Consider the following 72,089-nt stretch of genomic DNA (forward strand, 5'->3'; position numbering starts at 1 on the left):
GAGAATAATGGCAAAATTATGCACGCAACTCTATTTCCATCTGTTGAACTTAGTCTAGGAAAAACGTTTATGATTTTTGGGTTCTAAACTTGATTAAGATTTCAGTTTGCAGACAAACAGAAGGATAAGATGTCAATTATCCTGCCAATAGGTTATTAACATATGAGTCTGGTAGCTGGTTTCAATTTTTTTTGCATATGATCTTCCACTTCATCCATTTATTTGTTGCTGGTGCATTTTTAGGTCACAGATTAGTATGGTTTAGTCCTTGTTTACAAGTCTTATTCAACTTCTTTTGCTTACACTCTGTCATTTCTCACTTGGTTCAATCAAGTGACTGCTTAAATCTGCTGTGCCTTCTTGAGTATATGACATGATTCGACATCCAAAATGCATCGCTGGTTAAATTCTTTATCACTCACAGCTTTCCAGTATATATATATATATATATGAGTACCAATTTCCTAGAATTTGAAGAGGCTTATGGATACATAGTAACCTTAGCTTAAGCTTGAGCACATAACTCATACAGGTTAGGCACAAATTCACCTTACTAATACGGAACATTTGCATTTCCTTTGAAAATAAATCAGAAGCAATAGATAGAAGATATGCAATATTTTCTGCCGTAAGAAAAATTTTTTAAATATAAAAGGAATTTAATAAGTGTATGGTTATATATCTCTAAAGAATGACATGGTCTTAAGTGATCATATTTCTGGAAGGAGAAGACCACTAGTCCAATTTTGTTAGGCATTCGAGACATCAGCTATTATATGCATGAAATATATAGCTGATTGCGAATCATCTATTTTGAGTTCTCAAGAAATAGATATATAAGCTTCAGTTTGCTTTTAACATTAAAAAGGCATTCTTCATTGAAGCAGCTTTAGATAATTGTCTTTTATTCATACCTAAAGGGACTTGTATAGGCATGAGATGTTGCAGTCTTCTGGAGCCCAAATAATAAGTGGACAATTTAGAGTTAGCTTAAAATTTGTGGCAGACAACTTGTTTGGTATTGTTTTTGGATATATTTACACCAAAAGCCAAGTATTGCTGAGGCTTATCACTATGTGAAAGAAATGAATGAGTTTCAGTTATATTTGAAGTCCTCTCCAAAGCTTGTATCATTTTTATTTTTTGGACCTCTCTTGTTGCAAAAGGAAGACAAATAATGAACCAACTTGGAGAATGGGGAGGTGTGCATCTGGTGCTTCCAAGATTCTATTGTTTTGACTTCATGGAGTTTTTATAAAAGCTGTGTGTGCTGAATGTTTTCTCAGGGCTTCAAACTGATGTTGATATACTGATACATTATGCGTTCCATTCTTTTTTTATGAATGCCATCAATATTCACGACTGATGCAACCAATGACGAGTTTAAGGGAAGAGTAAATTTAAATATTCTTGGGAACTTGGCTGAAGATCCAATTTACCCACTTTGAAGAATGGGTAATCTTTTCGGGATCTCGAGTTATTTTTTAAAAGTTTAAATTCTACATATTTCAGTAGACTTAAAATTTGTGGTGCTTTAGCAGCTTATGGGTATTTTATGTGTTATGGGTATTGGGTAAACTGACAGTGGAGGACACTTCGCCTGTTGTTTGAGACCATAGGCTTATTCATTGACATTGATGGAAGGGTAATTGAAATGTTGGGATTCGTCAGCTCAATTTCCTGTCATAAGATATTCTGGTCCCCAGGGCTGAGCTGAAGCCTGGTGCATATTGCATGTACTATCACACCCACAGACCCAGGTTTGTTAGGCCATCCATGAAGGAGTTATTTAAGTTATTCATTGGTGAATTTTTTATGCATCTTGGAAGTGATGTCCTAAACCTTTGTGTCATATGTGGCTTTCTTCCTGACTTTTTACTCTCATCTTCCATTGCAAGTGGTAGTGTTTCTTTTCCTGTCCTTGGGTATACACCAATGAGAAAGTAAGAGTTCAACCTATCTTCCCCACTGTCAAATAACATTCAGTGTTAAAAGCTTGTTTTCAAATTTTGTATCAATGAGCTTGCAGCTTTTAAGACTATCAGTTAAAAGAGTTCAGGACATTTTTACTGATCAGCTGCCTGTGTAAGTCAGAAGCTATTTTAGTGTACTTCTAATGGATTTCAAAAGCTGGGGAAGTGCTTTGTTATCTGGGCATGGGTCTTAAGCTTGAAGCATGCTCTATGTTGTTGGAACAGTGAGTTGCTGAATTTGTGTACTAAATAGAGCTCTAGGATACAATTGTGTAGAAAATTAGAACAGAAGAAGGGAAGAAGAAATTTAGAGACTGTTGCGTCCATGGGGTTACTATTTTGTACCAGTTCTCCTTTTCAAACTGCCAATGTAGAGATCTGATACATCACTCCTACAGTGGACAACCTTGCATATTCTCCAAGACTCATGTTATTTTCATATGCATCAATAACTATCTGTATTCTTCTACTTCCATCAGTTGCAAGTATAGAAGACTTTTATATCCTGATTGCTGATTGAAACCTGAAGAATTCCATGAGAACAGAAATATCTGCAACCAATTGAACTATTGACTTTTAAAGATGAGAGTCACTCTGAATCCTCCTACAGAGATAAGAGAATTATGTGTCAAGTATAGATAATCTTTTCTTGCTGCCTATTCTATGTAAACTGTTTTCTCATGGAAACTGGTGGAGAAATGAAGTGAGTCTGGCTAGCTGGTGGTGATCTATCGTCTTTCTTTACCTTTTCTTTTCATTAATTTTTTACAAAATTTGATTGACTTTTAGCACTTTTGATCTTAGAAGAATGCTTCTTTCTACAACTTTTTTGCTAACCCGGTTCTATCTTGATAGCCGTATTAGTTTATGAAATCTTGGTTAAAAGAGTGACAATTAGCACGAGGATGATCAGAAATTGATTGTACAACAGATGGTCTAGGGGCAGAATACTCGAGTTTGGGAGCATTTCTGACATAATTGTTTGATATGATTATTAGCAGAGAAATTGCAGTTTAATGAAATGTAATTCTTGAAGACAATAGCCTATGGCTTTTATATACTCATGCTCCTGAACTTGTACAGAATCAGCATGCATGATATTTTTCACCATCTTTTTTTTTTTTTAGATGATCTGCTTGATTCATCCAATTTCATATATCTGAACTATCTCAATGGGAAACCTGCTTGCATCTAAAGGGTGTAAAGTGTAGAAATCAGCTTGGTGTCTTGTTACCTGTAATTGCAGTGCATTTTCTTACATACCTTGTTGTGTATGTAAAACTAAATAAGTTAATTGAAGTCGCGTTTATGTTCTGTGAGATGTTGACTAGTTGTACGATTAAATATGCTTTGCAGTATGTCAGATCTTTGAGTATTCTAATGCTGAAGGTTCTGAAAGTTTGGATGTGAATATGTCAGCTAAGAAGAGGAGAATATGTGTAAGTACGGAGGAGAAACTTGGCAACAGTAACAATGTCATTCCTCCCCCCCCACTGGGCCTTTAGCAAAAATTTTCTGTGTACCCAGTTTGCTATAAATGGTTTATGTGAAAGGTATGTATCTGTGAAGGTTTTGGCTTCTTACTACAAGAGTAGAGTTCAAGGCACAATTAAAATTATTAGCAGGTAGAGAAAAGATGAAATGGAACTTCCATCCCAAAAACTAATGAATGAATGAACAGAATGTACCCTAAAAAAGTCGTAGAAAAAATTGTGTTATTTCCATTGTCTATTCTTTCTTTCAACAGCCCCATATTGTTGTATGGTCTGAGAACTGGAGCAGAACAATCTATCATTCTTTGCTTTTTCACATTGTCTACTCTTGCTGTTTTGCATCTTTTGCATAACAAATCGGTACCATGGATTTCCACTGCCCACAAGTCTTTTTGAAATATTATAAATCATTCTCTCTTTCTCTGTCTTTTTGCAACTTAAAGTTATTCTGGAAGTTAAACATGCATGAAAAGTTAGTGTTCAAGAAAAGAATATGACTGTTTTGACGTAATCCAAACTTCTTAGAAGTATTGCAAGGACTGCAACTACTCAACATCAGGCTGTATAAAATTTTTCATTGCTGTAACAAATGGTAACTCCTCTTGTATTCATTTAGTGGTAATACTATGCATAGAAGTGCATCAGGGAGATTGTTTGCTTTTCACCTCTATGTTACTAATAATTTCCATAGCCATTGACAATTACAAATAGTTACTTCTATTTGGTCAACCAACCATGTAGTATTCTGAGGCAGCAACAATGAGCTCATGCTTGATTTTTTCTCTATTCAACCAAAAGCATAACTCAATTTATGCTTATTAAAAATTGAAAGTGACTCATTATCCAAGAAAATTAATGATGGAAAAAATTAAGATAAACTGAAAACAATAAGATCGTCCTGCTATTGACCTCATAATCACCATTTTTGAGAATGAGATGCCAAATAACACAAAAAAACAGAAATTGAGTCCTCTTATTCTAATTCAATGTCAAGCAACAAAGTAAACATCTTCAGAATTTTCAATTTGGAAAGTTCATAACTCTGGGTCCTAAACTGTCATTATAAATAGAAATGCCCAATGAAATGACCTTCACTGAAGGCATTGGAAAGTTCATGCCTCTGGGTCTCAACAGTTAACAGAAATATCCAATGAAATGACCTTCACTGATGTTAGGCACCATTGAAATGCATTATTAGAAAATAAAACCTGCCATCTTTTTTTAGTAGACAGAAATGCAATCTTCTGGATAATAAATAGCAAGTCTAACAATTCCTTCAGCGTACTGACATTGGTATGAGAAACTTCTGTAGTCTTCCTTGCTGTTTCTTTAAGTACAAAAAAGATGTTTGAAAAGTTTTTTCCTGGATTTGGATGCATCAAGTTCTCTCTGCTTTCGTAACATGAGAAATAATATAAGGTTTTATGGATAAAAGAGTAAAAGGAACAAGGACAAAAGGGCGAAATTCCTATAGGATCCTCACATCCCACTTTCATATCATATAAAGTACAAATATTTGAAAGCACATTTGTCGTCCATAAGCATTTTAGTGCAAAATTTCTCAAACTTTACAATGACTATAGTAATTCTAACTCTTTTGCTTTTACGTCTTCTGAAATAACTGTCCACAACCTGTTATGTCAGGTAAATGCACAGAAAACTCTTACTCGCTCCTTCCAGATTCAGTTAGAGATAATATAAGTGACACTGAAACAAGTAATACACTTTTGCTAGTCTAGTTAACCAGGAGCTCTTTACTCCTCTTCGTATTTCCTAAGGGGGAGGACCCTGCCATTGTTGATATTGTGCAAAACATCATTCCATTGCAGGAAAGTGGGAGTCTAAAGTCAGCACAGTAAGATTCTTACTTCTTACCTTGAATGTTCTTAGCTTTATCCAGATCTCTGTACTTAAAGCCTGTTTTATTAGCAAGAGATTGTAACACATGCATTACAATATTTGTTTTAAATAGTTGTTACATATATTTTGATTTTGGGGCATATTTGAACAAATCCTTCTTATGTTTGATCTTTTACCTCTATGTTAATTGATGTCTTCTAATTGGTATGGCGTTTGTTGTAACATGGTTATATTGTTCGACAAAAAGTGCTTATTTGATAGCAAGAGAACCGAGTGAACATGTGGTAAAAATGTAAAAGAAATAACATAGTGGAGATATTGCTAGAAGATTATGGTAGTAAACCAACATACAAGAAGTTCACAACAATTTCTGGTATATTGTTGTTGCAGTGTCAAATCTACTGTCTTAAGAAGCTTTAAAATAAAAGATAAATAATATATCATAGGGGAAAGTCGCAGATGCAGTTTTCAAGGGTTGCTTCAAATGCACATTTTTCTTATTTCTTCTTTTACTTGCAATATTCCCAGATTAATTTCAGCATAGAGTATGGTGTTTTGCTTTCAAAATTACTTGCTGTTGTATTAGACTTACTCTCTGATATTGCTGGCTGAAATTGTTTAGACTGAGGTGCTTGGAGGATACAAATGCATCATTGCAATGAAGTTAGGCAGCAGGTAACCAAAAAATGGTTGCAGCATTCTAAATCTGCCTTTTTCCCCTACCAAACCCTGATTGATGAGGCTAGATGAAGTCTCTAATTTTTCATTTTTTTAAGGCAAAGAATCTTGTCCATTGGACACCCAACCTCTCTCTCTCTCCCCACCACCTCCATTCCCAGTAGAAGGGCGATCATACATTACATCATATACGGAAAACAAAATTATTGTGAAGGAGTTGACTTTGCTGGTGATTTCTGTTTAAATTATTATTGATTTTCTTCTCCCAATCAGCTGTTTCCAAGGACCTTGTCTTCTTGTTTGGCAACAATTTATCTTTCGGGATCCAACTGTCTGGCTTGTCGTACTGCATTTTTGGAGAGTTTTATTTTGTTTTGACAAAAGCACTAGTCATTTAGGTATATCTAAACTTCAGATGGAGTTCATAGTTTGATTAAGAACGGGAAAACAAAGATTCAACAAAAGATAAAAGCCATGAATCTAAAGAGAAAGCAGGAAAATTTAGACAGTATGTGCTTGTTTAAATGGATTTGATATTATAACATATGAGCTTACAGCATTTTGAGTCACTCTATTTCATATCTGTTTTTCATATTAAGCTATTCTAGGATTATCAAGGAAATTGCTTGTTGGTCTCAGTCTATTGCAGTAGCATTTTATTACCGGAGTCCCATATCATGCTTAATTTTCAAAGGTTAGTAGTGATATCTTGCCAGGGAATTACATAATGCTAATCATTAGGACTCCATTTTGTGCAAAGAATTCAAGTCCTGATTGTCAACATATTTTTTCCTTTTAATGTTGTTTCTTCGATTGGATAGTGAGTTTCTTTGTAGGTGGAGAAATTTGTTGTCAGCATGCATAAACAACTGACTCAACATTACATCTCAAGAAAACCACCCTCTGAGTTGGCTCCACCTATCCTCTTTTGCAGCCTATTATAGCATAGTTTTCAGTTAGCACATTCATTTGCTATAGGAGTTTATCTTCTGCAAGCTTCTTCTTGATAAGCAAAAGCATGTTACAGAAACCTATGGAAATTTTATGGCTTTCTTTGTTTCTATAATTGCATGTTGTCTGATAGCTGATGCATTACTCAGAAGAGTTTGTGTGGCTATACATTTGTAATTCTTTCTCACAATAAATGAGAGCAGTAGATAGTGTACCTAGCGGAGCATGAGCCTCATCAAAATCGTAAACTTATGACAAAGCAACTGCTTGCTAGAAAAAAAATTCTGGCAAAGAGAGAAAGTTGGTGTTAGGGGATTGGGGGGCGGATGGGTTTTATTTCTTTTGCCATACTCAACTGTTATCTGGATAAGAACTCTCCCATAGCCTTTCTTGGGATCAAAGAGGAATGTAAAAGGAGAGAATAAAGAAAATAGTGCCCAAAGCAGGCAAAAGGAAAAAAAAAGAAGAAGAAACAGACACAGAAGAGATAGTACATAGGACTAATCAGTGTAGTGGTATTCCCAAACTAATTGTCTTCCATAAGTGTACATTCTCACACAGAGCACTCACACAAAGAGAGGTCCACGTTTGAGAACTTTCTTTGTGATAGCCAATTCCTTCACCTGGCATTTATTTGGTTCTCTGTTCATTCAACATTTACTTTTTTCAGAATATCTTTGGTTGTGATGCATTTGGTTATTAATTGCATCTTTAATCATCTGATGCAGATGGTGCCACCGCATATTCCCTATCCAAGCCACTTGCAGGTTAGATGAGAAGGTGGTACACTCTATCGTGTCAAAGCTAGTCAATCAGTTTCTGAAAGATAAAAAGAACAAAGTTGCGCAGCCAGTAAAGGTATGCCCTGAAGTTTATTTTTGTGCAGGTTGATCATTAATTCTGTCGCATGAGCATCTGCAATTTCTAAGATGCTGGGGCCATGGGGAAGGGGGTGGTGGAGTAGGCATATGAATGCCTATGAGAGAGATCTTTCACTTTATGCTGTATAAATGTTTATAGTATGTCTTCATGAAGAACTCAAAGCACTCATGACGTTCCAGTTTGCAGTTGGGTACAATAGAAGAGGAATTGAGGAAACTCAGACGAAGGATGTGAGAGTAACTCCAAATGGTTCCAAAATATCTGTTCTCTTAGACCGTGGCAAATGTTTTAGCATTGTGGCAGCTGCTGTTAAAGATGGTGTTCCAGATTCACTTGTAGATCTGAAATGCTGTGAGGTAACAGCTAAAATACAAACATAAAGAGATGTAATTCCTTTACTTTTCCTGGCTGTTGTAGTTTCATGTGCTAATTCTATCTACCTTTTTGCAGCTTGCTGTGCTGCTTGAGGTTCTGCCACACTCTGGGATTCCTAATGAGTGTGGTGGTTGGTGTGTCAGTTCTTCCACAAATGCTTGTTAGTTCAAAACCACGTCTGTGTCTCAGGGCATTGGTAAAAGGATGCTAAGTCCAACACTGGGAATAGAGGTCAATGATGATAACCTTGCTTGTGATGATAATCTCCACAAGCAAAGCTGAAGTGAGCATTCTGTGTTACTCAGAAAGATGGTGATGTGGTTTGCTACTGCAGAAATTAATGCCATGATGAATCAAAATGTATAGCTACTTGAAGATGGATAGTGCAAACTCCAGCAACTCAAGCTTCCCTGTAAACAGACCATCCCACAGAAACAGAAAAGAGAGTAGCTCTTTTCTTACTAATTGCTCTCAACTGGAAACTCCTGGTGGTTAAACTTGGATATAATCAGGATGCTCTAATATAGCTAACTGTTGCGAGCTATGATAGAAGAATTGAAAAATTAAAAAGTAATCAGCATCACTTGCTCTAAACATCTATTCTAACTAAAATGGTGCTGCAAATCTACCTATAGCACACCAATTTGGGAAAGAAATTCAAGATGTGAAAGCCACTCTACAGTCAAATTTTGGCCACACCAAATAGTACAACTTGTGTCTGAAGTATCAGTAGTGGAACCTTTTTTTCGTATCATATTTTGCCGATATAACCTAAACATGTATGAAAGATCAGCATGAATAAAACAAAGTTCATTACCTTTGCAATAGCAAGTGAGCTTAAGAAATAGCAAGTGAGCTTAAGAACATATTCTAACTCAATTCAGGTGAATCACTGAACAGAAGAGAACCAGCTTAAAAGTTCCTGTCAATACGTACTAGTGAATGTTGATTACTTACAGTAAAAACAGTTCATTGACAGCTCTAACACAACAGATTTATGTGAACAAGTATACAAACTCTGAAAAAGTAAAGTGCGGCTGTAAAACAGAGCAAAGTAAAAGAATCAAAGAAAGGTGATTGGATCATAACCCGGGATAGATGCTAAAATCCAGATCAACTATGAAATGAAGACCAGCAATTCAGCACTACCAAGAAGAATGAAACAAAAAAACTCGCATTCACCAACCTTTCATATATAATCTGCACAGAAGGATTTTGAGAACGTACGCTAAGAGCTGCCTTCTAGAGCATGAAAAAAATCCCTCCTCCTTCATCCGGACTTGGGACCGGCTGTGTGATGTATTGTGTCAACACAGGTGGAGTTAAAAAACTTCATGTCTCTAGTGCCAAGCATGATAAGTCATCTCTTCGCGATCATAGACAAGTCACCTTGGACAATGAATACCCCCTGTGCCATTGAATGCGAGGAAAAATTGACGAATACTCCCACTCAAAAACATGTAGAGCAGGCTGTATCAAATAGCAATAATTGGTTAATTCCCAGTCTTCAGCATGTGTGAGGGATGAAATGTCATCTAGCCTAGTAAAGGGAATTTGTTCGAGCATAACAATTTGATATGAATTCAACACTAATTGGCCCATATGACAATTATATTAAAGAAAGATGGCGTGCTCACAGGAGTTGAGTTAAAAACGTCTAAAAGACTCGTCTCAACTTTCCATCCGCAACCAAGTTTTTTGGTTTAAAATCCCAATATATCTAAAAGTCGAAGGTCCAAGTGAGATCTAGGATTGCTCACCAGAATCAGGGCGTTAACAATGGTAACGACAGTGGTTGGCCTGTACTATAGTTGCGGTGGGGTTCCCCCCATTGTCCCTCGCTGTGTGAGTGCAAGGACTTGGCTGCAGCTTGTTAATAGATTTTGTTTTTCGACTGCAAAGCTGTCCCTCTTGTGGCAATTGCAATCCCAATTCTTTTCAGAATCACCTTTTTTTTTTGTGCTATTTTGTGCTCTTTTTGCACTTATTCATTTTTAGGTCTCCTGAGATTCCAACTGGCTCACTCAGGAGATGTTTGGCATGGGAACCACAACTGCACCCTCACTTATTATTTGGTGTGGCGAGACTCCCGACTTGGCTTACTCTGCAACAACCGAACAGGGAACCACAACAGATACATGGCACTAACCTGCCCCTAATTGCTTTATCGCCTCATCAACTTATTAAGTATATTAAGATGTCAACTCCAATCACTAGGCGCTGACTTCAAGTTTTAACTCATACTTCTTTCAGTTTCTAAGCCAAGGTAGAAATGGAAAGAGGCCAATTAGTATTTCATTCACATCAAAGCTACACCGTCGCATTATCACACAATTACAGGGCTAGTTGTTATACGTGCAAAGGTGTGTGAAGTAGCTTTAGACAGATTCCCAAGTATAGCTAACTTTGATGCCTGAAAGTGGAAGTACCTATCATTTTCACCTCTGGTATTTAGGCACATTTATAGGGAACTCACTTAGACATACTAATAGGAACTCAAGTGATCATCAGTAGCTATTAAAATGTTCACAAACAGTTAAAAAGTTAAGAAGATAGCGTTTATAGGCAGGCTAAATAGGGCAAAAAAGAATCAAGTGCTGTTTAACTAACAAAAGAACAGAAATTTAATTATTGATCGTGTAGAGTATTTATGAGACATTAGAGTGGCAGATTTAAAATTATGCATTACCCTTTTTTTCCTTTTGAAAACAATAACACCTCATGCATAGTTGATAGATACGTGTTAGGTAGAGCTAAGCGAATTTTCTATTTTTGGGGAAAAAAAAGACATTCAATGCCTTTTTTTTCATTTTTAAAATTTTTCTTTTTTAAAAAAAAAAATTCTTTCCCTACTAATAAAAAAGTAAAGGAATAAAGAAACCAAAATCCTTTAGTTTTTTGAATTTTTTTTTGAATTTTTTGTTCTTTACTTGCAAATAAAAAAGTAAAAAGGAAACCATAATCATTTTTCAATTTTTTCTTTTTTTTAAAAAATGCTTTTTCTACTAAAAAAAGTAAACCAAAAAAAAGAAACCAAAATATTTTTGTGCTTTTTTGGATTTTTGGATTTTTTTGGTCTTTTTTGTTTTTGTCAATGTTTTTTGTTCTTTGCTTGCAAATAAAAAAGAAACAAAATCTTTTTTCACTTTTTTTGATTTTTCAAATTTTTTTTAAAATTCTTTTCCTACCAAAGAAAAGTAAATGAAAAAAAAAGAAGCCAAAATATTTTTATGCTTTTTTTGATTTTTTTGTCTTTTTTTTCAATGTTTTTTGTTCTTTGCTTGCAAATAAAAAAAAAAGAGACGAAAATCTTTTTTCACTTTTTTGATTTTTCAATTTTTTTTGAAAATTCTTTTCCTACCAAAGAAAAGTAAACGAAAAAGAAGAAGCCAAAATCTTTTTTGCTTTTTTGGATTTTTTGATTTTTTCAATTTTTTTTAGCAAATAAAAAAGAAAAAAAAAAAGAGGAAACCAAAATCTTTGGTTTAATTTTTTATTTTTTTTTGTCTTTTTTGTCTTTCATTGTTTTTTGAAATTTCTGATTCTCTTCCTAGCTACTAGCCTAATTACTTAGCTAATAAACAAAAAAACCAGCGAAACAAATTGAAAATTTCAAACCTGTTGTTGCGCTTTGCCCGCCAAATCCTCAGCAACCCTGGAAAGGGTCCTCAAGTTCAGTTTCACGATCGTATGCACAAAGGCACACGTCTCTTCTTTCGTGTTGGCCTCAGCCGCATCAATCACGTAAGTCTCCACAACCACCGTCTCATCGCCGCCATTGGGGTGTAGGCTCATGATCGAGCGATAGTTCGACAACCGGTGGTCGCCGCTGACAATGCTGAACCCGAAGATGCGCTGATCATGATCAAGAATCTCCAGCCGCTCCATGCTATAGGAGGCTGGAAGTCCTGATGCGACATCCACACGGCGTAAGCATCCGACTTGGTTCGCCTGGCCATCTATGATTCTGCAGGATCTCACGAACGGCTTGTAGCGTTGAGGATTTTCAAAGTCGGAAACCAGAGCCCAAACGATGGAGGCAGGAGCTGCGATAGTTTGGAACAAAGTAGATGAACATTCGTTCGGCTGCAAAATAGGGTTGTGGTGGCTGGAAACGGTTGTGGGAAGCTGGAAAGCCATGGTTGCAGGAAATTTTTTTAACAATATCTTCAGTGAAAATAACGATGGAAGGAGTTTTTGTGAGGAAGTTAGAAGAATAGTAACGTGTATTTATATATAGGCGTAGGAGAAATTCCTCCAATTCCTAAGAGGAGGAGAAGGATTAGGATTATGATTATGATTTCCTATGTGGAAAAGGATTGGATAGCATGTTCAATATAAAGACTCGTTAGAAGTTAGAACTGGCAGTGGCGCAAGTTGGCTGGAGAACCATCCAAATTTGGGCTAATTGAATTGCGCCATTGCCGGCTTTTGGAGTATGCTCTGGAGATTAGGTTTGTTTAGTCAGTAAAAGTCAATTGACTTCTTGACAAAAAAAAAAAAGAATTGCGCCATTAACAATGGGGTAAAATATAGAAAAGCCCCTTGAGGTTAAGTGAATATACAGAAAACCCCCCTACAGTTTCTAAACATATACTCCGATACCTCATAGTTTGAACTAATTTTAAAACGTAATGCAAATTGTTCGAATTAACGGATTTGAAATACACGCGCTTGTTTTACGAATATTTGTACTGGAAACAAATAAATTTTCAATTGATATACCTATTATACTTTTAGAGTTATGATACAGAAAAGCCTCATGTGATTAATCAAACCTACATAAAATGCCTTTATGGTTTCAAATCTTACAATCTAGTATATCGTGGTTTTGAATTAATGTGAAAATCGGCAAAAAATCATTTAAATTAATGAGTTTCAGGTTGTTTGACATGTAAAATAATTTTTTTAAATCAAATTTTTAGCTGATATACCTATTAAACACCTTAGAACTCATAAAATTTTCAAAAACAACCCAAAACTCCCAAATACAACTCACCTTTATTTCTATATATAAAATAAATAAATAAAAATTCTCAAATGAAACTCACTTTGTTTCTATACATAAAATAAATAAATAGAAACTTCCAAATACAACTTATCTTATTCATGTGCACAAAATAAATAAATAAATAAAAACTACATGTAACCATAGGGGGCTTTTCCATAGATTGATTTAATCACAAGGGATTTTTCCGTAAGTTTGCTTAATAGGATGGTTGTTAGAACATGTTTTAGTGCTTATATATATTAGGATAATTGTATTATTTTGTCTACCTCCGCTAGTTTTGACGATTTTTGTTGCTGTCTTAAATTAGTTCAAATCATGAGAGGTCAAAATGTATGGTATGAAATCATAAAGGACTTTTCCGTAGGTTAACTTAACCACAGGGGACTTTTTTGCATTTTACTCTACTTTCAAAGATTGAACTGTTTCATTTTTTTCCTATTTTATTAGAAGCATATACGTTACAAGTTTGAGCATAACAATTCAATATTTTGATTAGAGATCTTTTTTTTGGGATAGTTTAAGCTATAAAAAATAATATATTTATAGAAAAGAGGTCAATTTGCAGTAGTATGCCAATATACTAGCTTTTTTTGGATTGCTATTCTCTGGTCAAAAATCTCATGTTTTTTGGGAATATTCCATTGATACATTTTCAATGATTTTTTTACTTCATATAAATGACATCTAAAAAAGTGTTACAATATACCCTTCCAAGAAAATGCAATCCAAACAATATACTTCCATGATCAATCATAGTAGTATTGTGATTAGGAACCTTTTTTGCAGTTAGAATAAAAAAAATAAAAAAGAAAAACAGAACCTAGACAACAAAATCGATTATGTGACTTGACTTTCATGATTACTTGACATAATTCTAATCTAGGTGAAGGTAACTTGTAGTATTTTCGGTAATTTTTTTCAAAGGTCAAAAGGCAGTTTGGGTAAAAAAGAATACGAGTACTAAACTATAGGTTTAAATTTAAATTCATTTGAATCAAAAAAGGGAAGGATATAGGCTTGTCATTGGGCCATCTGAAGTGAGGTTTAACAAACTCAGATTTGACTCATATAGTTAGTACCACTTTTGGATTTTGAATTATGAGATTTGAAATGATAAATATGAAACTCATACTTGACTCACAAAATATTCGGATTATAAGTTTAATTCTGACTTAACTCAAGCTCGCTTATAACTCCTTAATTTCCTTAATATAATTACTATAATTATTAAGTTTTAAACTAATTTAATATCCACAGAACCACAACATTAAAACTATATAGGAACCAGTAACAGTTCATTAAAAAGTATATAAAACCAAGAATTTTTCAACAATCATATATCCAATTAATTTAATGCACATGAAAAATAGTAATAAAACATTATCAACAGTCAATACATCTTCAAAGGTCCTCAATTTGCTCATACTAAGATTTGTCTTTCTAATTCTTTTGACATAATTTTGTATATTTAATATTCCTTAAATACATATATGTATTTTGACAAATAACTCATAAGTATTAGTATTATATATTTAGATATATAATTATATATATATCAAAATATGAATATCTTATATATAATTATATAGATAGATGCATATTAAAAGGTCGAACCTATATTGAATTTGACCCTAATAAGATCTAAACTCTACTCATATTTAATTCGGGACTAATATTTAGACCCAAATTTAACCCAGCTCAGTGAAAGTTTAGGCTCATTAGACTTTTTCTTGGAGCCGAGTTCAAACTGACTCGGCCCTAGTAATGGTCCTAGAAGGATTGCCTCATATTTTTGTGCTAATTCATTCCCTCCCAAAATGAGTAAGAAAGGGAATTTGGGATCAGATAATTAGAGTGGGGGTTTGCTAAGTTGGACAGGTTAATTTGGTAATTTTGATTATGTGTGTTTTATTAGATATTAGGAATATGTGAATTTGCCAAAACTTGTATGTCTTTAAGAATTTTAAATCTTTCTATTACTACTTCTCAAAATTTTTCCAAAGGGAGAAGCACAAATTTGACTCTCAGTGTTTGACATTTATATCAAACCGGTCTATAATGTATCAGCAAAACAAATATGGTCTCTAAATTTTCTGATTTTAACTTTACATTTTTAGTCCCTAATGTTTGAAGTTTCAATCAATATGGTCTCTTAAGTTTCTTGTTATAGTTAGGGGTTTTAAAATGGAAAAAAAAAAGTGTGAATTGAATTAGAGTTATGACAAATGTCATCCTAAACCCTATAAAATTTCATAAAAACACTTATATCAACATAATAACATCGTTGAACTTAAAGAGTTTTATTTTTTTTAATAAGTAACAATCAAATGACAATATATACATAATATATAAAATAAAAGGGAAAATTATAGTATTAATATAAAATTTATTATCATTCATGCTAGTTCTTGCATGGCTTGTGCATATAGACCTTAAATTGTTATAGTTAGGAATTGTAATTATAAAAACTAGCAAACATAAATACTAATATGAAGTGTTTTTACTCATTATGGGTTAATTATCAATTAATTACTAATAGTATAAAATAATAATTACATATATAATACCAAATTTGAGACCAATTATACCAAAGGGAAGAAGTATATGAGACATTAGTGGCATGAATAAGTGAAGTAAAAAATAAAAAGTTTAATTAGTATTGCTAGTACCCATTTAAGATAATTGTGCTGTAATTCGCATCTTATTTTATTCTAATACCCTCAATATCACAATGGAAAACTTAACCGACTAAAATGATTAAAATTTCAAACATTATGGTCCAAAAGTACAAAATCAAAATTGTTAAATAACAGTAATTAAATTTTGACTGTTAGTCATTGTTAACTTTTCGTCATTGTTGAATGTACCTACTACCAAAAATTTTAAGAACCAAATTTATTTTGGTCAGAACATTAGAGACTAATTTAGCACTTATGCTAAAAATTGGAGACTAAAATTACAATTCTCCATTTTTATAAAAGAAAAGTCTACACCTTTTTTTTGTTTTATTTTTGTGCACACATGTGATTTTTTTTCACCTTTGATATCACACAACGGTCCAAACCGACTGACATTAGTTAATAGATTCAATTGTTAAAATGACTTTGTGAATTGTGAGGGTGGTAATATGTAGAAAAATTCTATTTGGTAGAATTTGGGTAAAATGAAGGTGCGTTTGATAAAATTAAAATTTGAAAACTAAAGTTTGAAGTTTGAATTCCATTAAGTTAAGTTGTTGAATTGTTAAGTTTTTGGCCCTATTTGATAACCTAATTCAGCACTTAAAGTTAATGGATTCAGACAATAACATGTTTAGACGTATTTGATAACCAAAAATTGCACATCTGAATTAATTAAATGAGACTGAATTTTCTAAACAAAACTTGCTCCAAAAAAGTTTGGTAAAGTTAGTAACGTAGTTCAAAGTTTTGCTTTTTTTTTTTAATTTCAAATTTTTGCAAAATTTCCTAGTGTTTAAATGGGTAAATCATAAGCTTTCTGTTGAGTTGTTCTATGCTATACCTTACTATTTGAATTAGGACCATGCATATGGTTTTACATATTAAAAGTGATCAAGGACATGAGATAGGATTTGCATAGATGGAGCTTAGTCGTGACAAGTGTCGAGCATGTACAATAATAAATATTTACTCGAGTAAAATATAAATTTTGTATATAGTGGTGAGTAGGATCAAATTTATAGTAACTAGAAAAAATTCGTTTCTTCTAGAGCCCAGAGTTCGAGGAATTTTTATAAAATTGAGAATATTAAACAACTCGAATAAAAAGGACGAAATTACAATTAATTGAAATTGAATCAATAATAAACAAACTCTAGCCAAGAAATAACTTCAGAGACGGTTCACTCAATTAATCACTGATGCAATAATAATTTCATTTACTCACTGATAAGTAAGTTAAAACTGTCAAACAAGCGATGACAATCAATTTCCCCTTATGGTATTGGAAATTAAGATACGACTGTTAACCACTGTCCTATTCAAGAAATAACCCTAAGTACGACTTTAGACCTATGTTTTCAGAATCGGACCGGATATTGACTCGGTCGAGCTTAGGGGTCAGGAATCAATGGGTTCAACCAGGTTCGATCGGGGTTGAACCGGATGATGTCATAAATAAAAATTATTTAAAAATTAAAATATTATATGTAAAATACCTAATAACATGTTAATATTAATAAAGATATATTCATATATATATATATATATATATATATATATATATATATATATTTGATGTTTCAAATATATTTAACAAGAAAATACAAAAAAATTAGAACAATCAAGTAGCAATTTATATTATTTAATGAGCATTAACAATTTATAATTAAAATTATGAACTTAATTGAAAAATGCACCAAACTTTAAGGCAACATTTATAAAGTAAGAAATATTTGAGGTATATTAATAATTTTTAACAACCTAGGAGTCAAAACATAATATTAACAATATTTTACCTTTCAAAAAAAAGTAAAAAGAAAAAGAGTCTCTTGATTTAATCTTGTTGGTGGGATAGGACCGTGTAGGAGTAAATTCCCAAAAAGAGGGAGTTTTAATGTAACTTCCCAGAGGATGGTGATTTTTGAGTCTCTTCCCAAAGGGTGAAAAATGTATCCAAGAAATGCGTCTTTTCAAATAAAAACGTAATTTTCAAATATGTCATTTTAATTTTCATAAATTTATTTAAATAGGAAAAATTGGTTAAATAACGCATTAGTGGAATGCGTTTTTTAATAAGAAAACGCATTTCGGCAATGCGCTATTGTTTAAGAAACGCATTAGATGAATGTGTTTTTCGTTTATCAATATGTACCACTTTTTTCATTTCTTTGATCTTGACTTGGGTTATGTAAGCTTTTTTTTTAAAAATATTATCTTATTATTTTATCGAAGTTATTATTAATTTAGCTCACTAACACAATTCAAGATCCAAAAAATTTGTTATTTCATAGTTTTTATTAATTTATCTGGTATAGATTTCATTTCAAGTTTGCAAAAGGCTTAAAGGTTTTTGAACTTTGGATTTTACATATGCATGCACATATTTTGTATCTTAAATGCTGGTAATTTGCCTTAAAAAATCGTAACACTTTTTCTAAAGAAAATTTTACGACTCATAAAATGTTAATCCTAAATGTTTAGTGTAAAAATATGATGGCCCAAAATGAGTTAGAATAATCACATATCTTGAAAACTTTAATCAAAGGGAAAATTGCGGAACTCCTCTGAGGTTGTTGACACTTGCACTCACCTATTTGTAAATAAAATTAAAAATGCGTTACAGAAATATTTTTATGAAAGGGAAACTAGTAGCTTTTGTATTTAATATGAATTAAGTATTTGAAAGTGAAAAAAAAATTACCCACAACATACCAGTTATTTGCTAGTTTTTTCCATTATATGAATAAAGTACTAGCTATTTATAAGCATTTTACTCTGAATCATTTAATTTATGTTAAATACATAAATATTTAAAAGTAAAATTCAAAAAGTGTTACACTTATATTATTACGAAAAGGAAACTAGTAGGTTTTATATTTAATAAAAATTAAATACGTGAAAGTAAAAAAAGAAATTACCCATTTTTTACCAACTCTTTATAGGCTTCTTTTATTACATGAATAAAGCACTAGCTATGGGGGTAGGCATTTTACTATGAATCATATAATTTATGTTATATACATAAATGTTTGTAAGTAAAATTTAAAAAGTGCTACACTAATATTTTTACGAAAGGAAAACTAGTAGGTTTTGTAGTTAACATAAATTAAATATGTGAAAGTAAAAAAAAAAAAGAAATTGCCCATAACATACCAGTTCTTTATGGGTTTCCTCTATTACATGAACAAAGTACTAGCTAGTTATGAGTATTTTATTCTGCATCATTTAATTTATCTTAAATATACAAATGGTTGTAAGTAAAATTCAAAAAGTATTACTCTCATATTTTTATGAAAGGGAAACTGGTAGGTTCTGCATTTAACATAAATTAATTATATGAAAGTAACAATTACAAGTAATTTAATTATTTAATTAGTTACTTAATTTGTTGACAAGAAACAAGTTTCTTTTGCAAAATTTGTTCATTAAGTTTCACCAAATAATTAGGGTATAAAGGTAAATTTTCACAATCTTTTATTCGCAATAGGCCCCAGTTTCCTTCTAGGGGAGGGCAGTGCTATTTCTTAAATCATAAAAGAGGTGAGTGCCATAATCTTGGTGAACTTGTGATTTTGAGAGGTAGAACCAGCATCCCAACACAATTTCTTTAGATGCGTGTTACGAAACTTTGTGTTAAAATTACTCCTAACATGTCACAAGCAAAGTCGATGAACAGCATATGGGGGTTGCCAAAGCCTCTGCAATCTAATTGCATTTAATATTCCTTTATGATGATCAGAAATCAGGCAAACTTGTCTTTCTTTAAGAACATGTTGTCGAAGAAGACGCAAAAACCAATTCCAAGTTACATTGGTCTCTTCATCCACATGCAATATGTATTGCATTTCATTGTAGTAGCAGTAGTATTTTGCTAGGTATGATTTTGGTGGGTACTTAGAAGGCAAGTTGTTGGACTGATTAAGAAAATCCCCTGCTCCTTTTCTAACTTTTGCAAATATTGTCCACGTTAATATGGATATATATATATGTATAATTTTCCAAATATTTTTCAATTTAATATGCAACTATATTTTAAAACTTTAGATTTTGAATTCGCTTAAAGTGCTTATGCTATGTGCCTGAATACTTCAACATATTCTTTTTTTTTTTAGAATCCCCATGTTTTAGAATAATTTACCAAGCAATTAATTGTATGATCATGGATTACATCATCTCCCAACTTCATTGCTAGTTACTACATTCAATTTGTATATATCCACTGGTTAGGAAAGAAATAAATAATAATAATTTTATATATTTGGATTAAAGTAAAGGGGTCGGGAAAGCAATGATAGGGAAAAGGAGTAGCAGGATTGCTAATAAAGGAATAATTAATACATTTTAATGCATTTAAATTAAACAGAAAAGAAAAGAAAACCACTGTATATATCCACCGGTTATTCAAATGAATAATTAATGCATTTAAGTGAAACAAAAAAGCAAAGGAAACGCACTGGAAAAAAACAGCACGATTGTGGTAAATATGGGCGGAGAAAGCGGCTGCGGCTTCTCTAATCGTTGCTCGTGCTTTTGTAAGTCCTCTTTCCAGAATCTCTTGCTTTGTCAAATACTCTTGCCCTTCGCACGGTATCTTCCTCTGTCAATAAGCACCAAAGAATCATCTCAGATTTGCTTTTTTGCTTTTAAAATAATTAAATGCATCCATTTCATAAACCCTAAATTTGAAATTGTAAGTATTACCTGACAATATGCCTAATTAGCTCACCAGTCTCCCAATCACCACTCTTGCTCTTACGTTGGCTGCGAATGTGGTATAAGATGTACAAAAAAAATTGAATAGGTGGTGTGCTTTGTTTGGCCTTGAAGAAGTTAGGGTAGAAAGAAAGGGATTGAGGGGAAATAGTTCTTAGTACCGGGGACTAGAATAGACTCCTAGATATGCTAAAAATTCATTTAACAAATGAGTTTTTTTATTAATAAACGCATTTCCGAAGAGACTTTTTAAACTAGCGCATTCCACTAATGCGTTATTTAACCAATTTTTCCTATTTAAATAAATTTATGATAATTAAAATAATGTATTTGCAAATTGCGTTTTTATTTGAAAAAACGCATTTCTTGGATGTATTTTTCATCATTTAGGAAGAGACTAAAAAATCACCACCCTCTGGGAAGTTAGATTAAAAATTCCCTCATTTTGGGAATTTACTCGACCATGCGGCGGTGGATGGTGGGACCTAAGCGTATTGACTGGAAACGTGGCACATGGTCAACGGCTTTGGGTTTGGCAGGTCCTTCACACCCGGTTCTTATTTTTCGGTCAAATCGGGTCAAACCTGGTTTTTGACCTGGTTTGACCGAATTTTTAATTTTTCGGTTTTTAGAGTTAACTCAGACCGGACAATTGGCCGATTCCCGATTTTTCCGGCCAGTCCGGTCCGAGTTTAAAAACAGAGCTTTGGAGTTCAATTTTTTAATTGCTTTAACAATTAGAGAAGCTGTGTTCTAACCAAATAACATGTTACGAGAGTTATCAATTATTTTAAATTAACCAATCTATTCCCTTGATACAAATCCAATCATGTCAGTTATCATTAATTTAAAGAAATTAAACAATTACGGATTTAACTGCTCTAATTGGTTTTAGGTTATTAGATTAATTCAAATACTGAACCCTTGATATTCAAATAACATAATAGACATAAGAAATTAAACCAGGCAACATACAAATACCCTAAATAAAAGAAATAAATGTAATCATAATTTTAGTTGAACTAAATCCTCCGTTATTTCTTGATTAGAGTGAAAAGCTTAGTTCATCTCCACCAAAGAAATCACACGGGAAATACTAGAAGTAATTTCCACGGCCATTCTTCAAATATGTGATGAAGTCCAGAGGAAAAGAAAAAAAAAACATTGTTTCTTATTTCTTCTTACGAGAAAAGCAAAGAGTCTCGCGTTAAGCTGGCTTTTTTACGAAAGAAAAGAATGACAACGATGATATTTTGTTGCTTCATTCCCTGTCTCTGCCACAACTACTACTCCTAAACAAACCCCGTTTGGTAAGTAAGATTTTTGGGTGTTTGTCTAAAACTTTATTGTAGTTTACTATAGAAGTTTTTAACAAAATTTTTGAAGTGTGTTTTTTTTTTTTTAATATTTTGAAGTTTATAGTTTAAAAACTTTGAGAAATTTTTTAATGTTACTGTAGTTAAAGTTTTTAAAAAACTTATAACAGACAAAATTGACAAAAAACTTATCTGCCAAACAAGGCCACATCCTAATAAAATTGACCAACCTTTTTCAAAAAGGTGCTAAAAGATAAATAAACTAGTATCCTAATAAAAGTAAAAGACTATCCATTCGATCAAAAGTTTGATTATTGCGACCTCAATTTAAAATTGGAGACTATGTGCCAAATTCCAAACTTCCCAAACATGCAGGTTAAACTTTGACGGGGCAACGCTAATTTGCATAGTAGTTTTATTAAAAATTACATCTTTAATTCTTTTTTGCTCTAGATCCCTACAGTCATCACTAATTACTAAATATAAGTAGAATCCACCAATTAATGCAATATTGGCTAAAATCAAGGGGAAAACATTCATAAATTTAATGACAAAATTTGCAGCCTATGAGTCGGGTGACTTCAAGAATTTTTTTTAAGTATAAATGGAAGGTTTTGAATTCAAGATATTTCATTTATATTCCCTCCTTCATCCTAGATTTGACTTCTCTTTAATGGAATATCTTTCCATTTTTCACAATATATATTTAGATGCATAACATATATTTTCATTTATTAGAATAAGACTGATCAATTTAAATTTGATTAGGATCATTTTAAATTTGACTAATTCTAGTCCTTTTTAATAAATAAAAATGCATGTCGTGCATTCAAATGTGCACAAAAAATAGAACAAGAATTTTACTAGAGATGAGTCAAGTTCCCTTCAACCCGCCCCTCTTCCTAGGTGATTTTAAGATTTTTTATTTGAGTCATTCTCTATGCCCCTCTTCCCACCACCCCTACCCCCGCCCTTTAAAGATTTAAAATCTACCTTCAACCAAACAAATAAAATTGCTTCATGCCAAGAATAAACTGAAAAGATCCCCGGTTATGCTAATGCTGAGTAAGGAACTGCATTATCCCTTCACTGATATCTAGAATAATTCTGTAGGGTTAGAATTTGGCTATAAGGACTAAAAAATTTAAGAATTAAACAGTAGTATGCTTTTAGTAAACTAAGTGGGAGAACTAGGTATAAAAACTCACTAACACAAAGAGGAGCAGAAGAAGCAGTGAGAGTGAAACTGAAAACCAAGGAGGAGCTGAAGCCCTGAGAGCAGCACTCTGCTATGAATGATCAGAATTCATTGTTTTGACTACAACGCGCCTTCTTCTCTCCTCAATCATTCCCACTCCGGCTTCCTATCTCCTGCCCCATCAGTAAGGCCTCTCTTGCCGTCCCTCCTATGCAGAAAGTTTTTTTTTTTTTTTTTTTTAATTTTCTGTTTTGTTATTTTCATACTTCATTCGCATTTATTTATGGAATTTGCATCTGGGTTTTTGAAAATTTTGAATTTCATTATTTGGGTTAGTATGGGCAATATGGTGATTGGAAAAAAAAAAGCTTTCTTTGTTATGCGGAGAGGGAAAAGAGTGCAACAAAAGAAGCCACTTCAATTCTTGAAAGGGTAATAACTTCTGCTGGTTTTAGTTCTTTCCAGTTTTCAAAATCAAAATAAGGAAATTTTAGACATAAAGAAAATTCATGCTGACTTAAGAATCAGGACAGTTGAATTGGTTTATTGAACTTGGTTTTGTGGGATTCTTAATTTCTGGCCAAGTTTGGTAACTTGGGATATTTGTAAGTGAACAAGACTGTAGTGGACTTGAATTGCCTGTATAATGTGTTTGCAGCTGTAAATGCTTTGGTGCAAGATGAAAAGCAGCAGTGTTATGGAATTTGTTTGTAAACAAAGAGATGTTGAATTATTAAGCATAAGCAAACCGCGAATGGCACGGCGACTAATGGAAAAACTTATGAAGTTTGGAGAAGTGGGTGAGCTATGCAGCAGGTAGGCACAGACATATTGTGTTGTTCAAATGTGTTAGGTATTAAGGAGGGGGAAAACAACAAACAAATTAAAGTTGTTTACTGTTTTAAACGTGAGAAGTTTTTGGAACTGAAGTGTAATGCTAATAGCCTTCATTTGAGAGAAAACTGAGAAAATAATGCGGTCAACACAGTTTCCTTCTGTTGAACTTAGTCTAGGAAAAACGTTTATGATTTTTGGGTTCTAAACTTGATTAAGATTTCAGTTGGCAGACAAACAGAAGGATAAGATGTCAATCATCCTGCCAATAGGTTATTAACATCTAAGTCTAGTAACTGGCTTCAAATTTTTTTGCTTATGATCTTCAACTTCATCCATTTATTTGTAATTAGTGCATTGTTAGGTCACAGATTAGTATGGTTTATTCCTTGTTTACATGTCTTATTCACCTTGCATTGCTCACTCTGTCATTTGTCACTTGGTTCAATCAAGTGACTCCATTTAAGTCTGCTGTGCCTTCTTGAGTAACTGACATGATTCGTCATCCAAAATGCAACACTGGTTAAGTTCTTTATCACCCATATCTTTCCAGTGTATATAGATGAATTAGTTACCATTTTCCTCAAATTTGAAGAGGCTTATGGATACACAGTTAGCTTAAGCTTGTACATAACTCATTTCGGTTAAGAACAAATTCACCTTACCAATACGGAAGCTTTGCATTGTTTTCTTTGAAAATAAAACAAAAACAATAGATAGAAGATATGCTATATTTTCTACTGTAAGAAAAAATTTATAAACATAAAAGCAAATTAATAAGGGCATGATTATAGTTCTCTAGAGAATGATATGGTCTTAAGTGATCATAATTCTTGGAGGAGAAAACCATGCGTCCAATTTTGTAAGTCATTTGAGACATCAGATATTACGTGCATGTATTATATACTCCACTGATTGCCAGTCATGTAGCATGAGGTCTTGAGAAGAAGATATGTAAGCATCATTTTTGCTTTTAACAATAGAAAGGCATTCTTCGTTGCCGCAGCTTTGGATAATTGTCCTTTGTTCATACTTAAAGGAACTTGTATAAGCATGAGATGTTGCACTATTCTAGGGCTATAAGGAACCAAATAATAGGCGGATGATTTAGAGTTAGATTAAAAACTTGTGGCAGACGATTTAGGAATTGTTTTTGGATATATTTACACCAGAAGCCAAGCATTTCTGAGGTTTATTACCATGTGAAAGAAATGAATGAGTTTCAGTTTTATTTGAAGTCCTCTACAAAGCCTGTATCATTTTTATTTTTTGGACCTTTATGTGTTGCAAAAGGGAGGCAAAGAGTGAACCGACTAGGAGAATGGGAAGGTGTGCATCTGGTGCTTGCGACATTCTATTCTTTTGACTTAATGGAGTTTTTATAAAAGCTGTGTGTGCTGAATGTTTTCTTAGGGCTTCAAACTGAATGTTTTCTTGGACATTCTATTCAAGACTGATGTAACCAATAAAGAGTTTAAGGGAAGATTAGATCTACACAATCATGGGAACTTGGCTGAATATTGAGTTTACCTACTTCGAACAATGGGTAACCTTTTTAGGATCTTGAGGTATTCATTAGAAGTTTAAGTTTTACGTATTTCAGTAGACTTAAAATTTGTGGTGCTTTAGTAGCTTATAGGTATTTACGTGTTTGAGTGTTTGACAAACTGGCAGTGGAGAACACTTCGGTCATTGTTTGGGACCCTGGGCTTATACATAGACTTTGATGGAAGGGCTCTTAATTGAAATGTTGGGGTTCGTTGGCCCAAGTTCCTGCCATAAGATATTCTGGTCCCTGCAGCTGCTGAAGCCCAGTACATTCTGCATCTTCCACCGTACACGTACCCAGACACCCTGGTTTGTTAGGCCATCCATGAAGGAGTTAAAGTTACTCATTGGTGAATTTTTTATGCTTGGCTATTCTTGGTAAATGGTTTTCTCATGAAAACTGGCGGAAAAGTGGCATCTGGTTTAGCTGATGGTGATCTATTGTCATTCTTTACGGTTTTTTTTTTTCCATTAATTTGTACAAAATCTGATTGACTTTTAGCACTTTTGATTTTAGAACAATGCATCTTGCATTAGAACTTTTTTTCTAATTAGGTTCCATTTTAATAGCTGTATTAATTTATGAAATCTTGTTTAAAAGAGTGACAATTAGCACAAGGATAAATCAGAAATTGATTGTACAACAGATGGTCTAGTGGCAGAATACTCGAGTTTGGGAGCAATTCTGACATAATTGTTTGATGTGATTGTTAGCAGAGAAATTGCAGTTAAATGAAACCCACTTATTGAAGACAATTGCCTTTGGCTTTTATATACTTATGCAACTGAACTTGTGTAGAATCAGCATGAATGATATTTTTCACCATCATACTTTTTTTTGGGGTTTAGTTGATCTGATCGGTTCATCCAATTTCATATATATGAAGTATCTCAGTGGGAAAGCCAGCTTGCATCTAGAGGGTGTAAAGTGTAGTAATCAGCTTAGTGTCTTGTTACCTAACTGCAGTACATTTTCTTCCATGTGTTGTGTATGTAAAGCTATATAGGTTAATTCAAGTTAAGTCACATTTATGTTCTGTGAGATGTTGACCAGTTTTATGGTTAAATACTCTTTGCAGTATTTCAGATCTTTGAGTGGTCTAAATGCTGTAGGTTTTGAAAGTTTGGATGCGAATATGTCAGCTAAAGGGATGAGAATATCAGTAAGTACGGACGAGGAACTTGGCAGCAGTTAGAGGTGGCAAAATGGGCGGGATGGGCGGGATTTGCTTGGGTTTAAGATGAAACCGAGTTATATGGGTTTAGGCCCAACCTTACCCATATATGTTTTGGGACTAACTTGGGCGGGATCACTTTGGGATGGGTTTAGATTGATCCCGCCCAATATCCAAATCTATTTTCTACATATTTTTTTCCTTTAATTTATTTTTTATTTTTTATATAATTTTAATATTTTTGATTTATTAAATTTCTTTTAGTTTTATTAAATAAACATGCAAGTGCTTTATACTCAGGATTATCACCAAAAATTGGATTAACAAATAAAGGAAAAGATAGATATACAATCATGACTATAAAAATTGTTAAAGATAATTTTTGAATCTAAGACTCCGTTTGGATTGGCTATTTTTTAAAAAAATAAGTTTTTCAAATACCATGTTACAGTAATATACAATAAGTCAAAAAGCATCCCATCCATATTAGTATATCAAATATTTCGAAAATATTTTATAGTAAAAATTTTTCATATACACTACTACAATAAAATATTTCAAAAATACCCCCCAAAAATAGTTAATCCAAACGGAGCCCTTGCTATTTGAGCCCAATGGGTACCCAAGCATTTTCCAAAATTTTCTATCAATTAATGGGTACAATTGGGATTTGTCCCATTTTAAACCCAATATCAAATTCCAATACCCATCCCGCCCAAAGTCTCAATGGGCATGGGTAATCCATTGGGACTTGGGACAAATTGCCACCTCTAGCAGCAGTATGGAGAGGAAAGATGCGGCCGATGACTTTGGAGAACCTGATAATAGTTTAAGTCTGGTATTTTAGTTTATACACATGCTTCTACAGATAATGCAAATTATAAATGTATAACTACGTACCTGCAAATCCCTCAAATATATATATATATATATATATATATATATATATATATATATATATATATATATATATATATATATATATATATAAGTACCTGTAAATCTACAAAGAAAATGAAGAGGCTGGGGATTTGTCTGAAGAATAGGTAATATGACTTCTATGCATGAAATAATAAGAACAAGTTTAGTTAAAAAAAAATATGTTACTATAAAGTAGGGGTGGCAATCGGGTCGGGTTCGGGTTGGCGGGTCGGGTTGAGGCCTAAGTATAACAAAGAACCTGCTGATCCGAACCCGACCCGCCAACCCGAAACGGGTCAGGGTACCTGACACGAACCCGAAAATTTCGAGTTGGCGGGTCGATCCGAAACTTAATTTTAATTTATTAATTTATTACTGTAATTTCTAATAAAATCAATTTTTCACAAAATTAATTACATAATCAAGTAATAAAAATTTAAATAAATAATTTCAAACCAAATCTAAAATAAATTAAACACCATAAAAGTATTTTATCCCAAACCAAATATAAAATAAATTAAAACAGCATAAAAGTAAAAAATAACATAATATATTATTTGTCCAAATATAATAATTTTAACTTCACACAAGTTAAATAAATTCATTTAGGATTAAGTAATTAATGCCTTTGGAAAAAAAGAATGATTTAGTTTAGTTAGATAAAATAATTTTTATGTTTATTAAATTAGTTTTAATTCATAAACGGGTCACATCGGATCATATCAGGTCACCACGGGTTGACCCGAAATTGACATGTTTTCTTTTCGGGTTCATCAGATTCGACCCGATTCTGACCCGAACTCCCGAAACCTCAACCCAAACCCATTAATTTCGTGTTAGGTTCGTGTCGCGTTTTCGAGTCGTGTCAGGAATTGCCACTCCTACTATAAAGAAAGGGAATGAGAAGTTAATAGAAGGGGAAGGGTAAAGAAAATACCTTATGATAGCTCCATCCCTGTGACATACTTATTTAGGCTAGTTTGAGTTTGTGTAAGGCTCTATTACTGCCCATACGCATAAACTCTCAACCACCCCCGCCCCCCCTCTTCTTAAAAAAAAAAAACCTTTAGCAAAAATTTTCTGTGTACCCACCCAGTTTGCTACAAATAGTTTATGTGAGAGGTGTGTATCTGTGAAAGTTTTGGCTTCTTAATACAAGAGTAGAGTTCAAGGCAAGATTTTGGTGGATTGCAAGTTACAAAGAATTGCTGGAGAAAAATTGTGCAATCCAAAATATTAGAAGGCAGAGAAGGGATGAATTTCCCTCTAAAAAACTAACAGATAGCTTCATTTCATTAGAAAATTAATTGTGAGTGCATGAACAGAATGTACTCTAAAAAAGTCGTACAAGTTTTAAGAACTCGTGTTGTTTTGCTGCCTATTGTTTCTTTCAACAGCCCTATATTGTTGTACGGTGTGAGAACTGGAGAAGAACAACAAACAATTCTTTTCTTTATCACAAAAGTGATGAAAGAATAAGAAAGATATTGTAATTCGGTACTTACAATAAAAACATGTAGATATCATGGTGTCTTAACTTCCCCATTAAGGTAGATAGTGGAGCAAAATATCTTTGACCACACAGTACATTCAGCTAGCTAGGGCTTGATTATTTAGTTATCTATGACTATCAAAATTACAGAAATCATGTTTAGAAAATAAGTATCAAAATGCACTAAGAATAGAGGATGTATTGTTCATTAATTAACTTGAAAAGCAAACAAAATATGACTGTGCTTCCTCTATTCACAGAGGATTAAAACATAAATTTGACCAAAAAATGGAAGGACTTAAACTATGTACCAATTTTGGTATGTAGTTGGTTTGGCAGAGAATTTGAGTTGGTTTGGTATGTAGTAAACTCTGCACTCGGAAACTCGAGAACCAAGCCTGGGGAGCATGTTAATTTCTTTATTGACCCTGTTGCTGTAGTATTTACTCAAACGGTGGTAGATGGCAAGAATAAGCATATGAGGATGTGTATCTTAAAAAGTGCTTAACCACAGCGAATCTATGAGGATCACCTTTTGCAATTATAGGTGATCCAAAATTTATATTTATAACAAAAAGAATGAAATCCAAATCAAATCGCGACTGTGGAGAAACATCACTCTCATGATTAAGGGCAGATTTTATTTCGATCACATTAAGAGCTCCGTTGCCAAAAGAAGCCTTGATCTCAAAGTTGGCTTACAGGTAACTCCGCGCTCGGAAAATCGAGAATTAAATGCCAGCTTAGGCTTAGAGGTAACTTTTGGTTCCTGTGGATCCCTAATTTATGGTTTAGGAGGCTTCCATTATTTTCCTCCTCAATATCATGGTCATAGTCCAATGCCCCTACAGCAAATTGGCCCAAATAAGTTTGCTACCCTTTGGCTCGCAACTGTGGGGCAAAAACCACCACATTGTGCTAGGTTGAGCGTGTTCACCACTTCACCACTTGAGGAGGAGGAGCATTCTGCTACCCCTCTTTGGGAGGGGAAGAAGGAAGATGATTCTTCTTATAGGAAGGAGATGAAGAAGGAATCTTGTTTTGTTCCCAACATTGTATTAGACAATAGTCTTCAACTCGAGGTAGAGGAGCATGTTCATTTCTATATTGACGCAAAGACAGGATACAAATCAAGGACAGATTTTATTTCTATCTTCATGACAATCCTCATCTGGAAGAAGAACAAAATCTAGTAGTACACAAGAAACTGCTGCAAAAATCTGGTAGAGCTAATCTGAAAGCATCTAAGCTAATTTGATACAAACTGGATGAGGTACTCATCAAGTGTGGTGTATTTAACATCAGGATAGAGCTCCGTTGCCTCCATGCCAAAAGAAGCCTCGATCTCAAAGTTGGCAATTTCTCCCTTCACGAAAAATGTGTATGCCAAAGACAGGAGCAATTTTAATGGCATTGAAGCCTCTGCGAAAGATACAAGAAAAGAAAGCAATTTGATTAGAACGTGGAATAGTAGATGCTATTGTATTAAAAATTAGCAACTTGTGCACTTTTTTCTTATTGTTAGATGACCTTGAATTTTCTTAAGAACTTCGTCCCCTGGAACGTAGATCTTTTCGAGGGTCTTGCCAATTTTCTTTTCCCACAATGATACTATTTCGTTGTAGGACAAGGTGTTGGCAGGGGGTGTAATGTACACACTCTTGTTCAGAGTCCTTGGGTCATCTGCTGCTTTGATGGTGTATGCAGCAATGTCTTCTTCCTTGGTGAAAACAACTGCAACGAAACATGAAATTGAACAAAAAATTGAGAACGATGAACTCTAAAAGATGATACTAAACCAATCAAGATATGCAGCAGACAAGCCCCTTTCGGATACCTTTTGGATTTCCATCGCCAAGAATGACAATTTTGTCTCTGGGAGGGCTTGCAGAGAGAGAGTCTCCAAAGTTGTTGAGGATATAATTCAAGTAACCAGCAAATCCGTTAGATACTAAATAAGTGTAAGGTATCCCTTCTGTTGGTAATAGTTTGTAATGAGTATGTTGAAATCCATTGTCCCACATTGAAAGAGGATAAAGTGCATGTTGCCTATATATGAGTCATTGTCCTATTCCTTTACAAACTTGTTCCAAGATAATAGTTTGGAGGGAAAGTTTGGTGGGAAACTTATTTCAAGATATATAAAATCTTGACAAGGGCACTTGGGCACTTGGATCTTTATTGAATAGTAGGATTTCGACAGAATTAAATTACTTTTACTTTTCATTTGATAGTTCTTAGACTTTGTTGTATCCTAGAGGTAATTTGTCTAATAGAGGCAAATAACACCTTAAGGAAAGTGCTTTCACGCCTCAAAGTCTCTGTATTTGTCTAGTATAGTTTTGTTCTTTACTACAGTTTAATAACAATCTTAAGGTGTTATTATCAACAATGGAGTCAAGTTCTGAATCTGCGTTCAAAGTGATGAATCAGGACTTCGTGAAGTTGGACAGATTCGACGGCACTAACTTCTCCCGTTGGAAGGATAAGATGATGTTTTTCCTGACGGCTTTGAAGATTGCTTACGTTTTGGATCCTTCTCTTCCTGAAATTCCAGAACCTAAAGATGGTGATTCTGATGAAGTCAAGGCACAACACAGGAAACGCGCAGAGGACGAGTTGCTGTGCAGAGGACACATCATGAACACTCTTTCTGACCGCTTGTATGATCTATATACTGCAGTCAAGTCGCCAAAGGAAATCTGGAATGCGCTGGAATACAAGTATAATACGATGAAACAAGGTGCGGATAAATTTCTGATTATGCAATATTTTGATTTTCGTATCATTGAGAATTCTTCTCTTATGGATCAGATTCATGATCTCCAAGTGATTGTGTCTAAGTTACATGATCTGAAAGTGGAGATATCTGAATCCTTGCAAGTTGGAGCAATTATAGCCAAACTTCCAACTAGTTGGAATGACTATAAGAAAAAGTTGCTCCATACTACTGAATCATTCACTACAGATCAGATTTTAAAACATTTGCGTATTGAAGAAGATACCAGAAATCTTCAAAAGAAGCAAATAGAATCTGATGTCAAAGTGAATGCTTTAAGTGAGAAGAATTCACAGAATTTTTCTGGTTCCAAAAGAAAGACTCCAGATGCAAGTACATCTAAGGACAAGAAGAAGAATAGAATCTGCTATAAGTGCGGCAAGAAGGGACATTACAAGCGTGAGTGCAAAGCAGATAGCAACAAAAAGCAAAAGAAAGACAATGCCAAAAATGCAAATCTGGTTGAACAAGATGTTGCTGAGATTGTTGCAATGATTTCGCATTGGAACATTGGCATGATTTCTGAGTTGCATGTGGCTGCTGCAACCAAATCGTGTGACTGGTGGTATGATTCTGGTGCCACCGTGCATGTTTGTAATGATAAGTCCCAATTCAAGACTTATGAAGAAGTTCCTGATGGTCATAAAGTATTGATGGGAAACCATGATACAGCAAAGGTCATTGGCATAGGAAGTGTAGACTTGCAGTTTACTTCCGGAAAGAAACTTATACTGGCCAATGTACTTCATGTTCCAGAAATTAGGAAAAATCTTGTGTCGGCTGATGCCTTAAACAAAAAGGGGCTAAAGGCTGTAATAGAGTCTAATAAGCTTATCTTCTCTTTGAATGGTGTATTTGTAGGCAAGGGATACTCTTGTGATGGAATGTTCAAGTTATGTATCAATAAAAATAATGTTTCTGTGTATATTGTTGATGCTTCATATTCTCTTTGGCATGGTAGATTAGCGCATACTAATCATAAAACTTTGCAGTTTATGTCTAAACATGGGCTAATTTCGTTCAAAGATAATGTTGAAAAAAGGTGTGAAACATGCATACAAGCAAAAATGACCAGATTACCTTTTCCTAAAGCAGAAAGAAACAATGAATTGTTGGATCTTGTTCATTCTGACGTTTGTGAATTTAATGGGTTTCTAACAAGAGGAGGAAATAAGTATTTCATCACATTCATTGATGATTATTCAAGATATGTGTATGTTTACTTGATGAAAACGAAAGATGAGTCATTTCATATGTTTAAGTGTTACAAAAATCTGGTGGAAAATCAACTAGGAAAGAAGGTTAAAATTTTGAGGAGTGATAGAGGTGGGGAATATCTCCCTGCTGATTTTTCTCAATTTTGTGAAGAAAATGGAATTATACACCAAACTAGTGCACCTTATACTCCGCAACAAAATGGTTTGGCAGAAAGGAAAAATAGAACTTTAGGAAATATGGTAAATGCCATGATTATAAGTTCTGGACTGCCTAAAAATTTGTGGGGAGAGGCCTTACTGGCTGCTTGTCACATACATAATCGAGTAACTTCGCTTAAATCGAAGGTATCACCATATGAATTATGGAAAGGTAGAAAACCAAACTTGAAGTATTTTCGAGTTTGGGGTTGTATAGCCTTTTATAGAGTCCCTGATCATAAAAGGACAAAATTGGGACCTCGAGCACTTAAAAGTGTGTTTGTAGGCTATGCTGAAAATTCAAAAGCATATCGGTTGCTAGATTTAGATTCTAACGTCATTGTGGAATCTAGAGATGTCGAATTTTTAGAAGATAAATTTCTTTATAATTCGACAATGAGTACAGATCCAAGCCAAGAGCCACCGCCTGTTTCCAATGCTAGACCCTCCAATAATAATAAAAGGAATGCAGGGGACATTCCAAGTGAGTTAAGGAGGAGTCAAAGGCAACGGAAAGAAAAACATTTATCCTCTGATTTTATAGATTCACAAGCTATTGTTTTCCTAGTTGAAGGCGATAGACAGTTTCTACTTGACAAGATTCCTATCTTGTTAACTGTAGAAGATGACCCTAAAACTTTTAGTGAAGCTATGAAATCGAGAGATGCATCGTTTTGGAGAGAGGCAATTAATGATGAAATGGATTCATTATTAAGTAATAATACTTGGATCCTAGTTGATTTGCCTCCGGGTTCTAAACCAATTGGCTGTAAGTGGGTATTTCGAAAGAAATATGCTACTGATGGATCTGTACAAACTTTCAAGGCAAGATTAGTAGCAAAAGGATTTAGGCAAAAGGAGGGAATCGATTATTTTGATACTTATGCACCAGTGGCTAGAATTACATCTATAAGAGTACTATTAGCATTGGCTTCAATGTTTGATTTGTGTGTACATCAGATGGATGTGAAAACGGCCTTTTTAAATGGTGACTTAAATGAAGAGGTGTATATGGATCAACCAGAAGGTTTTGTTCTACCAGGGAATGAAAAGAAAGTTTGCAAACTAACAAGGTCTTTGTATGGTCTAAAACAAGCGCCTAAACAGTGGCATCAAAAGTTTGAATCTGCTATACTCTCTAATGGTTTTAAATATAATAATGCTGATAAGTGTATTTATTCCAAGTTTACTAGAGAGTATGGTGTGATAATCTGTCTATATGTAGATGACATGCTAATTATTGGTACTAATTACAAAGGCGTTGAAGAAACTAAGAAGTATTTGTCTTCTATATTCAAGATGAAAGATCTTGGAGAAGTAGATACTATCTTAGGAATTAAAGTTAAGAGACATAGTGGGGGCTATTCTTTAAGTCAATCTCATTATGTTGAGAAAGTTTTGAACAAGTATCAACATTTGAAGATAAAAGAAGTAAGCACTCCTTATGATCCTAACTTTAAGTTGTTTGAAAATTCTGGAAAGCCAATTGCTCAATTAGAGTATGCTAGTGCAATTGGTAGCCTAATGTATGCTACACATTGTACTAGGCCAGATATTTCATATGCAGTTTGTAGACTCGCTAGATACACTAAGAATCCTGGTATAGAGCATTGGAAAGCTATAGGTAGAGTGCTTGGATATCTTAAAAGGACAAAAGATTTAGAGCTTTCCTATAACAAATTTCCGGTTGTACTTGAAGGTTATTCCGATGCAAGTTGGGTAACCAGTGTATGTGACAAAGTGTCTACTTCTGGATGGATTTTTATGTTGGGTGGAGGAGTTGTTTCTTGGGCATCAAAGAAACAAACAGTCATAACTCATTCCACCATGGAGGCTGAGTTTGTAGCCTTAGCAGCTGCATGCAAAGAGGCCGAATGGCTAAGAAACTTACTGTTAGACATCGAGTTGTGGCCAAACCCGATGCCAGCCATTTCTTTGCATTGTGATAGCGAAGCCACTATGTCTAGAGCGTTAAATAGAATATATAACGGCAAATCTAGACATATAAGTCTAAGACATGAATATGTCAGACAATTATTGAACGATGGCATAGTCACAGTAGTGTATGTTAGATCATTCAACAATTTGGCGGATCCATTCACTAAAGCTCTCTCAAGAGATGTAGTGAAAGCAACGTCATTGGGAATGGGGTTAAAACCCATTGTCTAAAACCACTAGTAATGGTAACCCAACCTCTCTTCTAGCACTAACACTAGGTGAAAGGTTTAAAGGGTAATAACAAGTTACTAATAAGTGGTTGTGAGCACTAGAAATTGTATCATACCATTCCAAGGTACTAGTGCAGTTTGATACATAAGAGGCTGAGTATCATACTCTTAATGAAGTTAAATATGGTTTCATAGTGCCTTGGTAATAAAGGCTAGAAATGTACTTCACCTATATGATCATGGGAGTGGTGCCGCTCCCAGCAAAAGTGGGGGTTTTCTTTTGTAAATGATCATGAATCTAGGATGGAGCACACGGCCAGTAAAAGTGCTAAAATCATTTCGTGAACTATTCTCCGAAAAGGTATAATCTTGTGTGTGCTATTTCTGTTTTAACTTTAAAGTTATGGTTTAAGCAATGTAGCCACCATAACTTGTTAGAACAAGTGAAATATTTACACTAAGAGAAGGGTTTAAGTTCACAAACACCTTTCTCTATGCAAGATAATATGAGTGCTGATTTGATTTCATTACAAACTAAGTGGGGGATTGTTGGTAATAGTTTGTAATGAGTATGTTGAAATCCATTGTCCCACATTGAAAGAGGATAAAGTGCATGTTGCCTATATATGAGTCATTGTCCTATTCCTTTACAAACTTGTTCCAAGATAATAGTTTGGAGGGAAAGTTTGGTGGGAAACTTATTTCAAGATATATAAAATCTTGACAAGGGCACTTGGGCACTTGGATCTTTATTGAATAGTAGGATTTCGACAGAATTAAATTACTTTTACTTTTCATTTGATAGTTCTTAGACTTTGTTGTATCCTAGAGGTAATTTGTCTAATAGAGGCAAATAACACCTTAAGGAAAGTGCTTTCACGCCTCAAAGTCTCTGTATTTGTCTAGTATAGTTTTGTTCTTTACTACAGTTTAATAACAATCTTAAGGTGTTATTATCAACAATGGAGTCAAGTTCTGAATCTGCGTTCAAAGTGATGAATCAGGACTTCGTGAAGTTGGACAGATTCGACGGCACTAACTTCTCCCGTTGGAAGGATAAGATGATGTTTTTCCTGACGGCTTTGAAGATTGCTTACGTTTTGGATCCTTCTCTTCCTGAAATTCCAGAACCTAAAGATGGTGATTCTGATGAAGTCAAGGCACAACACAGGAAACGCGCAGAGGACGAGTTGCTGTGCAGAGGACACATCATGAACACTCTTTCTGACCGCTTGTATGATCTATATACTGCAGTCAAGTCGCCAAAGGAAATCTGGAATGCGCTGGAATACAAGTATAATACGATGAAACAAGGTGCGGATAAATTTCTGATTATGCAATATTTTGATTTTCGTATCATTGAGAATTCTTCTCTTATGGATCAGATTCATGATCTCCAAGTGATTGTGTCTAAGTTACATGATCTGAAAGTGGAGATATCTGAATCCTTGCAAGTTGGAGCAATTATAGCCAAACTTCCAACTAGTTGGAATGACTATAAGAAAAAGTTGCTCCATACTACTGAATCATTCACTACAGATCAGATTTTAAAACATTTGCGTATTGAAGAAGATACCAGAAATCTTCAAAAGAAGCAAATAGAATCTGATGTCAAAGTGAATGCTTTAAGTGAGAAGAATTCACAGAATTTTTCTGGTTCCAAAAGAAAGACTCCAGATGCAAGTACATCTAAGGACAAGAAGAAGAATAGAATCTGCTATAAGTGCGGCAAGAAGGGACATTACAAGCGTGAGTGCAAAGCAGATAGCAACAAAAAGCAAAAGAAAGACAATGCCAAAAATGCAAATCTGGTTGAACAAGATGTTGCTGAGATTGTTGCAATGATTTCGCATTGGAACATTGGCATGATTTCTGAGTTGCATGTGGCTGCTGCAACCAAATCGTGTGACTGGTGGTATGATTCTGGTGCCACCGTGCATGTTTGTAATGATAAGTCCCAATTCAAGACTTATGAAGAAGTTCCTGATGGTCATAAAGTATTGATGGGAAACCATGATACAGCAAAGGTCATTGGCATAGGAAGTGTAGACTTGCAGTTTACTTCCGGAAAGAAACTTATACTGGCCAATGTACTTCATGTTCCAGAAATTAGGAAAAATCTTGTGTCGGCTGATGCCTTAAACAAAAAGGGGCTAAAGGCTGTAATAGAGTCTAATAAGCTTATCTTCTCTTTGAATGGTGTATTTGTAGGCAAGGGATACTCTTGTGATGGAATGTTCAAGTTATGTATCAATAAAAATAATGTTTCTGTGTATATTGTTGATGCTTCATATTCTCTTTGGCATGGTAGATTAGCGCATACTAATCATAAAACTTTGCAGTTTATGTCTAAACATGGGCTAATTTCGTTCAAAGATAATGTTGAAAAAAGGTGTGAAACATGCATACAAGCAAAAATGACCAGATTACCTTTTCCTAAAGCAGAAAGAAACAATGAATTGTTGGATCTTGTTCATTCTGACGTTTGTGAATTTAATGGGTTTCTAACAAGAGGAGGAAATAAGTATTTCATCACATTCATTGATGATTATTCAAGATATGTGTATGTTTACTTGATGAAAACGAAAGATGAGTCATTTCATATGTTTAAGTGTTACAAAAATCTGGTGGAAAATCAACTAGGAAAGAAGGTTAAAATTTTGAGGAGTGATAGAGGTGGGGAATATCTCCCTGCTGATTTTTCTCAATTTTGTGAAGAAAATGGAATTATACACCAAACTAGTGCACCTTATACTCCGCAACAAAATGGTTTGGCAGAAAGGAAAAATAGAACTTTAGGAAATATGGTAAATGCCATGATTATAAGTTCTGGACTGCCTAAAAATTTGTGGGGAGAGGCCTTACTGGCTGCTTGTCACATACATAATCGAGTAACTTCGCTTAAATCGAAGGTATCACCATATGAATTATGGAAAGGTAGAAAACCAAACTTGAAGTATTTTCGAGTTTGGGGTTGTATAGCCTTTTATAGAGTCCCTGATCATAAAAGGACAAAATTGGGACCTCGAGCACTTAAAAGTGTGTTTGTAGGCTATGCTGAAAATTCAAAAGCATATCGGTTGCTAGATTTAGATTCTAACGTCATTGTGGAATCTAGAGATGTCGAATTTTTAGAAGATAAATTTCTTTATAATTCGACAATGAGTACAGATCCAAGCCAAGAGCCACCGCCTGTTTCCAATGCTAGACCCTCCAATAATAATAAAAGGAATGCAGGGGACATTCCAAGTGAGTTAAGGAGGAGTCAAAGGCAACGGAAAGAAAAACATTTATCCTCTGATTTTATAGATTCACAAGCTATTGTTTTCCTAGTTGAAGGCGATAGACAGTTTCTACTTGACAAGATTCCTATCTTGTTAACTGTAGAAGATGACCCTAAAACTTTTAGTGAAGCTATGAAATCGAGAGATGCATCGTTTTGGAGAGAGGCAATTAATGATGAAATGGATTCATTATTAAGTAATAATACTTGGATCCTAGTTGATTTGCCTCCGGGTTCTAAACCAATTGGCTGTAAGTGGGTATTTCGAAAGAAATATGCTACTGATGGATCTGTACAAACTTTCAAGGCAAGATTAGTAGCAAAAGGATTTAGGCAAAAGGAGGGAATCGATTATTTTGATACTTATGCACCAGTGGCTAGAATTACATCTATAAGAGTACTATTAGCATTGGCTTCAATGTTTGATTTGTGTGTACATCAGATGGATGTGAAAACGGCCTTTTTAAATGGTGACTTAAATGAAGAGGTGTATATGGATCAACCAGAAGGTTTTGTTCTACCAGGGAATGAAAAGAAAGTTTGCAAACTAACAAGGTCTTTGTATGGTCTAAAACAAGCGCCTAAACAGTGGCATCAAAAGTTTGAATCTGCTATACTCTCTAATGGTTTTAAATATAATAATGCTGATAAGTGTATTTATTCCAAGTTTACTAGAGAGTATGGTGTGATAATCTGTCTATATGTAGATGACATGCTAATTATTGGTACTAATTACAAAGGCGTTGAAGAAACTAAGAAGTATTTGTCTTCTATATTCAAGATGAAAGATCTTGGAGAAGTAGATACTATCTTAGGAATTAAAGTTAAGAGACATAGTGGGGGCTATTCTTTAAGTCAATCTCATTATGTTGAGAAAGTTTTGAACAAGTATCAACATTTGAAGATAAAAGAAGTAAGCACTCCTTATGATCCTAACTTTAAGTTGTTTGAAAATTCTGGAAAGCCAATTGCTCAATTAGAGTATGCTAGTGCAATTGGTAGCCTAATGTATGCTACACATTGTACTAGGCCAGATATTTCATATGCAGTTTGTAGACTCGCTAGATACACTAAGAATCCTGGTATAGAGCATTGGAAAGCTATAGGTAGAGTGCTTGGATATCTTAAAAGGACAAAAGATTTAGAGCTTTCCTATAACAAATTTCCGGTTGTACTTGAAGGTTATTCCGATGCAAGTTGGGTAACCAGTGTATGTGACAAAGTGTCTACTTCTGGATGGATTTTTATGTTGGGTGGAGGAGCTGTTTCTTGGGCATCAAAGAAACAAACAGTCATAACTCATTCCACCATGGAGGCTGAGTTTGTAGCCTTAGCAGCTGCATGCAAAGAGGCCGAATGGCTAAGAAACTTACTGTTAGACATCGAGTTGTGGCCAAACCCGATGCCAGCCATTTCTTTGCATTGTGATAGCGAAGCCACTATGTCTAGAGCGTTAAATAGAATATATAACGGCAAATCTAGACATATAAGTCTAAGACATGAATATGTCAGACAATTATTGAACGATGGCATAGTCACAGTAGTGTATGTTAGATCATTCAACAATTTGGCGGATCCATTCACTAAAGCTCTCTCAAGAGATGTAGTGAAAGCAACGTCATTGGGAATGGGGTTAAAACCCATTGTCTAAAACCACTAGTAATGGTAACCCAACCTCTCTTCTAGCACTAACACTAGGTGAAAGGTTTAAAGGGTAATAACAAGTTACTAATAAGTGGTTGTGAGCACTAGAAATTGTATCATACCATTCCAAGGTACTAGTGCAGTTTGATACATAAGAGGCTGAGTATCATACTCTTAATGAAGTTAAATATGGTTTCATAGTGCCTTGGTAATAAAGGCTAGAAATGTACTTCACCTATATGATCATGGGAGTGGTGCCGCTCCCAGCAAAAGTGGGGGTTTTCTTTTGTAAATGATCATGAATCTAGGATGGAGCACACGGCCAGTAAAAGTGCTAAAATCATTTCGTGAACTATTCTCCGAAAAGGTATAATCTTGTGTGTGCTATTTCTGTTTTAACTTTAAAGTTATGGTTTAAGCAATGTAGCCACCATAACTTGTTAGAACAAGTGAAATATTTACACTAAGAGAAGGGTTTAAGTTCACAAACACCTTTCTCTATGCAAGATAATATGAGTGCTGATTTGATTTCATTACAAACTAAGTGGGGGATTGTTGGTAATAGTTTGTAATGAGTATGTTGAAATCCATTGTCCCACATTGAAAGAGGATAAAGTGCATGTTGCCTATATATGAGTCATTGTCCTATTCCTTTACAAACTTGTTCCAAGATAATAGTTTGGAGGGAAAGTTTGGTGGGAAACTTATTTCAAGATATATAAAATCTTGACAAGGGCACTTGGGCACTTGGATCTTTATTGAATAGTAGGATTTCGACAGAATTAAATTACTTTTACTTTTCATTTGATAGTTCTTAGACTTTGTTGTATCCTAGAGGTAATTTGTCTAATAGAGGCAAATAACACCTTAAGGAAAGTGCTTTCACGCCTCAAAGTCTCTGTATTTGTCTAGTATAGTTTTGTTCTTTACTACAGTTTAATAACAATCTTAAGGTGTTATTATCAACAATGGAGTCAAGTTCTGAATCTGCGTTCAAAGTGATGAATCAGGACTTCGTGAAGTTGGACAGATTCGACGGCACTAACTTCTCCCGTTGGAAGGATAAGATGATGTTTTTCCTGACGGCTTTGAAGATTGCTTACGTTTTGGATCCTTCTCTTCCTGAAATTCCAGAACCTAAAGATGGTGATTCTGATGAAGTCAAGGCACAACACAGGAAACGCGCAGAGGACGAGTTGCTGTGCAGAGGACACATCATGAACACTCTTTCTGACCGCTTGTATGATCTATATACTGCAGTCAAGTCGCCAAAGGAAATCTGGAATGCGCTGGAATACAAGTATAATACGATGAAACAAGGTGCGGATAAATTTCTGATTATGCAATATTTTGATTTTCGTATCATTGAGAATTCTTCTCTTATGGATCAGATTCATGATCTCCAAGTGATTGTGTCTAAGTTACATGATCTGAAAGTGGAGATATCTGAATCCTTGCAAGTTGGAGCAATTATAGCCAAACTTCCAACTAGTTGGAATGACTATAAGAAAAAGTTGCTCCATACTACTGAATCATTCACTACAGATCAGATTTTAAAACATTTGCGTATTGAAGAAGATACCAGAAATCTTCAAAAGAAGCAAATAGAATCTGATGTCAAAGTGAATGCTTTAAGTGAGAAGAATTCACAGAATTTTTCTGGTTCCAAAAGAAAGACTCCAGATGCAAGTACATCTAAGGACAAGAAGAAGAATAGAATCTGCTATAAGTGCGGCAAGAAGGGACATTACAAGCGTGAGTGCAAAGCAGATAGCAACAAAAAGCAAAAGAAAGACAATGCCAAAAATGCAAATCTGGTTGAACAAGATGTTGCTGAGATTGTTGCAATGATTTCGCATTGGAACATTGGCATGATTTCTGAGTTGCATGTGGCTGCTGCAACCAAATCGTGTGACTGGTGGTATGATTCTGGTGCCACCGTGCATGTTTGTAATGATAAGTCCCAATTCAAGACTTATGAAGAAGTTCCTGATGGTCATAAAGTATTGATGGGAAACCATGATACAGCAAAGGTCATTGGCATAGGAAGTGTAGACTTGCAGTTTACTTCCGGAAAGAAACTTATACTGGCCAATGTACTTCATGTTCCAGAAATTAGGAAAAATCTTGTGTCGGCTGATGCCTTAAACAAAAAGGGGCTAAAGGCTGTAATAGAGTCTAATAAGCTTATCTTCTCTTTGAATGGTGTATTTGTAGGCAAGGGATACTCTTGTGATGGAATGTTCAAGTTATGTATCAATAAAAATAATGTTTCTGTGTATATTGTTGATGCTTCATATTCTCTTTGGCATGGTAGATTAGCGCATACTAATCATAAAACTTTGCAGTTTATGTCTAAACATGGGCTAATTTCGTTCAAAGATAATGTTGAAAAAAGGTGTGAAACATGCATACAAGCAAAAATGACCAGATTACCTTTTCCTAAAGCAGAAAGAAACAATGAATTGTTGGATCTTGTTCATTCTGACGTTTGTGAATTTAATGGGTTTCTAACAAGAGGAGGAAATAAGTATTTCATCACATTCATTGATGATTATTCAAGATATGTGTATGTTTACTTGATGAAAACGAAAGATGAGTCATTTCATATGTTTAAGTGTTACAAAAATCTGGTGGAAAATCAACTAGGAAAGAAGGTTAAAATTTTGAGGAGTGATAGAGGTGGGGAATATCTCCCTGCTGATTTTTCTCAATTTTGTGAAGAAAATGGAATTATACACCAAACTAGTGCACCTTATACTCCGCAACAAAATGGTTTGGCAGAAAGGAAAAATAGAACTTTAGGAAATATGGTAAATGCCATGATTATAAGTTCTGGACTGCCTAAAAATTTGTGGGGAGAGGCCTTACTGGCTGCTTGTCACATACATAATCGAGTAACTTCGCTTAAATCGAAGGTATCACCATATGAATTATGGAAAGGTAGAAAACCAAACTTGAAGTATTTTCGAGTTTGGGGTTGTATAGCCTTTTATAGAGTCCCTGATCATAAAAGGACAAAATTGGGACCTCGAGCACTTAAAAGTGTGTTTGTAGGCTATGCTGAAAATTCAAAAGCATATCGGTTGCTAGATTTAGATTCTAACGTCATTGTGGAATCTAGAGATGTCGAATTTTTAGAAGATAAATTTCTTTATAATTCGACAATGAGTACAGATCCAAGCCAAGAGCCACCGCCTGTTTCCAATGCTAGACCCTCCAATAATAATAAAAGGAATGCAGGGGACATTCCAAGTGAGTTAAGGAGGAGTCAAAGGCAACGGAAAGAAAAACATTTATCCTCTGATTTTATAGATTCACAAGCTATTGTTTTCCTAGTTGAAGGCGATAGACAGTTTCTACTTGACAAGATTCCTATCTTGTTAACTGTAGAAGATGACCCTAAAACTTTTAGTGAAGCTATGAAATCGAGAGATGCATCGTTTTGGAGAGAGGCAATTAATGATGAAATGGATTCATTATTAAGTAATAATACTTGGATCCTAGTTGATTTGCCTCCGGGTTCTAAACCAATTGGCTGTAAGTGGGTATTTCGAAAGAAATATGCTACTGATGGATCTGTACAAACTTTCAAGGCAAGATTAGTAGCAAAAGGATTTAGGCAAAAGGAGGGAATCGATTATTTTGATACTTATGCACCAGTGGCTAGAATTACATCTATAAGAGTACTATTAGCATTGGCTTCAATGTTTGATTTGTGTGTACATCAGATGGATGTGAAAACGGCCTTTTTAAATGGTGACTTAAATGAAGAGGTGTATATGGATCAACCAGAAGGTTTTGTTCTACCAGGGAATGAAAAGAAAGTTTGCAAACTAACAAGGTCTTTGTATGGTCTAAAACAAGCGCCTAAACAGTGGCATCAAAAGTTTGAATCTGCTATACTCTCTAATGGTTTTAAATATAATAATGCTGATAAGTGTATTTATTCCAAGTTTACTAGAGAGTATGGTGTGATAATCTGTCTATATGTAGATGACATGCTAATTATTGGTACTAATTACAAAGGCGTTGAAGAAACTAAGAAGTATTTGTCTTCTATATTCAAGATGAAAGATCTTGGAGAAGTAGATACTATCTTAGGAATTAAAGTTAAGAGACATAGTGGGGGCTATTCTTTAAGTCAATCTCATTATGTTGAGAAAGTTTTGAACAAGTATCAACATTTGAAGATAAAAGAAGTAAGCACTCCTTATGATCCTAACTTTAAGTTGTTTGAAAATTCTGGAAAGCCAATTGCTCAATTAGAGTATGCTAGTGCAATTGGTAGCCTAATGTATGCTACACATTGTACTAGGCCAGATATTTCATATGCAGTTTGTAGACTCGCTAGATACACTAAGAATCCTGGTATAGAGCATTGGAAAGCTATAGGTAGAGTGCTTGGATATCTTAAAAGGACAAAAGATTTAGAGCTTTCCTATAACAAATTTCCGGTTGTACTTGAAGGTTATTCCGATGCAAGTTGGGTAACCAGTGTATGTGACAAAGTGTCTACTTCTGGATGGATTTTTATGTTGGGTGGAGGAGCTGTTTCTTGGGCATCAAAGAAACAAACAGTCATAACTCATTCCACCATGGAGGCTGAGTTTGTAGCCTTAGCAGCTGCATGCAAAGAGGCCGAATGGCTAAGAAACTTACTGTTAGACATCGAGTTGTGGCCAAACCCGATGCCAGCCATTTCTTTGCATTGTGATAGCGAAGCCACTATGTCTAGAGCGTTAAATAGAATATATAACGGCAAATCTAGACATATAAGTCTAAGACATGAATATGTCAGACAATTATTGAACGATGGCATAGTCACAGTAGTGTATGTTAGATCATTCAACAATTTGGCGGATCCATTCACTAAAGCTCTCTCAAGAGATGTAGTGAAAGCAACGTCATTGGGAATGGGGTTAAAACCCATTGTCTAAAACCACTAGTAATGGTAACCCAACCTCTCTTCTAGCACTAACACTAGGTGAAAGGTTTAAAGGGTAATAACAAGTTACTAATAAGTGGTTGTGAGCACTAGAAATTGTATCATACCATTCCAAGGTACTAGTGCAGTTTGATACATAAGAGGCTGAGTATCATACTCTTAATGAAGTTAAATATGGTTTCATAGTGCCTTGGTAATAAAGGCTAGAAATGTACTTCACCTATATGATCATGGGAGTGGTGCCGCTCCCAGCAAAAGTGGGGGTTTTCTTTTGTAAATGATCATGAATCTAGGATGGAGCACACGGCCAGTAAAAGTGCTAAAATCATTTCGTGAACTATTCTCCGAAAAGGTATAATCTTGTGTGTGCTATTTCTGTTTTAACTTTAAAGTTATGGTTTAAGCAATGTAGCCACCATAACTTGTTAGAACAAGTGAAATATTTACACTAAGAGAAGGGTTTAAGTTCACAAACACCTTTCTCTATGCAAGATAATATGAGTGCTGATTTGATTTCATTACAAACTAAGTGGGGGATTGTTGGTAATAGTTTGTAATGAGTATGTTGAAATCCATTGTCCCACATTGAAAGAGGATAAAGTGCATGTTGCCTATATATGAGTCATTGTCCTATTCCTTTACAAACTTGTTCCAAGATAATAGTTTGGAGGGAAAGTTTGGTGGGAAACTTATTTCAAGATATATAAAATCTTGACAAGGGCACTTGGGCACTTGGGGCACCTTGGGGCTTTCTGAAAGGGTGTCAATCAGAGGTAGTTAATGGCGGTTGGCGGTTACATTTTGCAGACATATCTGTTAATTGGCTAACTACCCAAACGCCTATTCAATAAAGATTGCATCCTCTGATAGTGCCTTGAATAGGTGCTTCAATCCTTTTAAATAGTAGGATTTCGACAGAATTAAATTACTTTTACTTTTCATTTGATAGTTCTTAGACTTTGTTGTATCCTAGAGGTAATTTGTCTAATAGAGGCAAATAACACCTTAAGGAAAGTGCTTTCACGCCTCAAAGTCTCTGTATTTGTCTAGTATAGTTTTGTTCTTTACTACAGTTTAATAACACCTTCTGCCTCAATAGCTCTGCGGATCTCAACCTTGGTCCTGTTTAAGCTAGCAGCAGGCTCAACAGCGTTCGCACGATCCACATCAACCCCAAATTCAGAAGGTAAAAATCTCTGAAACCAAATACAGCTCCTTCTTTAGGAATATGGAAGTCACAACTCACAAAGGGACAAACGCAAAAAATAAAAATCAAGAAAGAATTTGTAACACTGTATTGTGCTTACTTTGATGTTTCCAGCTTCTTTAATTGCTTCAATAATCTTAACTTGATGAGCTACCAAATCTCCCCCGACTGCAGAGATCACTATGTCAACTTGTTTGATTGCATTTACCAACTGCTGATGATTGTGTAGATCTCCCTGTTCAGCCCATACGTACATGTCAGTTTCTATAATTTATTGAAAAAAAATTGAAACACTATTTAGACAACGAAGAAAGAAATAACAGCACACATGAAGAAATATGACTCCCAAACTCTTGAAACTCTCGATGATGGCTGCCCTCTTAGGATCTGAAATTGTGCTTTCTCGGACCAGTGCAAACGTTGGGTGCCCTGCTTTTGCGCTCGCTTCCACTAAATATTTCCCGATGTTTCCAGTGCCGCCAATGATCAAAATCTTGCTTTTCACATCCATTTCCAACTCTAGGATAGTAGACTACTGCTGCAAAATTGGATGGAAACCGTAAATTGATTAGCTGAACAGATGCAGAAATGTGCCTATAGGCTGCAGCTTCGTGCAGGGTTAATTTATAGAGGAAAAAGTATTGAAACTGGCAAGCAACGCTGTCGCTGCAGTTTCCTTTTGATGCTCTATTGGCTTCTGAAATTTCTAAAGTGCTCCAAGAACCAATCAACGGAAGTTAGACAGTTGAACATTATCACGAGGTTTCCCAAAAAATCATAGCACTAACGGATTCTTATTGGCCAAGATGCGCAATGTGTAGGGGTGCCTGGCAATTGCGAAAGAGGAAGGTCAAAGTCAATTGAATGTCCTTGTGAAGTGAAACTACTCATACGGGAGATTTAGTGGTAGGATTTCGTCCCTGAATTAGTGATGACCAAACCTGAAGTAAGTGCTGATGTTGAACAAAATGTTGAAGTGAACAAAAAGAGCATAAACTTAGTACTAAACGTTAACAATGTGCTAGAATCTCTTCATTTGCACCGATACCACGAGAAAAAGAAAATGAAAAGAACAACATTTTGTTTATATTTCATCATATACTGATAGAAGCCTGTATTCATAGGCATTTAATCCAGACAATACAATTAATAGACACAGTTTGCTTAGACACTACAATTCAGAAACTAGTCAAGGAATGGAGTCAATCAAGAGATTTATTAATTTTTTTTGTCACAATCTATGGATGAGGATGGAATTAGCCATAAATCTCTCATTTTTAAGGGTCTCTTTTTTCTTTTTCTTTTTTTTTTAATTTCTTGCTCATTAATGTTTGTTGGGGCAGGTGGTATTTTGAGCTAACTTCTGTGCATTTTGGATTAGTCCAACTTCCAACCCTTAAATATTCATCCCAAGGACATAATTAAAGATGGTAGAGCTTCGCTAATTAAAAATCTAGTTAATTTGTTTAATATCCGATTTGGTAAGCTTGTCCAATTAGTGCTAAACCCTTAGGGCATGTTAAAATATATTTACAAGGCACTGTGCAGTGTGCACTAGACCAGCCTTGGGCATGTCCTAACCTATGGACAATGTGATTTTTGAAAGCTAGATCCTCAAATGATGATATATAGTCAATTTGTTCATTTAAGTTCCAACGTCTTTTGCTTATAGCATTAAGAGCATAGATTGTAAAATATGGTATGGGTATAATACGAGGTATATGTATGCCTATTATACAAGATTTATTTTCAAAAGTACAATTAAAAATTTGGCATGTTCGGCAAAATTACTCATATAAATTTGTATGTGTATAGTACGAACATATTTGAAAATTATGGAACTAAAAATATAGATAAATTTAGTATAATTTTCAAAGAATATGCCACTTCTATACCAATCTTAAACTTATTTTAATGTATGAGATGTTAAATTTATTAAAATTTTGTTATCATATTATTTAAATATGTATAAATCTACAATTGTTACATTATATGTTGTTCTTATTTTGTATATAACTCATGAACATGTCATTATCATTAAATTTTAATTTTTTTTAAAAAATTGAAATATAATTCACGAAGTATAATACATAACAAAAATTTATTATGTGTTTCGTCTAGTTAATTGAAAAGTATGAGCATTTTTCAAAATATTTTTGAAATCTAGGAAATATGGAGTTTTTTGAATGAGACGTAAGAATGAGTATTATATAAATATACTACAAATGCCTCCTAACTAGGACTAAGAGAAAACAACCGGAACAAACTAACATCTTCAAATCATTTGCACGTATTACATCCCTTCTTTCTTCAAGTATACCTACCCATATTAATATCCTACCAGAAAAAAATCAATTCAGATTAATATCCTACCCATAGTTTCCTTTTGATGCTCTATCGACTTCTGAAATTTCTAAAATACTTCAAGAACCAATCAACGGAAGATTAGACAGTTGAACATTCTCACGAGGTTTCCCAAAAAATCATAGCACTAACGGAGTCTTATTGGCCAATTGCGAAAGAGAAAGCTGCTCAAAGTCAATTGAATGTCCTTGTGAAGTGAAACTACTCATGTGGGACATTCAGCGGTAGGATTTCGTCCCCGAATCAGTGATGACCAAACCTGAAGTAAGCGCTGATGTTGAACAAAATGTTGAAGTGAACAAGAAGAGCGTAATATTGGCCACCACATTAATTGGGGGATGGGAAGTTAAGGGTTCAAACCTTGCCTCCCATCAATGTGCCTCAATATGAGATTTGTTCTAAATTCATATGAGTGTGTGGTGCACCCGTCTGATCTGATAGTGGTTCAGTCCCCGTCAGATTCCTCCGACTCAGTTGGGCCTTCCCAAAAAATAGATTCCCCTCTCTCCCGCTCCATAGGAGTAGGAGTAGGTTAACATGTGCCATTAAGACAAAAAAAAAAAAAAAAAAGAGCATAAACTTAGTACTACTAGGGGGAAAGCCGCGCTAAGCACGGGAGTTTTGACCTATGTGATAATTGATTTAATTAGAACTGCATGGTAATTAGTTTAATTGAATCAGTTGAAGTGCATGAAATTATAAGTAAATTGGCCAAATCAACAAACTTATAAAGGAAAAAAATTTATAAGTAAAATAAATAGGATTGTAGTAGATAATCACACCATACCATAATAACAATAACAAAAATATTATTATCCTTGTCCCTATACCATTATAACATAATCATAGCCATATTTAATCAACAATTAACATACTTAAACTATAAGGCTAAATTTAGATCCTACCTTGGTCATGAAATTATAGTCAATAGATAATCTTTAGTCACAGTTTAACCACCTATAGCCACGAACATCGGATTTTGGAAATATAGTTAAAAGATATAAAAAGTTTCCTATGGATATTGATATGTATGTATCAAGTATTCCATAATGAAATTTCCATATTCACACAATAGCTATTAAGAAAATATTGCAGTAGAAAACTCACAATTTTTATTATATTAGCTAAACATCCAAAACTCCAGAAAAAGATAAAGTAAATGAGCATACCTGTCTAAACACCCACAACAAAAAATTGAGCACATGCACTTGAAGCAACATTCTTCAGGATTAAAAGCCTCAATTACTATCAAGTTGAAGAGCACTACAATTATACTTGTAATGGATTGAAAATATGAACCAAAATCAATCTTGTTCATTATTAAGTGCTTCCTGAACCAACCATCTTTAGCATTAAGACCCTCTATTATTGTAGTTATAAAAGTTACCCAACAATTATAAAAGAAGATGGAGAGTGTTGCAATTACATTTGTAAGTGGTTTAAACACCACTTAAATGCTTGATAATCACGTGGAATATAAGCCAATTGTAAATGGGAGAACACAATAGTCAAACCCAACTCAACTATACATTATAATGTTGCATGTTTGGCTTAATCACTTGTATTTGATTTTTTTCCTACCTAAATTATCTCTAAAGATAACAGATGAAAATTTTTCAACAATCACTTACAAACTCCTTTTTATATATATAGGAAACATTACAATGTGCTAGGAAAAAAATGAAAAGAACAACATTATTTTTCTTTTTATATATTCATCGTATACTGATAGAAGCATGTACTCATAGGCATTTGGGTACAACGAATCCGGAAAATGCAATTAATATAATTGATAGGGAAAATCGTTCAAATTGTTACTCATATTTTTGTAAAATGATTTTTTCCGTCTCTCATTCTAAAAAAGTAATTTTACGTCTTTTATAAATTTATATCAGCTAAATTTTGTCCCTACCTAAGTTTTCAACTAATTTTTTTTCGTAATTCACCACGTGCCCTGCACGTGATCATGTTTGAGGGAAAAAATTGTCAAATCATATTTCACATAATCTGATTGATAGTCCTTCACATTTAATAAAATGAATTTTTTTCAACCCTCACATTTCACAAAATCACTAAGAAAAATCATTGATGACAATTAAAATGTAGCAATAATTGTTAGGAGGATTAAAAAGTAGAAGCCATGAGGACACCTTACTCAATCAAACCATAGCTCGGGCAATGTCATTCCATCAATTTTGGTTTATCATCTTTTAATTCCATGAAATTTGCTTTTTTTAATTGTAATGTTATTATTTATTCATTATACTTTGATTTCATAAAATCAAAATAGCTAATCTTAGTTGATCATAATTCAGACAAGTTTGGAGCACGTGCACTTTCTAAATAAGAATAAATATCCATTTATGCTTTGCATGACATAGATGAAATTTTGGTTTACGAAGTGGGGAAAAAAAAGGTATCTCTCACAGATAATCCAACAATACATTCTTGGGTAATTTAGAATTCCATTTTGTGTTGTTCCAATTAATTGTCTCTAAAAATTATATCTATGAGGCTAAATAAAACCAGCGGCAGAGGAGAAATTTGGCATGGAATGACAATCTTGAGATTGTCATGAGAATGACAATCAAATTCTTACAATCTTGAAGTGTACGAATTTGGCACATTTAAATTGCCAACGAAAAATGGATAAATCATGGCAAAATTTGATACAAGAACATGATCGTCTATGATCGTAACTTTTTGTGTGATAGAGAAAAGTGTTATAATTTCCTTTGAGTAAGGTGACTGTAATTTCACTTCGTTAGAAAGCAATAAGTTGTAAATAAGTTTAAACAGTTTTATGATTATTTTGCATGTTTTTCTATTGACATATCCCTTATTTTTTTTTGAAAAATTATTTCATTTGCAAATCCACAATTGAGAAACTAGCTGAAGAATAGAATCATATATATTCTATAGTCAAGCATTTGAGAAAAATATGCATACAAACCGAGAATTTAGAAGGAAAAAAAATGCAACTGAACCTTCAAGTTTGGACTTTGAAAAGGTGTTATCGAAGCTTCACTAATTTCATTAACTTCATCTTTTATGCTTCGTACACTTCAGTATTAACTTAATGAAGACTGCCTTCTTAATAAAGACCTGCTCTATTTCGTTCATTCCAAGTCCTACATTAGGGTTTTTCGAACGACACGTAGCATCCACCTAACCTACCATATATATATATATATATATATATATATATATATATATATATATATATATATATATATATATATATATATATATATACTAACAATTATTATTCTCTTTTATATTTATATAATTTTTCTATTTAATCTTACCTATTACCCCTTATATTTATTTATTTTTCCAAATTAATATTATATTATTAAAAATATAACACCTGAAATATATCCTTATACTATATAAGATTAAGTTTTGGTGAAAGAGGGGGTTGCATTTTGACAGGTCGTCAGCCTGTGCAATAATAAAACCTGCTCAAACTAAAAGTAATTTCTGTAGATAGCAGTAAGCAGGGTCGAATCCACAGGGACTGGGAGTAATTGTTCCTTTCCAAATTCACAGTGACAAAGGGGGGTGTTTTATATCTCAGGGGTGACAATTTAAGCAATCCAACTAAAAGTAAAATAATAAAAATAAAATAGCCAACTAGAAATTAAAATAACAATTTACCAAAATCAAAGGATCTAGCCAAAGAATAACTTCAGCAATGGTTCACCTAATTGATCATCGATAAGCAAAGGGAATTCCAATTATTTACTAATAAATAGGTTATAACTGCCAAACAAGCGATGACAGTCAACCCCTCCTTACTGTGTCGGTGATCAAGGTACGCCCGTTAATCACTGCCCTAATTAAGAAATAATTCTAGGTACGCCCGTAGAATTTAATTCCCCAATTGCCTTACATATTAGAGGAGCCCTATTCTAACCAAATAACACACTACCAGGGTTATTTTAGATTAGCCCGCGTATCCCCCTGACACGAATCCAATCATGCCAGTTATCACTATTTTGAGACAATTAAACAATTACGGATTTAACGTCCCAATTGACAATAGATTATTAAATTAACTAATTATCCGGATCCAAGACAATCAATTAATTAAACAACCATAAGCACTACAACCAGGGAATATGCAAATACCAATAAATAAGAGAAAAAGATAAAATTAAATCGATCTCACAATTTTAGATGACCCAAAGCATCCGTTGTCCCTTGACTAGAGTGAAGAAATTTAGCTCATATTTGATGAACAAAATCCGCGAGAAATTGGAGCGACACTAGCGGCCATCGGCCTCGTTCGTGAGAAATCAAATTATGCGAGTGAATAAGAAGAAACCAGCAACTACAAACAATGATGCAATTCCTCGTAAGGCTCCTGACATGCACAGGAGAACTCCACTATCAAAAGCTAAGGAGGAAAAGTTCCTACTAGATGACGAAAAGATGGAAAAGTCAAAGAAACTAGGCTAAACTAAAAGATGAGAAATCAAAAGCTAAGCTATTGCTCCTATTCTAATGCCTACTGTGCGGCGTCCGCCGCCCAGCCGAGAGAGAAAAGAAGACTTCGGCCTCCTCCTTTTTAATGCTGTCCTCGGGCCAATTACCAAGAAGGGTTGTGATCTGATATTCCAAAAATGTCCCTAGATGCCTGCTACTTGAACTCTTTCTTGATAATTGTCAAATTGGCCCTGATTGTGATATTTTTGTTCTACTCCCTGAAATAAATATAAATTATGAAAAGTGAGTAGAATCTAACAATTAATTCACATCAGGTCAAGTAATAGGGAAAATTAATAATAAAATAAATGATAAAATTGCAACCTATCAATTTCCCCCACACCTAAACCATGCTTGTCCTCAAGCATAAGAAAAGTACACAGACACCAAAATTTGATAATGGTCATTGCTCTATCCAACAAATTGCCAAGGTACCAAGAAAAATAATAATCAAGAATCAATGGTCAAGTCCAAGAAACATCACCTCGGTTAGCTTCTAAACCACAAACTCCTCTAATTTCATGTTAACTAATTTAAGAAAAAGGAATAACGCATAACATTTATCAGCAAATGGTCCAACTATTAACCAAAATCTCAACATTAAGTCCATAATTCGGCAAGCTGACTTTTATTACACACTAACACAATCTCCACTTTTTTTCACATTTTTTTTCCTCTTTTTCTCTTTTTTTTCTTTTTTTTTTTCAATAGTAACAAAAGACTTAGTCGCTAGCCATTAGAGCCTTTTGACGCGAACTCCAACATTGGCCAGATGAAAGAGCCCGGTTACTCAGCTTTTATCGCCACGTGACCACGTACTCATAGCAATTACTACCTTTTGACGCGAGAATCAACACTTTTGGTGAAGATCCCCGGTTACTTAGTAGTAAAGACTAGCGGAGTACAGTCAAATTTATTCATAGCTAAAAAATCACAAAAACTCAATATAACACAAGAACCAAAAGAAAACTTGCATCAGCTAGCCTCATTTTCAAACATGGAGAACTAAAGTTAATAACCGGACCAATTCACATGAAAATGTCAATAATCATTCCCTATGCCTAGGAAAGTTAACCAAAAATTATAAGAGTAAAACAATCATCGATATTCACCAAAGAGATATTCTTGGATTCAACCACATGAACTTGATACCTTTTTATTATTAAAACTTGGCAAAAGTAGAAATAGAGGCAATAATCCAACATCAAACTTGGTAGAGCTAGACAGATAAATGACAAAAAAGTAGGCGAAAACTAGACAAATAACAAACTAAAAATAAAAGAAAAATATCTGAAAACTAAAAACTAGAAAAAGAAACTAGCACAGCTGCCCCCCCCCCACACCTAGACCCTACATTGTCCTCAATGGAGGAATTAAAGCAATTAAAGTGAAGAGGACAACGAAACTTCCCTCTCAAGTGGCTACGGGGTAGGCGGGGACGATGGAGGGAAACCGATGTGGTGGAAGTACGCGCCCAAGTTCTGAGACATCATAACTCAATTCAACCAACAAATGCCAAACTCTGTCCACCCAAAATCTCAACAAAGGCTCCAATTGGTCAGTGAGTATCTCAACTCAAAATCGACAATTCTAGCAATAGTAGATCCAAATTTTGACAAGAACAAAACAGGCCAGCTACCACAATTGAAACCACAGCCCACCAATTCAAATGTACTCTACCAATTGCTATCAAGCAATTCAAGGAAAATCCACCCAACCACTAGTTGCGAACATTCCCATAAAGCATAACCGCTCACAGTAATAAGCATATGACCTTCGAAACCAACATAATCCAGCAAAGTAGCGCACAACTTTGACCTCAGTATCTCAATTACAAACTCGTAGCTATTAGGCAGGCAACCAACCAAATAAAAGTAACAAATCCAGGTCCAATTACTCCAACCAGTACCACTGGTGGAGGCACAGGGAAAAATTAAAGCAAATGACCAACCCAAAGTATTGATAATTCCAAGCAACGCCAAGCAGTACCAGAAATCGAAAAGACCAAAATGGTAGTCAATTGGGCAAATAACTCCCAAGGCAAATAGAGGCAACCTACTTCAATAAGCAACGGAAATGGCACAGGAGCCGTCCAATGCATCAATTAAATGCAATAAACCCCAACCAAAGGCAGCTCAATAGACTCCAGGCAAAAAGTACCAAATGATACTCGATTGACACCAAAAACGATCCCAACAAAGCAGAAAGATCGAAGGATACTCAGTCACAGATGCTCAATCATATCGAAATAAGAAATTGTAAGCAAATTAGCACAACCAGTACCACTGGTGTATACACAGGAAAGGAGGGAACCACATGGCCAACCCAATGAATAAAAAGCACAACTGAGGCACCCCAAAGGCTAGAAAAGTACCCTAACAACACCGCAAATTGAATGAATATGCACTGGGTCACCCATTCAGTCAAAATAAGATTAAGGGGCATGATACAGAAACTAACAAAGCAGAACTCAAGTGATACCAACAGGGACCCCAACAGAGCAAAGAATTCAACCAATTGGAGCAAGTGAAATTCAACAAATGTCACCAATTGGACATTTAATTACCCAATTCAACCGACCAAAATTATTAATTGAGCCAAGCAACTGGCAATTCTAGCAACCACCGTTTAGAATTTGAGAAACAATTTAAGCACTAAAACCCAAGAATCAAGTAGGCAGTCAAGCATAAAGGATTAAGAAATTTTAGTCAACACCACAACCAGTACCACTGGTGTACACACAGGGAGGATTTAAATCAAACAGCAGCAACTCAATAAATATCAGGAAATATCCCCACGTATGGCAGCAATTAAACCCAATTCCGTCCACAATTTTACCCTAGAATTTTCCCAAAACAACACCTTCTTCTAATCATCAGAAACCCAAACACAAATTCCAGAAATTTATGCTAATCGGGGAAGAAATTACAATACCTCCACCTGTCAATTTTGACAGGTGATGACGTGCGGCAATGGAGGAGAACGGGAGATGCGCTGCTGGGCAGGAGGAGAAGTGGTGGTTGTGGTCGTGGAGCCTGGGCAGAGTGGAGGAGAGCTAGGGGAGATTGGTGGCGCGTCTTGGCTGCGAGGGTGACCGCTGGTGTGGGCGATGGCAGCGTGGACGTCGAGTGAGGGAGAGGCGGCGGCGGACTGGTCAGCGAAGGGGGAGATGGGCGGCACTCTGTCTGGCTTGCGGCAGCTCCTGGCCGCGAAGTGAAGCTGCCCGTGGTGGAGGTAGAAGCTGCGAGGAGCTGGTGGCGGAGCTAGCGGAGAGAGAGAGATGAGCGCGGGCAGCGGCTTGGGCCTGGCGAACTGGTTGTGGGCGACGAAGCTTCATGGCCGCGTGCGGCGTGGTTGGTGAGCAGCGGCGGCGCACGAGTTGGTCGTCGCTGGTGGAGGCGCTGCCTCTGGTGCTGCTGGAGGCGGATGAGCTGGGTGGAGCAGCGAGGTTGGAGGCGGACCGAGGAGCTGTGGAGGACGCCAGGGGGGAAAGGAGGCACACGTCAATGGCGTCGGGCAGCGGCGTCTCCGTGGGCGAAGGAGATGGCGGCGGCCAAGAGGTGTGCTCGGCCGAAAGAGAAGAAGAAACAGGGGAGAAGAAAGGAGGAAAAGAGAAAGAAAAAAGAAAGAAAAAAAAAGAAAGAAAAGAAAAGAAGGAAAAAGAAAAAGAAAAAAAAAAGATTTTTTTTTTTTTTTTAGGCTCCATTGGAGCTACGGTGAGAAATATTTTTTTTTCTTTCTTTTTTTCTTGTTTTTTTTTCGTTTTTTTTTCTACGGGAATCAATGTTTTTAAAAATTTTTTTTTTTTTTTTTTTTTTTTGAATTTTGGAAACTAAAGCTACGGTGATAAGAAAAATTCTCTTTATTTTTTTTTTTTTTTTTTTAGTCAAAGAACTAGCTACGGTGAAGGAAAAATTTTTCTTCTTCTTGTTTTTTTCCTTTTTTTTTCTTTTTTTTTTGGTTTTTCTATATTTAATTGATTATTATTATAAAAATTTTTTCTTTTTTTTTAATTAATTGAATAAATGAAATAATAATAATAGTTTTCCTATATTTTTTCTTTTTTTTTTTTTTATTTGAATCCTTACCTTTCCCGCGAACGTGACGCGGGCACGTCATGAGGGCAAGAGAGCTCCCAGAAGTTTCAGAAGTTTCTGTTCGTGAGCGTCCTACATATCACCACGCGGGCACGTCATGAGGGCAAGAGAGCTCCCAGAAGTTTCAGAAGTTTCTGATCGTGAGCTTCCTGCACATCACCACGTGGGCGCGTCATGAGGGCAAGAGAGCTCCCAGAAGTTTCTGATCGTGAGCTTCATGCACGTCACCACGCGGGCGCGTCATGACTGAAGGTCACCTACAAATCAGCAAAAACGAAAATTAACACCAAAAATCAGTCAAATTCAAGGAAAACAAATTTAAACTATGACACGAAACCAACAAACAACTAAAAGAAACAATTGGGTTGCCTCCCAATGAGCGCCTTTCTTTAATGTCTTTGGCTAGACATTATCACGTTTTGCTCATGGCGGATAAAATCTTGTAGCTCGTCTTAATGTTTCATCCTCTATATAGTCCTGATAACCCTCGTAGATGGAGTAATTCTTGGGCACACGAGTTACGGGCTTCCATGGACTAATAAATGGCGCTAAACAAGTCAACAATGATCTGCATTCTCCACTCACTCCTCCATCACACGCATTCATTGGTTCAAGATATTTTGCCATCTCCACTCTTAACTTATTCCTGTCATGAAATTTTAAATTTTCTGGTATAATAAAATCAATTTCAGTAACAGGAGTTGAAGAATAGGAGTCAGGAAAATATTGATTAAGGAGTGGAGAAGATGTCACCGCATTTGGAGATTGTTCACTGGAATCGTTCACTTGAATGAGTTGATCCTGGAGTCTCATTTCTTGCACTTCAGCTTCCTTTTCAACTGCATCTTTAAATCCGTTTTCTTGAAACTCTTGCAGTTCCATGTCATTTGGCCGGACAATTGCACTCTCATCTTCTTCTAGATCAACAACGGTTTCCGAGGGCAATTCTTCCCTTTGAGAAGCCAATCGATTCACTCTGGATGTCAATAGACATAGTTGATCTGCCAGATAATTCATTGCATCCTTCATCATCTCATCCTCCATTTGTGTCTCCTGTTGGAATTGGTATGTGTTAGTAGCTATTGGTTCAACTATTTCTTCAGGATACATACCTGACATAGATGACGATTCTTGAGACTCATACTGCTGAAAATTCATTGGTCCCGTTGAATAATTATAATTGGAGTTATCCCACCATCCTTGATCATACCCGTATGGATTAGGGTCATACCACGTTTGAGACCAGGGTGAAAAATCTCCGTAATTATTGAATGGGACACTCTGATTATCTTGATATTCGGGGCACATACCTGTTGAATGATCCCTGGCATAACAAATTTTACAGGTTGCAGCAGCCATTCTTTTTCTAATAGAGTTTACTGCCTCTGCATATGCAGACTCAGCAATAAAACTAGTCATATCGCATTTCCCGGAAAGAAAATCCAGTATTTCACCAAAATACGAAGTGTTAGAAGCCATAAAAAAAATAAGAAAAAAAATAAATTAAAAATGAAAACAAGGTGAACTCAAAAAGAAACAAATTAATCTGACACCAGTCCCCGGCAACGGCGCCAAAAATTGACAGGTCGTCAGCCTGTGCAATAATAAAACCTGCTCAAACTAAAAGTAATTTCTGTAGATAGCAGTAAGCAGGGTCGAATCCACAGGGACTGGGAGTAATTGTTCCTTTCCAAATTCACAGTGACAAAGGGGGGTGTTTTATATCTCAGGGGTGACAATTTAAGCAATCCAACTAAAAGTAAAATAATAAAAATAAAATAGCCAACTAGAAATTAAAATAACAATTTACCAAAATCAAAGGATCTAGCCAAAGAATAACTTCAGCAATGGTTCACCTAATTGATCATCGATAAGCAAAGGGAATTCCAATTATTTACTAATAAATAGGTTATAACTGCCAAACAAGCGATGACAGTCAACCCCTCCTTACTGTGTCGGTGATCAAGGTACGCCCGTTAATCACTGCCCTAATTAAGAAATAATTCTAGGTACGCCCGTAGAATTTAATTCCCCAATTGCCTTACATATTAGAGGAGCCCTATTCTAACCAAATAACACACTACCAGGGTTATTTTAGATTAGCCCGCGTATCCCCCTGACACGAATCCAATCATGCCAGTTATCACTATTTTGAGACAATTAAACAATTACGGATTTAACGTCCCAATTGACAATAGATTATTAAATTAACTAATTATCCGGATCCAAGACAATCAATTAATTAAACAACCATAAGCACTACAACCAGGGAATATGCAAATACCAATAAATAAGAGAAAAAGATAAAATTAAATCGATCTCACAATTTTAGATGACCCAAAGCATCCGTTGTCCCTTGACTAGAGTGAAGAAATTTAGCTCATATTTGATGAACAAAATCCGCGAGAAATTGGAGCGACACTAGCGGCCATCGGCCTCGTTCGTGAGAAATCAAATTATGCGAGTGAATAAGAAGAAACCAGCAACTACAAACAATGATGCAATTCCTCGTAAGGCTCCTGACATGCACAGGAGAACTCCACTATCAAAAGCTAAGGAGGAAAAGTTCCTACTAGATGACGAAAAGATGGAAAAGTCAAAGAAACTAGGCTAAACTAAAAGATGAGAAATCAAAAGCTAAGCTATTGCTCCTATTCTAATGCCTACTGTGCGGCGTCCGCCGCCCAGCCGAGAGAGAAAAGAAGACTTCGGCCTCCTCCTTTTTAATGCTGTCCTCGGGCCAATTACCAAGAAGGGTTGTGATCTGATATTCCAAAAATGTCCCTAGATGCCTGCTACTTGAACTCTTTCTTGATAATTGTCAAATTGGCCCTGATTGTGATATTTTTGTTCTACTCCCTGAAATAAATATAAATTACGAAAAGTGAGTAGAATCTAACAATTAATTCACATCAGGTCAAGTAATAGGGAAAATTAATAATAAAATAAATGATAAAATTGCAACCTATCAATTTCCCCCACACCTAAACCATGCTTGTCCTCAAGCATAAGAAAAGTACACAGACACCAAAATTTGATAATGGTCATTGCTCTATCCAACAAATTGCCAAGGTACCAAGAAAAATAATAATCAAGAATCAATGGTCAAGTCCAAGAAACATCACCTCGGTTAGCTTCTAAACCACAAACTCCTCTAATTTCATGTTAACTAATTTAAGAAAAAGGAATAACGCATAACATTTATCAGCAAATGGTCCAACTATTAACCAAAATCTCAACATTAAGTCCATAATTCGGCAAGCTGACTTTTATTACACACTAACACAATCTCCACTTTTTTTCACATTTTTTTTCCTCTTTTTCTCTTTTTTTTCTTTTTTTTTTTCAATAGTAACAAAAGACTTAGTCGCTAGCCATTAGAGCCTTTTGACGCGAACTCCAACATTGGCCAGATGAAAGAGCCCGGTTACTCAGCTTTTATCGCCACGTGACCACGTACTCATAGCAATTACTACCTTTTGACGCGAGAATCAACACTTTTGGTGAAGATCCCCGGTTACTTAGTAGTAAAGACTAGCGGAGTACAGTCAAATTTATTCATAGCTAAAAAATCACAAAAACTCAATATAACACAAGAACCAAAAGAAAACTTGCATCAGCTAGCCTCATTTTCAAACATGGAGAACTAAAGTTAATAACCGGACCAATTCACATGAAAATGTCAATAATCATTCCCTATGCCTAGGAAAGTTAACCAAAAATTATAAGAGTAAAACAATCATCGATATTCACCAAAGAGATATTCTTGGATTCAACCACATGAACTTGATACCTTTTTATTATTAAAACTTGGCAAAAGTAGAAATAGAGGCAATAATCCAACATCAAACTTGGTAGAGCTAGACAGATAAATGACAAAAAAGTAGGCGAAAACTAGACAAATAACAAACTAAAAATAAAAGAAAAATATCTGAAAACTAAAAACTAGAAAAAGAAACTAGCACAGCTGCCCCCCCCCCACACCTAGACCCTACATTGTCCTCAATGGAGGAATTAAAGCAATTAAAGTGAAGAGGACAACGAAACTTCCCTCTCAAGTGGCTACGGGGTAGGCGGGGACGATGGAGGGAAACCGATGTGGTGGAAGTACGCGCCCAAGTTCTGAGACATCATAACTCAATTCAACCAACAAATGCCAAACTCTGTCCACCCAAAATCTCAACAAAGGCTCCAATTGGTCAGTGAGTATCTCAACTCAAAATCGACAATTCTAGCAATAGTAGATCCAAATTTTGACAAGAACAAAACAGGCCAGCTACCACAATTGAAACCACAGCCCACCAATTCAAATGTACTCTACCAATTGCTATCAAGCAATTCAAGGAAAATCCACCCAACCACTAGTTGCGAACATTCCCATAAAGCATAACCGCTCACAGTAATAAGCATATGACCTTCGAAACCAACATAATCCAGCAAAGTAGCGCACAACTTTGACCTCAGTATCTCAATTACAAACTCGTAGCTATTAGGCAGGCAACCAACCAAATAAAAGTAACAAATCCAGGTCCAATTACTCCAACCAGTACCACTGGTGGAGGCACAGGGAAAAATTAAAGCAAATGACCAACCCAAAGTATTGATAATTCCAAGCAACGCCAAGCAGTACCAGAAATCGAAAAGACCAAAATGGTAGTCAATTGGGCAAATAACTCCCAAGGCAAATAGAGGCAACCTACTTCAATAAGCAACGGAAATGGCACAGGAGCCGTCCAATGCATCAATTAAATGCAATAAACCCCAACCAAAGGCAGCTCAATAGACTCCAGGCAAAAAGTACCAAATGATACTCGATTGACACCAAAAACGATCCCAACAAAGCAGAAAGATCGAAGGATACTCAGTCACAGATGCTCAATCATATCGAAATAAGAAATTCTAAGCAAATTAGCACAACCAGTACCACTGGTGTATACACAGGAAAGGAGGGAACCACATGGCCAACCCAATGAATAAAAAGCACAACTGAGGCACCCCAAAGGCTAGAAAAGTACCCTAACAACACCGCAAATTGAATGAATATGCACTGGGTCACCCATTCAGTCAAAATAAGATTAAGGGGCATGATACAGAAACTAACAAAGCAGAACTCAAGTGATACCAACAGGGACCCCAACAGAGCAAAGAATTCAACCAATTGGAGCAAGTGAAATTCAACAAATGTCACCAATTGGACATTTAATTACCCAATTCAACCGACCAAAATTATTAATTGAGCCAAGCAACTGGCAATTCTAGCAACCACCGTTTAGAATTTGAGAAACAATTTAAGCACTAAAACCCAAGAATCAAGTAGGCAGTCAAGCATAAAGGATTAAGAAATTTTAGTCAACACCACAACCAGTACCACTGGTGTACACACAGGGAGGATTTAAATCAAACAGCAGCAACTCAATAAATATCAGGAAATATCCCCACGTATGGCAGCAATTAAACCCAATTCCGTCCACAATTTTACCCTAGAATTTTCCCAAAACAACACCTTCTTCTAATCATCAGAAACCCAAACACAAATTCCAGAAATTTATGCTAATCGGGGAAGAAATTACAATACCTCCACCTGTCAATTTTGACAGGTGATGACGTGCGGCAATGGAGGAGAACGGGAGATGCGCTGCTGGGCAGGAGGAGAAGTGGTGGTTGTGGTCGTGGAGCCTGGGCAGAGTGGAGGAGAGCTAGGGGAGATTGGTGGCGCATCTTGGCTGCGAGGGTGACCGCTGGTGTGGGCGATGGCAGCGTGGACGTCGAGTGAGGGAGAGGCGGCGGCGGACTGGTCAGCGAAGGGGGAGATGGGCGGCACTCTGTCTGGCTTGCGGCAGCTCCTGGCCGCGAAGTGAAGCTGCCCGTGGTGGAGGTAGAAGCTGCGAGGAGCTGGTGGCGGAGCTAGCGGAGAGAGAGAGATGAGCGCGGGCAGCGGCTTGGGCCTGGCGAACTGGTTGTGGGCGACGAAGCTTCATGGCCGCGTGCGGCGTGGTTGGTGAGCAGCGGCGGCGCACGAGTTGGTCGTCGCTGGTGGAGGCGCTGCCTCTGGTGCTGCTGGAGGCGGATGAGCTGGGTGGAGCAGCGAGGTTGGAGGCGGACCGAGGAGCTGTGGAGGACGCCAGGGGGGAAAGGAGGCACACGTCAATGGCGTCGGGCAGCGGCGTCTCCGTGGGCGAAGGAGATGGCGGCGGCCAAGAGGTGTGCTCGGCCGAAAGAGAAGAAGAAACAGGGGAGAAGAAAGGAGGAAAAGAGAAAGAAAAAAGAAAGAAAAAAAAAAGAAAGAAAAGAAAAGAAGGAAAAAGAAAAAGAAAAAAAAAAGATTTTTTTTTTTTTTTTAGGCTCCATTGGAGCTACGGTGAGAAATATTTTTTTTTCTTTCTTTTTTTCTTGTTTTTTTTTCGTTTTTTTTTCTACGGGAATCAATGTTTTTAAAAATTTTTTTTTTTTTTTTTTTTTTTTGAATTTTGGAAACTAAAGCTACGGTGATAAGAAAAATTCTCTTTATTTTTTTTTTTTTTTTTTTAGTCAAAGAACTAGCTACGGTGAAGGAAAAATTTTTCTTCTTCTTGTTTTTTTCCTTTTTTTTTCTTTTTTTTTTGGTTTTTCTATATTTAATTGATTATTATTATAAAAATTTTTTCTTTTTTTTTAATTAATTGAATAAATGAAATAATAATAATAGTTTTCCTATATTTTTTCTTTTTTTTTTTTTTATTTGAATCCTTACCTTTCCCGCGAACGTGACGCGGGCACGTCATGAGGGCAAGAGAGCTCCCAGAAGTTTCAGAAGTTTCTGTTCGTGAGCGTCCTACATATCACCACGCGGGCACGTCATGAGGGCAAGAGAGCTCCCAGAAGTTTCAGAAGTTTCTGATCGTGAGCTTCCTGCACATCACCACGTGGGCGCGTCATGAGGGCAAGAGAGCTCCCAGAAGTTTCTGATCGTGAGCTTCATGCACGTCACCACGCGGGCGCGTCATGACTGAAGGTCACCTACAAATCAGCAAAAACGAAAATTAACACCAAAAATCAGTCAAATTCAAGGAAAACAAATTTAAACTATGACACGAAACCAACAAACAACTAAAAGAAACAATTGGGTTGCCTCCCAATGAGCGCCTTTCTTTAATGTCTTTGGCTAGACATTATCACGTTTTGCTCATGGCGGATAAAATCTTGTAGCTCGTCTTAATGTTTCATCCTCTATATAGTCCTGATAACCCTCGTAGATGGAGTAATTCTTGGGCACACGAGTTACGGGCTTCCATGGACTAATAAATGGCGCTAAACAAGTCAACAATGATCTGCATTCTCCACTCACTCCTCCATCACACGCATTCATTGGTTCAAGATATTTTGCCATCTCCACTCTTAACTTATTCCTGTCATGAAATTTTAAATTTTCTGGTATAATAAAATCAATTTTAGTAACAGGAGTTGAAGAATAGGAGTCAGGAAAATATTGATTAAGGAGTGGAGAAGATGTCACCGCATTTGGAGATTGTTCACTGGAATCGTTCACTTGAATGAGTTGATCCTGGAGTCTCATTTCTTGCACTTCAGCTTCCTTTTCAACTGCATCTTTAAATCCGTTTTCTTGAAACTCTTGCAGTTCCATGTCATTTGGCCGGACAATTGCACTCTCATCTTCTTCTAGATCAACAATGGTTTCCGAGGGCAATTCTTCCCTTTGAGAAGCCAATCGATTCACTCTGGATGTCAATAGACATAGTTGATCTGCCAGATAATTCATTGCATCCTTCATCATCTCATCCTCCATTTGTGTCTCCTGTTGGAATTGGTATGTGTTAGTAGCTATTGGTTCAACTATTTCTTCAGGATACATACCTGACATAGATGACGATTCTTGAGACTCATACTGCTGAAAATTCATTGGCCCCGTTGAATAATTATAATTGGAGTTATCCCACCATCCTTGATCATACCCGTATGGATTAGGGTCATACCACGTTTGAGACCAGGGTGAAAAATCTCCGTAATTATTGAATGGGACACTCTGATTATCTTGATATTCGGGGCACATACCTGTTGAATGATCCCTGGCATAACAAATTTTACAGGTTGCAGCAGCCATTCTTTTTCTAATAGAGTTTACTGCCTCTGCATATGCAGACTCAGCAATAAAACTAGTCATATCGCATTTCCCGGAAAGAAAATCCAGTATTTCACCAAAATACGAAGTGTTAGAAGCCATAAAAAAAATAAGAAAAAAAATAAATTAAAAATGAAAACAAGGTGAACTCAAAAAGAAACAAATTAATCTGACACCAGTCCCCGGCAACGGCGCCAAAAATTGACAGGTCGTCAGCCTGTGCAATAATAAAACCTGCTCAAACTAAAAGTAATTTCTGTAGATAGCAGTAAGCAGGGTCGAATCCACAGGGACTGGGAGTAATTGTTCCTTTCCAAATTCACAGTGACAAAGGGGGGTGTTTTATATCTCAGGGGTGACAATTTAAGCAATCCAACTAAAAGTAAAATAATAAAAATAAAATAGCCAACTAGAAATTAAAATAACAATTTACCAAAATCAAAGGATCTAGCCAAAGAATAACTTCAGCAATGGTTCACCTAATTGATCATCGATAAGCAAAGGGAATTCCAATTATTTACTAATAAATAGGTTATAACTGCCAAACAAGCGATGACAGTCAACCCCTCCTTACTGTGTCGGTGATCAAGGTACGCCCGTTAATCACTGCCCTAATTAAGAAATAATTCTAGGTACGCCCGTAGAATTTAATTCCCCAATTGCCTTACATATTAGAGGAGCCCTATTCTAACCAAATAACACACTACCAGGGTTATTTTAGATTAGCCCGCGTATCCCCCTGACACGAATCCAATCATGCCAGTTATCACTATTTTGAGACAATTAAACAATTACGGATTTAACGTCCCAATTGACAATAGATTATTAAATTAACTAATTATCCGGATCCAAGACAATCAATTAATTAAACAACCATAAGCACTACAACCAGGGAATATGCAAATACCAATAAATAAGAGAAAAAGATAAAATTAAATCGATCTCACAATTTTAGATGACCCAAAGCATCCGTTGTCCCTTGACTAGAGTGAAGAAATTTAGCTCATATTTGATGAACAAAATCCGCGAGAAATTGGAGCGACACTAGCGGCCATCGGCCTCGTTCGTGAGAAATCAAATTATGCGAGTGAATAAGAAGAAACCAGCAACTACAAACAATGATGCAATTCCTCGTAAGGCTCCTGACATGCACAGGAGAACTCCACTATCAAAAGCTAAGGAGGAAAAGTTCCTACTAGATGACGAAAAGATGGAAAAGTCAAAGAAACTAGGCTAAACTAAAAGATGAGAAATCAAAAGCTAAGCTATTGCTCCTATTCTAATGCCTACTGTGCGGCGTCCGCCGCCCAGCCGAGAGAGAAAAGAAGACTTCGGCCTCCTCCTTTTTAATGCTGTCCTCGGGCCAATTACCAAGAAGGGTTGTGATCTGATATTCCAAAAATGTCCCTAGATGCCTGCTACTTGAACTCTTTCTTGATAATTGTCAAATTGGCCCTGATTGTGATATTTTTGTTCTACTCCCTGAAATAAATATAAATTACGAAAAGTGAGTAGAATCTAACAATTAATTCACATCAGGTCAAGTAATAGGGAAAATTAATAATAAAATAAATGATAAAATTGCAACCTATCAATTTCCCCCACACCTAAACCATGCTTGTCCTCAAGCATAAGAAAAGTACACAGACACCAAAATTTGATAATGGTCATTGCTCTATCCAACAAATTGCCAAGGTACCAAGAAAAATAATAATCAAGAATCAATGGTCAAGTCCAAGAAACATCACCTCGGTTAGCTTCTAAACCACAAACTCCTCTAATTTCATGTTAACTAATTTAAGAAAAAGGAATAACGCATAACATTTATCAGCAAATGGTCCAACTATTAACCAAAATCTCAACATTAAGTCCATAATTCGGCAAGCTGACTTTTATTACACACTAACACAATCTCCACTTTTTTTCACATTTTTTTTCCTCTTTTTCTCTTTTTTTTCTTTTTTTTTTTCAATAGTAACAAAAGACTTAGTCGCTAGCCATTAGAGCCTTTTGACGCGAACTCCAACATTGGCCAGATGAAAGAGCCCGGTTACTCAGCTTTTATCGCCACGTGACCACGTACTCATAGCAATTACTACCTTTTGACGCGAGAATCAACACTTTTGGTGAAGATCCCCGGTTACTTAGTAGTAAAGACTAGCGGAGTACAGTCAAATTTATTCATAGCTAAAAAATCACAAAAACTCAATATAACACAAGAACCAAAAGAAAACTTGCATCAGCTAGCCTCATTTTCAAACATGGAGAACTAAAGTTAATAACCGGACCAATTCACATGAAAATGTCAATAATCATTCCCTATGCCTAGGAAAGTTAACCAAAAATTATAAGAGTAAAACAATCATCGATATTCACCAAAGAGATATTCTTGGATTCAACCACATGAACTTGATACCTTTTTATTATTAAAACTTGGCAAAAGTAGAAATAGAGGCAATAATCCAACATCAAACTTGGTAGAGCTAGACAGATAAATGACAAAAAAGTAGGCGAAAACTAGACAAATAACAAACTAAAAATAAAAGAAAAATATCTGAAAACTAAAAACTAGAAAAAGAAACTAGCACAGCTGCCCCCCCCCCACACCTAGACCCTACATTGTCCTCAATGGAGGAATTAAAGCAATTAAAGTGAAGAGGACAACGAAACTTCCCTCTCAAGTGGCTACGGGGTAGGCGGGGACGATGGAGGGAAACCGATGTGGTGGAAGTACGCGCCCAAGTTCTGAGACATCATAACTCAATTCAACCAACAAATGCCAAACTCTGTCCACCCAAAATCTCAACAAAGGCTCCAATTGGTCAGTGAGTATCTCAACTCAAAATCGACAATTCTAGCAATAGTAGATCCAAATTTTGACAAGAACAAAACAGGCCAGCTACCACAATTGAAACCACAGCCCACCAATTCAAATGTACTCTACCAATTGCTATCAAGCAATTCAAGGAAAATCCACCCAACCACTAGTTGCGAACATTCCCATAAAGCATAACCGCTCACAGTAATAAGCATATGACCTTCGAAACCAACATAATCCAGCAAAGTAGCGCACAACTTTGACCTCAGTATCTCAATTACAAACTCGTAGCTATTAGGCAGGCAACCAACCAAATAAAAGTAACAAATCCAGGTCCAATTACTCCAACCAGTACCACTGGTGGAGGCACAGGGAAAAATTAAAGCAAATGACCAACCCAAAGTATTGATAATTCCAAGCAACGCCAAGCAGTACCAGAAATCGAAAAGACCAAAATGGTAGTCAATTGGGCAAATAACTCCCAAGGCAAATAGAGGCAACCTACTTCAATAAGCAACGGAAATGGCACAGGAGCCGTCCAATGCATCAATTAAATGCAATAAACCCCAACCAAAGGCAGCTCAATAGACTCCAGGCAAAAAGTACCAAATGATACTCGATTGACACCAAAAACGATCCCAACAAAGCAGAAAGATCGAAGGATACTCAGTCACAGATGCTCAATCATATCGAAATAAGAAATTCTAAGCAAATTAGCACAACCAGTACCACTGGTGTATACACAGGAAAGGAGGGAACCACATGGCCAACCCAATGAATAAAAAGCACAACTGAGGCACCCCAAAGGCTAGAAAAGTACCCTAACAACACCGCAAATTGAATGAATATGCACTGGGTCACCCATTCAGTCAAAATAAGATTAAGGGGCATGATACAGAAACTAACAAAGCAGAACTCAAGTGATACCAACAGGGACCCCAACAGAGCAAAGAATTCAACCAATTGGAGCAAGTGAAATTCAACAAATGTCACCAATTGGACATTTAATTACCCAATTCAACCGACCAAAATTATTAATTGAGCCAAGCAACTGGCAATTCTAGCAACCACCGTTTAGAATTTGAGAAACAATTTAAGCACTAAAACCCAAGAATCAAGTAGGCAGTCAAGCATAAAGGATTAAGAAATTTTAGTCAACACCACAACCAGTACCACTGGTGTACACACAGGGAGGATTTAAATCAAACAGCAGCAACTCAATAAATATCAGGAAATATCCCCACGTATGGCAGCAATTAAACCCAATTCCGTCCACAATTTTACCCTAGAATTTTCCCAAAACAACACCTTCTTCTAATCATCAGAAACCCAAACACAAATTCCAGAAATTTATGCTAATCGGGGAAGAAATTACAATACCTCCACCTGTCAATTTTGACAGGTGATGACGTGCGGCAATGGAGGAGAACGGGAGATGCGCTGCTGGGCAGGAGGAGAAGTGGTGGTTGTGGTCGTGGAGCCTGGGCAGAGTGGAGGAGAGCTAGGGGAGATTGGTGGCGCGTCTTGGCTGCGAGGGTGACCGCTGGTGTGGGCGATGGCAGCGTGGACGTCGAGTGAGGGAGAGGCGGCGGCGGACTGGTCAGCGAAGGGGGAGATGGGCGGCACTCTGTCTGGCTTGCGGCAGCTCCTGGCCGCGAAGTGAAGCTGCCCGTGGTGGAGGTAGAAGCTGCGAGGAGCTGGTGGCGGAGCTAGCGGAGAGAGAGAGATGAGCGCGGGCAGCGGCTTGGGCCTGGCGAACTGGTTGTGGGCGACGAAGCTTCATGGCCGCGTGCGGCGTGGTTGGTGAGCAGCGGCGGCGCACGAGTTGGTCGTCGCTGGTGGAGGCGCTGCCTCTGGTGCTGCTGGAGGCGGATGAGCTGGGTGGAGCAGCGAGGTTGGAGGCGGACCGAGGAGCTGTGGAGGACGCCAGGGGGGAAAGGAGGCACACGTCAATGGCGTCGGGCAGCGGCGTCTCCGTGGGCGAAGGAGATGGCGGCGGCCAAGAGGTGTGCTCGGCCGAAAGAGAAGAAGAAACAGGGGAGAAGAAAGGAGGAAAAGAGAAAGAAAAAAGAAAGAAAAAAAAAGAAAGAAAAGAAAAGAAGGAAAAAGAAAAAGAAAAAAAAAAGATTTTTTTTTTTTTTTTAGGCTCCATTGGAGCTACGGTGAGAAATATTTTTTTTTCTTTCTTTTTTTCTTGTTTTTTTTTCGTTTTTTTTTCTACGGGAATCAATGTTTTTAAAAATTTTTTTTTTTTTTTTTTTTTTTTGAATTTTGGAAACTAAAGCTACGGTGATAAGAAAAATTCTCTTTATTTTTTTTTTTTTTTTTTTAGTCAAAGAACTAGCTACGGTGAAGGAAAAATTTTTCTTCTTCTTGTTTTTTTCCTTTTTTTTTCTTTTTTTTTTTGGTTTTTCTATATTTAATTGATTATTATTATAAAAATTTTTTCTTTTTTTTTAATTAATTGAATAAATGAAATAATAATAATAGTTTTCCTATATTTTTTCTTTTTTTTTTTTTTATTTGAATCCTTACCTTTCCCGCGAACGTGACGCGGGCACGTCATGAGGGCAAGAGAGCTCCCAGAAGTTTCAGAAGTTTCTGTTCGTGAGCGTCCTACACATCACCACGCGGGCACGTCATGAGGGCAAGAGAGCTCCCAGAAGTTTCAGAAGTTTCTGATCGTGAGCTTCCTGCACATCACCACGTGGGCGCGTCATGAGGGCAAGAGAGCTCCCAGAAGTTTCTGATCGTGAGCTTCATGCACGTCACCACGCGGGCGCGTCATGACTGAAGGTCACCTACAAATCAGCAAAAACGAAAATTAACACCAAAAATCAGTCAAATTCAAGGAAAACAAATTTAAACTATGACACGAAACCAACAAACAACTAAAAGAAACAATTGGGTTGCCTCCCAATGAGCGCCTTTCTTTAATGTCTTTGGCTAGACATTATCACGTTTTGCTCATGGCGGATAAAATCTTGTAGCTCGTCTTAATGTTTCATCCTCTATATAGTCCTGATAACCCTCGTAGATGGAGTAATTCTTGGGCACACGAGTTACGGGCTTCCATGGACTAATAAATGGCGCTAAACAAGTCAACAATGATCTGCATTCTCCACTCACTCCTCCATCACACGCATTCATTGGTTCAAGATATTTTGCCATCTCCACTCTTAACTTATTCCTGTCATGAAATTTTAAATTTTCTGGTATAATAAAATCAATTTTAGTAACAGGAGTTGAAGAATAGGAGTCAGGAAAATATTGATTAAGGAGTGGAGAAGATGTCACCGCATTTGGAGATTGTTCACTGGAATCGTTCACTTGAATGAGTTGATCCTGGAGTCTCATTTCTTGCACTTCAGCTTCCTTTTCAACTGCATCTTTAAATCCGTTTTCTTGAAACTCTTGCAGTTCCATGTCATTTGGCCGGACAATTGCACTCTCATCTTCTTCTAGATCAACAATGGTTTCCGAGGGCAATTCTTCCCTTTGAGAAGCCAATCGATTCACTCTGGATGTCAATAGACATAGTTGATCTGCCAGATAATTCATTGCATCCTTCATCATCTCATCCTCCATTTGTGTCTCCTGTTGGAATTGGTATGTGTTAGTAGCTATTGGTTCAACTATTTCTTCAGGATACATACCT

The 72,089-nt window shown here is 35.8% G+C and overlaps 2 protein-coding genes, 2 long non-coding RNA genes and 1 pseudogene across 5 annotated transcripts; 2 read left to right on the top strand and 3 right to left on the bottom strand.

Annotated features, from left to right (window-relative positions):
* LOC113718312 (uncharacterized) overlaps positions 1 to 8,786 on the top strand; it is a 9,771-nt pseudogene extending 985 nt beyond the window's left edge.
* Positions 8,787 to 11,824: 3,038 nt separating this feature from the next.
* On the bottom strand, positions 11,825 to 12,352 carry LOC113716039 (abscisic acid receptor PYL4-like). The gene has a single exon (XM_027240340.2). The coding sequence runs from the start codon at positions 12,350 to 12,352 to the stop codon at positions 11,825 to 11,827; it is 528 nt and encodes a 175-aa protein (XP_027096141.2).
* An 8,094-nt stretch (positions 12,353 to 20,446) lies between these two features.
* Positions 20,447 to 20,745, bottom strand: LOC140021042 (uncharacterized). The gene is made up of 2 exons (XR_011825021.1): positions 20,606 to 20,745; positions 20,447 to 20,501 (listed from the first exon to the last, which is right to left on the bottom strand). It is a non-coding gene; the product is annotated as an uncharacterized lncRNA (long non-coding RNA).
* A 270-nt stretch (positions 20,746 to 21,015) lies between these two features.
* LOC140021043 (uncharacterized) lies at positions 21,016 to 26,116 on the top strand. Of its 2 annotated transcripts, XR_011825023.1 has the most exons (4): positions 21,016 to 23,315; positions 23,790 to 23,947; positions 25,379 to 25,533; positions 25,640 to 26,116. It is a non-coding gene; the product is annotated as an uncharacterized lncRNA (long non-coding RNA). The 2 variants fall into 2 exon arrangements; XR_011825022.1 differs by having other exon boundaries at positions 23,790 to 25,533.
* A 4,106-nt stretch (positions 26,117 to 30,222) lies between these two features.
* LOC113719681 (phenylcoumaran benzylic ether reductase POP1-like) lies at positions 30,223 to 47,417 on the bottom strand. Its single transcript, XM_027244952.2, has 6 exons — positions 46,874 to 47,417; positions 46,646 to 46,780; positions 46,423 to 46,534; positions 30,939 to 31,073; positions 30,632 to 30,835; positions 30,223 to 30,523 (listed from the first exon to the last, which is right to left on the bottom strand). Exons 1-6 carry the CDS (start codon positions 47,054 to 47,056, stop codon positions 30,351 to 30,353), a joined length of 942 nt encoding a protein of 313 aa, XP_027100753.1. The 5' UTR covers positions 47,057 to 47,417; the 3' UTR covers positions 30,223 to 30,350.
* Positions 47,418 to 72,089: the final 24,672 nt, after the last annotated feature.

Source organism: Coffea arabica, chromosome 11e, assembly GCF_036785885.1.
Source record: "Coffea arabica cultivar ET-39 chromosome 11e, Coffea Arabica ET-39 HiFi, whole genome shotgun sequence".
Classification (NCBI taxonomy): Eukaryota; Viridiplantae; Streptophyta; class Magnoliopsida; order Gentianales; family Rubiaceae; genus Coffea; species Coffea arabica.

Bases quoted from the DNA above. Each gene is read 5' to 3' on its own strand.
- LOC113716039 (XM_027240340.2), bottom strand. From the start codon at position 12,352: ATGGCTTTCCAGCTTCCCACAACCGTTTCCAGCCACCACAACCCTATT.
- LOC113719681 (XM_027244952.2), bottom strand. From the start codon at position 47,056: ATGGATGTGAAAAGCAAGATTTTGATCATTGGCGGCACTGGAAACATC. The intron at 46,535-46,645 runs GTAAGCACAATA...ATTTGGTTTCAG, and splicing joins AAGAAGCTGGAAACATCAAA to AGATTTTTACCTTCTGAATT. The intron at 31,074-46,422 runs GTGTTATTAAAC...TACCAACAGAAG, and splicing joins CAGAGCTATTGAGGCAGAAG to GGATACCTTACACTTATTTA.